A 71,017-nucleotide genomic window follows, 5' to 3' on the forward strand; every position below is an offset into this window, starting at 1 on the left:
TTTTATCAAATCCTTCTTGACTAGTTTTGATATTAAGTCCATACTAGCATGTCCTAGTCTACGATGCCAAAGCCAACTTGTTTCATTTTTCTTTTCTTCATTAGTAATTAAACATAATCCATTTTTCTTGCCTAAATCATGAAGATCTACCATGTAAATATCTCTCTGCCTTTGTTCTATAAGTACAATGTTATTATCTTTAGGATTTGTGATTATGCATACTGAGGCTTCAAATGTGACTTTGAAGCCTTTATCACAAAATTGACTTATGCTAAGTAGGTTATGTTTCAGACCATTAACTAATAAAATATTTTCTATAAAGGTGGATAGAGTAATATAAATTTTATCCTTTCCAATGATAAGTCCTTTTCCATTGTCTCCATAGGTTACCACTCCACCCTTCTTAGATTTCAAGATGATAAATTGTTCTACATCACCTGTCATGTGTCTTGAACAGCCGCTATCTAGATACCATTGTTTATCCACCTTATTAGCTGCAAGACACCTCTGCAATCAAGATCAAGAATATGCTTTAGGTACCCAAACTATGTTGGGTCCTTTAGGGTTAGTACTTGATGTTCCTTTTGAAACCCAAATTTTTTTGGATTTTAGCTTATAATTATTACTCAATTTGTTGTAGCTATACTTTCTATAATTACATTCATATGCTTTATATCCTAATTTATTGCAGCAATGACAAGTTATATTTTTATTTTTGGCTTTCACAAATATGTTCTTTAAGTATTTTTGTTTCCTATTTGTTTTATATCCTAACCTAACTTTATCATATATAGCTTTTTGACTATTAAAAATTATATTTAATTTAGTTGAGCTAAGTGTAAACTTGTCTACTAAGGATTTGTATTTTTCAGCATCTTTTTTTAACTTGACATTTTCAGCAATTTGACTTTTGGTTTCATTGGTGAATCTCCTACTTAATGTTTCATAGTCATTAGATAGTTTTAGCTTTTCTTTGATAAGAGATTAATTTTCATCTTTTAGAACTTTATTTTTATTGATTAATTTCTTGTGTTCTTCCATGAGTTCTAAAAATGCATCATGTAACTCTTCTACTGTAAAATCACATTCTAGTTCAGAATCTACCTTATCGTCATTAGTCATATAGCAGATTTGGGCCGTCTCTTGTTGATCTTCCTCTTCCGAACTTGACTCCTCACTTTCACTCCATTCAGCCATGAATTTTCTCTTCTTAAGTTTTCTTGTCATCCATTTTAATTCCGGGCAATCTATCTTGAAATGCCCGGGCTTGTTACACTCATAGCAAATTGGTGTTTTCTTTTCCTTTTTTTTGTCCTTACCCTTTTCTTTGCTTGAGCTACCTTTGAGGAAGGGCTTCCTTTTATGAAATTTCTTCTTTCCTCTCATGAACTTTCTGAATTTTCTTCCAAGCATAGCCATTCCTTCTTCATCATATTCCTCTTCATCATCAGATTCTTCTGATTCAGTTTTCTATTTTGGAGTAGTAGACTTCAAGGCAATGGTTTTTCTTTTCTTGACCTCATCTTCTGAATTTTGCCTCATGGTCAACTCATGGGTCATGAGTGATCCTAGAAGTTCTTCCAATTGCAGCGTATTGAGGTCCTTTGCTTCTTGAATTACTGTTACCTTGGCCTTCCAAACTCTTGGTAGAGACCTGAGAATTTTTCGCACTAGTTCAGAGTTAGTATAAGACTTTTCTAAACTCTTTAGCCCATTTATGATTTCTGTGAATCGAGTAAATATTTCAGTTATAGACTCAGTGGATTCCATTTTAAAAAACTCATACTTATGTACTAATATATTTATTTTTGACTCCTTGACTTGATTAGTTCCTTCATGTGTGACCTCCAGTTTATCCCAAATTTCTTTCACTTACATCTAGTGAACAATAAAGTACATTAATTGCTTTAGCATTTAGTTGTGCTAGTCTTCTATCACTTTCATTCCAGTCCATTTCTGGTTTGGGAATGATTGTGCCCTCTATACTAATTGTGGGTGTGTGTGGTCCTCTAGATATAATATACCACAATTCATAGTCTAGAGCTTGAATGAATATTCTCATCCTAGCTTTTCAGTATGTGTAATTAGTGCCATTAAACAGAGGAGGTCTATTTGTGGATTGTCCCTCGCTCATAGAACATCCTACTTGGGTTATCATGATCTTTGTCTCTTGATTGTGAGATCAACAAATACTATGTGAGCACCTTGCTCTGATACCACTTGTTGCCCAAGGTGACAAGCCAAAAGGGAGGGTGAATTGGTTTCTCTAAATTTTTACTATCTTAATTGAGTCATTTGATGAGTGAGTGAAATTAAGACAATACACAATGCAAACACACAAGAAGTATAGTAGTTCGGTGCTCTCCTAAGCACCTACGTCTACTTTCCAAGCGACCCCTTGGAAATTCACTATAATTCCGCGGATTACAGTTGGATTGTTTTTCGGGCTCACAATCCAAAAACCTTTACATTTTGGTTTTTCGGGGTCACCAAGAACCTATGTTGGTTTTACGGGCTCACCAACGAACCTTCACAATTGGTTTTACGGGTTCACCAACAAACCTACACCGTTGGTTTTACGGGCTCACCAACAAACCTTTACAAGGTGATTAAAAAGAAGAAGAAAGTTGAAACTCCTAGATGAGCCAATATAACAATTATAAGCTACAAAGAAGAGTTTAGAATATAGTTATCGCTTGATGAGACTTCTCTCTTCTTTGTCAATATTGCTTCACTCTTCAAGGGTTGATGGAGCTCTTAATGTTTCTTAGAATCTGCTCAACCACTTTTTTTTGACTCTTTGAGTGAAGCACTTGGATAAAGAAAATTAGAGCTCTTGTCTTTCTTGTGTAAGCTTTAATATTTTTCAAAAGGATGTTTTCTCTGATGAATAGTGTCACTTTAAATAATTTTCCTTATCCATTGGACTTCCCCCATTGGTTAGATTTCAAAAACTAGCTGTTACTTACTGTTGGAAGGACAAAAAGTACTTCTACAAAACTAGCCGTTATGCTTCTGCCCGTGCTGGGGTCGACCCAAATTTTCCTGGGGTCGACTCAAACCACTATTCATCAGACTTGGGGTCGACTCAACTTTCACTGGGGTCGACCCAACTTTCATTGGGGTCGACTCTTGCTACATTGGGGTCGACCCTCTCAGAAAACACAAAACCTTATATTTCAGTCGTTTTTCACTAGGGTTGACTCAATACTTTTTGGGGTCGACTCAAGGTACAGTGGAGTCGACTCAAGTTCCATTGAGGTCGACCCTCTCAGGGACTCCAGAGACATAGTTTTGAACGACACAGCCTTGGGATCGACTCATGTTCAGTTGGGGTCAACTCCATTGGGGTCGACTCAAGCATTCCTGGGGTCGACTCGAGGAAGGGTGGGGTCGGCCCTCTCAGTAAATTCCAGAGACTTGTTTTCTTGAGGCTTGCAGATGAGGTCGACTCAAGCAAGCTTGGGGTCGACTGAACTACTATTCATTCGTGCCATTTTTGCAGAAGTGTGCCTGATGGTTCCATGATGTGCCGGGGTCGACTCCACCAATCTTAAGGTCGACTAATTCCACACTTTGCTGCAACTTAAGGTTAGATTCATCCATACAATCAATGAAATATACTTCAAGCAATTTTGAATGTATGCAATGGTAGTACTACATACTCTTAACAATGAAAATTACTATTGTCCCCTTAAGAGTACGTTTCACTTGAAACTTTGCCGAATTAGAATTTAGAATTCACTATCCCTTTTCTATCGCAAATTTTATCTCATTATTAATTATTGAAATACATCTTGATCTCATTCTTCTAATGTACCGAGAGTGACGAACTCAGTAATGATGTATCATGTTAACTTGTAGTATTTAATTAGATATTTCCTCAATAATTGTGTTAATCATCAAAATACCACTATCATCCTTACTATCTATCCAAAAGCAGCAACAAAGGCAGGAACATGGATGACTATAGGGATGACTAGTCAGTGATGGTAGTGATGGTAGCAATGGACGGGATGGAGAATTTCACAACAATTAGGAAGGTGATCTTGTTTGCGCTAAACAACATCACGAACTACATAATTGTGATGGTGCAGATAGAAGTGTACAAAGAGAATGTGGAGATCCTAATTTATAAGCCAAACAATGGGTTGATAGGGGAGGGTAGCGATGTGAGAATTATTAGAGGGAATATGAACATTGGGGACAGAATGGCTCGAAGAGGAAGAGAAGAGGATTCAGAGCTCTCGCTTGAAGAGGAAGTAGAGATCAGGCTTGAATGGTCTACTTCCATGGAGAAAAGGTATGCATGCCGAAGCAAACTTTAGACTAAAAGCAAACTTTCTTTGGGTTAAAAAAAATCCTTTCATATACTAAAAATACACATCCAAGTCCTATGAAGCAAATAATGATGACGACTCCAACTACGTGGGAATAACTCAAATGAATAAATCGTGTGGACATAAATCCTAGAAAGGTTTAGGCGGTATTAGCAGGGATCTCAATGCAGTGTCCCTCTTTTTATTGGGTACATTTTATTGGTTCAACTTATCGGAGAGAAAGGTGACTCAATGACTTAAACCGGCCTGCCCTGCTCGATTCTGGTGGATAAGGCCGCATTGTAAAACTCCCCTGCAAGTGCTGGCTGCCTATACAGCTCACCACCTCGGGTATACCTTGCGGTCAAGAGAGGGAGAGAGCTGTCTCGGGTACTCCGTAAGCTTGTGTATTTTGATTTTATTAGGTGTATTCGTACACACTTTGTATGATGAATCTGCCAAAAGAAGAAGAAGAAGAAGAAGAAGAAGATATCAACGACAATACTTTGTTGGAACTAGAGAGAGCCAGTTGTTTCAAGACTGCTTGGGCCTGCTCTACAATGATCTAAAAGCTTAGGGCAGTTAGAAACTTATATAAACCTTGAAAATTTGGCTGGTGTGCAAGCCTTAGTTGATTGATGAATGCTCTATGTCCCTTCTCAATGTGCTTGTATGTATCTTTCTATGCAGCATCTTCACATCAGTATTATACATGTCAAGCAGGGCACTGAACAAGCCTAAGCTGTTCACAGGCGGCTCAATTGATTTGCAGCTGTAATTGAGTTACAGCAACCTTCAGGGAAAAGGCAAGGCAAATTCTGGTTAAAATTTTGATAGTGGGGAACATTTCTGGGTCCATTCTTGTACCGAGTCGGCATGCGAAAAAAAAGAAAAAAAATAGAAGAAATGAAAGGGAGATCCTCTTCTCCTCATGGCATAAATGAATCAAGATTTAATAATGATAAGTCTGGAGGATATCTTTCATTAATATTATACACTGGGGAAAGCAGTTATTTAGTATTACTTTTATTTAACAATTTTACTCCTCCTCATATTGATTGTTAAAAATTGCCATTGAAATTAAGCATCATGCCATCATCCACCAAGTCAGTGGCTTTCTCTTCTTCACCACCTCAGCTTGGGAGGGAAATACTGCAACATGCATCCCAATACCAAGTCAGCAGAGATGGGAGAATGTTAGCTGAGAAAAAACATACTTTTTTAGAGTATTGCCCACCTTCTCAATGAGGGACAGATAGTATGGCTTCACCTTCTCCACATCGACCCTGACTTTGCTCTTGCTGTAGAGGTCATATTTGCTGCGCATTTGGAATAGGAGGAAGAAATTAAAAAAAAAATGAAAAATTCAATTTTTCATTATCATTAGATTCACTGCTTGTTATGAGCTATAAAATATGCATGGGACTTACTTGAAGATCTGTAGCCATTTTAGGTTCTCTTCATCCTCCTTATTCATGAAATATTTATAGGTCCCCGACTGATGCAATGCTGAATCACAACATAATTAATTAGGTTTTGTTGGTTTAATAATCAGATTTAGTAAATATTACAGGCGATGGCTTATGAAAGGAGGTATTAAGCGGTTGGAGCGTACGATAGAATGAATGGTATCGGATGATGAACATTGCAGCTGAAGGTAGAGTGGTCTTGTTCTCCTTAGCCACCTGAATTGAATCCAATAATAGGATAAATATTAGCTTGAGCAAAAATATATGCAAAACAGAACCATTTGTATTAGGTTCATGAAGAAGTGAGAGGTTATAAGTAAATACCATATACATGTAATCGTCATGCCCCCACGACATCATTAAATTATCGAGTCCACATCCTTCAGAATAGACTCCAAACTTCGTGTTGTATTGAGGATTGTTGAAGTCAGGATTGTCTTTGAGGTACTGTGATGATATGAAAACAATTTTAGCAAGGTAATATTTTTTTCATTTAGATGGTAATATCAAACATAGATCTGTGTATGAAATTGACCTTGTAATGAACAATGGATTCATCAAAAGCACAACCTACAGGGAATGTGTCGCCTGCGGACTGGATGTTGTCAGTGGAAGGCATATGGATTGGAGATCGCTGATAACAAAAGAGTAGACATGGCACTCACCTACAACTGCCCACTGGGGAAGCTGCCCAAATTTAGGATGGAGAAGAACCTTTCCTAGATCTTAATTGCAGAAAAAATGGAAGCTGATTAGATGCCATTTGAATAACTATGCTCCACTTAAAAATATCATATGGACTGAAGAAAAACAACTGAAATATCTGTTTTCTCAAACAAAAAATAAGAAGAAGTATTGAGGAATGATTAGGGAAGTTCACTTTAACAAGAGTAGGTAGCCTTACAAAGATGAAAAGCATGAAATATTTGTAAAACTGACGGCAAGTAATTGGAGTGAAGAAGTAACGATATTTGGTTATAGTTAAATGCTATGGATGCATTCCATTTCATCTACCAAATGAAATGAGAGGTGGCTACTGCACCATCTTCTGAAAAATTAGAGGCCATAAAATGTTATATAGTGGCGAAAATGTACCATGTATAAGGGCAGTTAAATGCAACCAATCTTCACCAGGGTAGTCTTTCCTAATAGCTTCAGCACTCTGCAGCAAATGCTGGATCTGGGGCTCATCAAGATCAGGATCACTTTCATCCACGAACTCGTCAAGCAACTCACAGCATTCCCAAATGCTCATGTCTGCCTTGTTCAGCTTGCTATATTCCTCTCTCATCTTCTTCACCTAAATCATTTGTCATTGTTGATGAGCACCAATCCAAAGCCAAAGCTTAAATGCTCATTCAATTCGGGAGCATCACAAAAACAATCAACCACCAACAAATCAGACCATCTCACATACAAATTCGTAAGTCTGATGAATGTGGTTTATCCGATAAAACTCTTCAACGGAGTCTTTCCTCTCTGATTCAGCTTCATAGTTCCTGCCATTATTTTTTTTCCCTTCTCCATTACTTCCTTTATACAGTGATGAGAATATGCAGTCTGCATGTGCACGAAGTTTACAGAAGAAAGATACCTAAAAGTTTGGCCAAAGGCATTAGTTTCAGGAGCTGCGAATCCACCATCTGGCACCAACTCGTTTGACCCGGTGGTGATTTTCTTCTCTTTCCCTTCCTCTACAAGTGAAGGAATCACATTAGAAAACTAGACATGCTATCAAATAACACAAAATATAACCTTTAAATTCTTGCGTGCAATTAATAACCCATTTGAGTAGAAAAAGATAAGAAGCCTTCTGATCTTTAAAGACTAGTAATTTTGAAAGCCGTGAGAAGAGAGATTACCAATCTCAGGATGCTCGATGGCAATAGTCATCTTCTCCAAAATTCAGAAAAACAAAAAAAAAAAGAGAGAGAGGAGGGGAATATTTCTTTTCTGAAAGAAAAGTTAGTATTTGCCAACCAGACTTAGCCTGTCGGCACCTCCCCTCACCCTCCCCAAGAAGAGCTCCCAGATTCAGCTTGGGTTGGTGATAAGAGGAAGAAAGGAGGTATTTATTGGAGTTTGACATAGTTTTAGGATTTGAGAGAGGATAAACTGGCCAAAGGCTGCACGGGAAGTTGGTCGACTGCTTGGGATAGGCATATTGATTACTATATTAAGGAAAGGAGAAAAGTTCAAAAGGAGGAATTTGGTAAAAAGTTTAAGTGTTTAGATAAACCCTACCTTAAAAAAAAAGTCAACTGTTTTTGTTTCAAACAAAGAGTTAATTGAGCCAGCGAATAGCATGGAGATCTCTAAAGCACGGTTGTCTCTTCTGTTTTCATCCAGAAAGTAGATCCACATTCAATGGGGCCAGGTAAGAGGTTGACCAAGTAAAATTACAAGTTGTTTGGATAGAATTAAATAAAAAAAAAGGATGGGAATTCCACTAGATAATCTCATGGTTTAGAATCGGTCATGAAGATATACCCTTGGAACAACCCCCCCCCCCCCCCCCCCCCCCCCCCCAAAAAAAGGGGGCTCGTGGGCCGGCTCGAAGAGGCCAGGCCCAGCCCGACCTGTGCTCGGCCCATGGAGGAAACGGGGAAGAAGACCAGAGCTGGGAGTCTTCTTCCTCCCCGATTCCAGCAGATGCAGGAGCTCCCAAGGGCCGATCCGAGTTCGATTCGAACTCTACGATCGCGCCTATCAATCTCTCTGCCCCCTCCTCCGATTTTCTTCACTCAAACCGCCGAGAATCGCCGCCAACTCCAAGACTTCTCCTCAGGTGTTCTCCTTCGATTTTCGCCGGTGAGGGTCGTCGGAAACGCCCGCCGGCGAATTGCCAAATTTCCGTCTGAACAGGGGTGCCCTGTTTTGGTTTGATCTTCCTGGTTTCGCCGCCGCCGACCGCCTCGCCGTAGGGTGCCGTCGCACCACCCGGGCCACGGTGTTGAGGACCCTCGCAAGCGCCGCCAACCAAGGAGGGCATCGGGCCATGAAGAGGCCGACGGAGGGTTAAGCCAAGGCCAACAACTTTGCTTGGAGAGCCTTGGCCAAAGCCTTCATTCGGCCAAGCACACAAATGGCCGGCCCGTGCCATGCATGCCAAGCCTTGGCCGAGCATCTTATCACTTGGCCGAACCTTGGCCAAGCATCTCCACATTCGGCCCGCCGCGCGCACGACATCGCCCGCACATGCCCGCATGCATCCGCGGCCGACCGCACCCGCCGGGTGCCCGACATCGCCTGCACGCACCAAGCCTTGGCCGAGCATGCCCAACCTTGGCCAAGCCCACTGCACACATACCCAAGGCTGGCCTAGAGAGGGTACATCATCAGCAAGACCGTGGGCCCACATGCTTGACATCCGTGCCGGACACCCGCGGCGACCCCGCACCAAGACAGCACGCGGCCACGGCCACTGCAGGACTTGGCTGGGCCAGACCAATCTCGCAAGCTACAGTGCGCCATGCGAGGTTCGGTCTGGCCAACCTCGCCTGCTACAGTGCCAGGCGCGCCCAGGCCAGCAGACAGGCCTGGCGAGGTTCAGGACAAAGAACCTCGCCAGCTACAGTGCCGCCCGCCCGCCTGCAGCCCGCGCGCGCCCGCCCGCGCGGCCGCCCGACCGCCCAGAGCCCCTGGCGAGGTTCACCAGTGAACCTCGCCGCAGCCCGACCGCGCCCGCCTGTGCGCGCCGCCTGCGCGCGCCCACGCGCGCCCGACAGCGCCCGCGCGCGCCCACGCGCGGCCGACAGCGCCCGCGCGCGCGCCCACGCGCGCCACCTGCGCGCGCCCATGCGCGGCCGACAGCGTGATAGCCACCTCAGCCCGCCGAGCCAAGAGCCAACCAGAATGGCCGAGGCCAACCTCGGCCAAGACTCATCGCCGGGCCACATCCACTGCTTGGAGGTCTGTCCAAGCAGTGGCCAGCAGCCTCAGCCCACGGCGCAGCCCCGTGCAGGCCACGCCCAGCGCCTGCGCGAGGTTCTGCGCCCCCTGCAGCAGCGCACGGCCCACCGCGCGCACGACCAGCCACAGCAGCGCGCGGCCAACCGCGCGCGCCCACTGCAGCCCGCGCGCCCGCCTGCGCGCGCCCTGCCGCCGGCGCGCCCGCCTGCGCGCGCCCGCCAGCCCGCGCGCCCGCCTGCGCGCGCCCGCCAGCCCGCGCCCGCCTGCGCGCGCCCGCCCCTCTGCGCGGCCGCCCGCAAGCGACCGCCCGACTGCGCGCCCGCCTGCGCCCGCCTGCGCCCGTGCGCCCGCCTGCGCGCGCCCGCCAGACCACGCGCCCGCCAGCGCGCGCCCGCCTTCCAGCGCCCGGCGTCTACACCCGGGCCATGCGCCCGGCACTCTGCACCCACGCCCACCTGGCGCGCCCGAACCTCGCCCAGCAGGGAGACGACTAGTGCACAGCAAGGCCGCCTCCCCGCCTCTCGCCAACACTCGGCGCCCGTGCAACAATGGGTTGCACGCACGCCGGACATGGGCATGATGACGGGCGGCAATCAAGGGCACCAGCCCATGCATGCGCACAGGTACGCGCATGCACAGCAAGAACAAGGCTCGGCCAAGACCACATCTGGCCGAGCGCAATCAGGCCGATCAAGTCCAAAGCCAGCGCACGGGTCAAGCGTAGCCAGGAGCACAGCAAGCCAACCGAGCCCGCGCACATTGAGTCTGGATCAGCCCGCGCGCATGCCCACGAGCCGGATAAGGAAAGCCGAGGTCAGCCCAACCATGCGCACGGCCAAGGACAAGTGGCACCCATCCACGCCCCAGGCGCAAGGCCAAACAAGGAAGGACTCGGTCAGCCCAGCCGTGCGCGCGCCCAGCGACAAGTGGCAACCATCCGCGCGCAAGGCCAAGCATGGAAAGTCATCACCGGTCGGCGCCCAACCAAAAGCAACTAACAGGGACACTTGGCAGGCCGCCCAGCATCAGCGCCCAGCCAAACAAGGAAAGCGCATGCGCCAAATCAAAGGAGGAGCCGGTAGGCTCTTCCATAGCAAACCGGCAAGGATGAACATCAGCGGCCGAGATGCAATCGGCCAAAGGAGGGACGCCCAGCAGGAAGCTAGGGCAACAGGCCATGGGAACCAAGGCGCAAGCGGCGCACCCCTGAAAATCAGCAAGCGCCCCTCGGCCGAACAGGAAAGCCAACCAAATCAGGCTGCACACGGACAAATGGCAGCAGCAGCTCGTGACACGCGCACAGGCCAAACCGAGGGCCAATCCCATGCGGCCACCTATTGAGGCACATGGCCGAAGAGGGCCAAAGAAGGACAGCACCCGGCGGCCAAAGAAGGCAGCCATTTGAATTCGAATTAGAGTCCCAATAAGCTAGGGCATTCGGCCTACAAAAGGAGCCATTAGGGCCCTTAGTTCATCATTCATCTTTTATCATATTTTCCAGCAAAGAGTCAAGGGTTGTATCCCTTTTGTGTGTCGGCCGAAAGGCTTGGGCTAAGGAGGAGAACATCAACTCCCCTTAGATTGTTTTAGGCAAAGCAAGGTCCCTTCCGGATCTTGCATTGAGTCCTTGTAATCGTTGTCATTGGAATGAAGTCAATCTTCCTTTCATCATTGAGCCCCAACTATTGATTTCTTCCCAACGCCGGCAGCCAAAAGGCAAAGCACACGGCTTGGATTCCAAGGCAGCAAGAGGGAAGAGAGATACCCACAAGCAAGCCGGTCCCATCACAAGCAAGTCCCTCTACCGTTGGCGCGGGGTATGGGACCGCAAAGCCCCGCGGGTTCCAACACAGCGCCCGCGCGCGCGCCCACGCGCGCCGCCTGTGCGCGCGCCCACGCGCGCCCGACAGCGCCTGCGCGCGCCGCGCCTCGGCGCCCGTGCCGCGCCCTGCCAGCGCGCCTGCCGCGCCCAGGCGCCCCTACAGCGCCCGGGCGCCCTGCCTGCCGCGCCCCAGCGCCCCTGCCGCGCCCCTGCAGCGCCCCTGCCAGCGCCCAGGCGCCCTGCCTGCCGTGCCCAGCACCCCTGCCAGCGCCCAGGCGCCCTGCCAGCAGCGCCCAGTGCCCTGGCCAGGCCCCAGCCGACCAGCCTCTGCGCCCAGCCGCGCCCAGGCCCTGCCAATGGCCTGCCAGCCCCCTGCAAAGGCCCCAGCCGGGCCAGCAGCCTATGCCCAAGGCTTGGCCAAGGCATGGCCAAGCCTTTGGCCCTACATGTGCCATGAAGACCCCTATGCCTTGGCTACTCTTGGGCCACTTGGAGAGCACTATAAATGGGAGGGAATGAGGGTCTTTAGAGGGTCTTACATCTTACATCTTTTATCTTAGCACTTGTTGTATTTCGGCCTTAGTGGCTTGGGAGGGACCTTGTCTCTTTGTATTCGGTCTTGGGGTTTGTCCAAGACTTGGGCTAATGGAAATCCATCATAGTTTCCCTTAGATGTTTTGCTTGTAAGCTTCATTTTGGGAAATAGAATCAATCAAGCGTTCCTCTAAATATCTCCACAAATATCCTTTTGAGTTTGATTGTTTTCTTCTCAAGTCAAGGGTCGGGTCAAGCTGCAACCAGTAGACCCTCCCCTTGCCTTGATTCCCTCAGCTACTTACGAACTTGGCACACCGCGGCGCAAGCTCAAACTACCACGGCGTTACCCGCTCGGCCCTTTACCTACAACTCTAAGTCATCCACAAGGAGCAAACGCGCAAGACTTGGTGTGGTGGCTTGGGGGCCGAAAGCCACCCTCCAACAATGGTGCTTTCATTGAGAGATTTCGTCGGGAGAAGTTCCTAGAGAAGCTCCGTCGAGGATCTCTCTCAAAAGAGGTAACGCCTACAACCCTAACAAAATTTCAAATTCTATAGTGGGTTGGGTTAAGTTGTTTAACATATCATTGCATGCCTAGTAGTGAAGTTTACTTACTACCTTCATATTATTTGTTGCATTTGAGAGGGGGTACATTAGAAGTTTATTATGCATGCATCGGGTACTTAAATTTTAGCAACTTATCATTCTTATTTGCAAAAGAGGAGTGAGCATTTTTCTTGTAAAAGAGAACGGATTGATCTCTATCTTGCTCATCATAGGGATGGTGCCAATGGGGAGGCTAATGGTAGTACCCGGCATTATTTGACCTAACTATTCGGTGTAGGGTACATTAGGGACGGCACAAGAGGGAGGCTAGTGGTCGTACCTCGTGCCCTTTCCCAACTACATCGGGTAGGAAGCAAATAGAGTTTCAAAATATCTCTCTTGGGAGAAAGAGAGAGTTTTAATTGTTGTAAATCTTTGTTGTAATCGAAGGCGATCGAGTGGTGTATCTTTTGAATATATAAGAAGGAGGGACGGTTCATCCCTTGGGTGACGACCAAAGGAGGTTAGGAGTGATGATGAGGGATGAGAATGCACGGCTTGAGGCCTTAGAGGGGAGTTCTCAACACGTAAATCAAACCCTTGAAAGTCGAAACCAAACCTTTGAAAAGATATCAACTACCCTAGCCGGTGTAAATGCCCGCCTAGAAAGATTAGAAAGGCGAGTTAGTGGAAGTGGAAGAGAAAAAGAACTTAGAAGATCCAATGAAGAAGAATATTGGTCGCATGCCTCATGGCGGGGCCAAGTGAGGGAGAATAGAGCAAGCAAAGAAGGAAGCTTGAGATCTAACAAAGAAGTGGAGTTAGACCATCAAGGACCATGGAGAAAAGATGAAAGAATTGGAGCCCGGGATGTGGGGATAGTAGATAGGTGGATGGAGGATGATAGGACTAGCACAAGAGGGAGAAAACATAGTGAGGATGAGAGTGAGGCTAAAGAGGAGCCATTCCATGCTCAAGGGTCTTTTGGCCGGAGAGGTAACATGGAGGAAAGGAGGAGGAGCCGAATGGGAGAAGACTTTGAAGATAAAGTTGGAAGGAGTCCTCGATCATATGGAAGAGGGTTGAGGGTGCCCAAGATTGATTTTCCCTTATTTGGAGGAGGCGAACCCTATGAATGGCTAGACAAAGCCGAACAATACTTTGAAGTTTATGGGGTCCCAAGAGCCGACCGGGTCACCATTGCTAGCTTCCATCTTGAAGGAAGGGCAAATCAGTGGTGGAGATGGATCCGGGCACTCTATGAGAAGGATGGCAAGAGACTAGGTTGGACGGCCTTCGTGAAGGAATTCATGTCACAATGGGGTCCTTCACCCGTTGTGAACTACCATGGGCAACTAGCCAAGTTGAAACAAGAAGGAAAGGTGCAAACATACATTGATGAGTTTCGGCGTCTCCAAACATTGGTGAGGGGATGGTCCGAAGAGGCGCTAATGGGCACTTTCCTAGATGGTTTAAAGCCATGTCTAGCCAAGGAAGTGAAGCTTAAGCAACCAACAAGGTTACAAGATGCAATGAGGATGGCAGAGATCCTAGATCAAAGCTACCCCGCGGAGAAGCACATGTCCAAAGAAAATTTCAGCAACAATGCATCTTCATCCTTGCAACCAAGAGCACCTTGGAAGGTCAATGGAGAGGTTAAAAGTGACGACAAGGATCGACCCAAAGAAATCAAGAAGTTGTCAAGGGAAAAGCTCCAAGAATACATCAAAAAGGAGCTATGCTTCAAGTGTGGGGGCAAGTGGAGACCGGGACATCCTTGCAAGACCGGGCAAGCTTTTCTTCTAGATGTGGGCAGCGGAGATGAGGCCACTAGAGTTGAAAATTCAAAAGAAGAAAACAAAGAGATGGAGCATGGTGAGAAGATCGGACATAGTGATAAAAAGGAGGAGACCGAGTTCACCTTGCATGCTTTATCGGGAGTTCAAGGATCATCCATTCTACAACCCACTTCGAATGAGGTATTTGGGCCTTACTTGAGAGAATTCATTTTAGTTTCCTTTGATGATACTTGGGTCTATTTCGGGTCCATGGAGAAGCACATGAAGCACTTGGAGGTTATGGAGAATCGTCACTTCTACATCAAGCCTCCTAAGTGTGCATTTGAGTATTTGGGCCACATTTTTGGAGGAGTAAAGCTTGGCCCACGAAAGGTTGAGGCCTTTGTGGATATCTCGGCCCTAGGGACGAACATGAGATCAACCGGCTACTATCGGCACTTCTTGAAGGATGATGGGTTGATGGCTAAGAAGAGAGAGCTTGAGGGAACCCCGAAGTCAAGAGAAACATGGGCCGACTTGAAGAGAGCCATGACACAACTATGGCAAGTAATGTTTCAATGGGCAGGAATGCCGAGAGAAGAGGCTACTTGGGAAGACCATGATGAGATGATCCGGCGGCATCCACTTGTTATCCTTGAGGACAAAGATATTTTTCAAGAGAGGGGGAATGTTGAGGACCCCCGCAAGCGCCGCCAACCAAGGAGGGCATCGGGCCATGAAGAGGCCGACGGAGGGTTAAGCCAAGGCCAACAACTTTGCTTGGAGAGCCTTGGCCAAAGCCTTCATTCGGCCAAGCACACCAATGGCCGGCCCGTGCCATGCATGCCAAGCCTTGGCCGAGCATCTTATCACTTGGCCGAACCTTGGCCAAGCACCTCCACATTCGGCCCGCCGCGCGCACGACATCGCCCGCACATGCCCGCATGCATCCGCGGCCGACCGCACCCGCCGGGTGCCCGACATCGCCCGCGCGCACCAAGCCTTGGCCGAGCATGCCCAACCTCGGCCAAGCCCACTACACGCATACCCAAGGCTGGCCTAGAGAGGGTACATCATCAGCAAGACCGTGGGCCCACATGCTTGACATCCGTGCCGGACACCCGCAGCGACCGCGCACCAAGACAGCATGCGGCCACGGCCACTGCAGGATTTGGCTGGGCCAGACCAACCTCGCAAGCTACAGTGCGCCAGGCGAGGTTCGGTCTGGCCAACCTCGCCTGCTACAGTGCCAGGCGCGCCCAGGCCAGCAGACAGGCCTGGCGAGGTTCAGGACAAAGAACCTCGCCAGCTACAGTGCCGCCCGCCCGCCTGCAGCCCGCGCGCGCCCGCCCGCCTGCAGCCCGCGCGCGCCCGCCTGCGCGGCCGCCCGACCGCCCAGAGCCCCTGGCGAGGTTCGGCCCAGCGAACCTCGCCGCAGCCCGACCGCGCCCGCCTGCACGCTCGCCCGTGCGCTCGCCCACGCGCGCCGCCTGCGCGCGCCGCGCCTCGGCGCCCGTGCCACGCCCTGCCAGCGCGCCTGCCGCGCCCAGGCGCCCCTGCCGCGCCCCTGCAGCGCCCCTGCCAGCGCCCAGGCGCCCTGCCTGCCGCGCCCAGCGCCCCTGCAAGCGCCCAGGCGCCCTGCCAGCAGCGCCCTGGCCAGGCCCCAGCCGACCAGCCTCTGCGCCCAGCCGCACCCGGGCCCTGCCAATGGCCTGCCAGCCCCCTGCAAAGGCCCCAACCGGGCCAGCAGCCTATGCCCAAGGCTTGGCCAAGGCATGGCCAAGCCTTTGGCCCTACATGTGCCATGAAGACCCCTATGCCTTGGCCACTCTTGGGCCACTTGGAGAGCACTATAAATGGGAGGGAATGAGGGTCTTTAGAGGGTCTTACATCTTACATCTTTTATCTTAGCACTTGTTGTATTTCGGCCTTAGTGGCTTGGGAGGGACCTTGTCTCTTTGTATTCGTTCTTGGGGTTTGTCCAAGACTTGGGCTAAGGGAAATTCATCATAGTTTCCCTTAGATGTTTTGCTTGTAAGCTTCATTTTGGGAAATAGAATCAATCAAGCGTTCCTCTAAATATCTCCACAAATATCCTTTTGAGTTTGATTGTTTTCTTCTCAAGTCAAGGGTCGGGTCAAGCTGCAACTAGTAGACCCTCCCCTTGCCTTGATTCCCTCGGCTACTTACGAACTTGGCACACCGCGGCGCAAGCTCAAACTACCACGGCGTTACCCGCTCGGCCCTTTACCTACAACTCTAAGTCATCCACAAGGAGCAAACGCGCAAGACTTGGTGTGGTGGCTTGGGGGCCGAAAGCCACCCTCCAACACACGGCCACCAGCAACCTTACCGCCCGGGCCTCTCTCTCTCTCCCTTCCTATCAGAGCTGATCACGGGCCTTCTGGCCCGCCCAACCCGGCCCAGAATTTTTCGGGCTTGGGCATTAAAAAAAGGCCCATGGGTCGGGCCTGAGCAAGAAAAGCGGCCCGACCAAAAAAAAGGGGCCGGGTTTGGTCGGGCCATTCTGGCCCATTTGCAAATTTCAAACAAAGAAAAAATCAGGCCTGTCGGGTCGGGCATATCGGGTCGGGCCGGGCTAAACGGGCCTAGAACCAGATTTATAAAGTCAGGTCGGGCCTGGACAAAAATTTAAGCCTGATAGTCGGGCCGGGCCAGGCCTGGGCATAGCCATCGGGCCTAATTTCTGTTGTAGAGTCCGGCCCGAGCCCGGCCCGGCCTAGGTTTTGATCAGCTGAAGCTCCTCCTTGTGGACGTGCACCATCGAGTCGAGCTCCTATTTTTTCGGCCAATGTTGCAGTGGCCGCCGCCACCGGCGATGACCGTGGCTGAGAGCCATCACTGGGCCGTCAGTCGTCGCCGGGCTCGGGCTGCCTGGTGGCTCTCGTCCCTGTTCTGAGAAGAGAGGCAGAGCGAGCCCTCCCCTGCTTTGAGAAGAAGAGGAGAAGAGGGTTTTCTCTCCCCTCTATGGATTTTCTCTCCCTATGGGTTTTCTCTCCCAGTTTCTCTCTCTAGATTGGGGTTTTTTCTCTCTAGTTTGATATGGAGAGATCAGTGTTTGTATGGACTATTGGATAGTCGATGAACAATAGAGGATTTTGAATTGTCAGATACCCTGGGTAATTTTTAATATTGATTTCGTTTTGTAGGAGGACAATTCATGGGACAAAGAGACGTTGAATAGGATTTTATGCACCCCAGTTAGAGGTGGGCATTGGGTCGGGCCACCCATGGCCCGGCACGGCTCATAAAAGGGGGTCGAGCTGGGTTAAGGATTTCTGGCCCATAGGCCAAGCCCGGCACGGCCCATAAGGGCTTGGGCTGGCACGATTCGTGGACCAAGCACGGCACAGCCCGCGGGCCTGGACTGGCCGATCTCTTGTACGAGCTCCGCTTCCTCAACGCCGCCCAGCGCGCCGCCGCCGCCCGCCGCGTCGTTAAGCAGCGCCTCGACCCCAAGGGCGCCCAGGAGCTGGCTCGGGCCGTCAAGGACTTCCCACGGGGACAGCGACTGGGCCCGCTTCTCCGCTTTCCACCTGGGGGACTGCCTCGCTTACACCCACTTCTGCCTCAGCCGGGAGGCGCTTTCGGCCGGCGACCGGATCGCGGCACTCGAGCGGGCGATGGAGGCGGCGGAGACGGAGGGGGCCAGGAAGAGGATCGAGGAGGAGATGGAGAAGGCGACGAGCGGAGGGAGAGAAGGAATCGAGGAGAGCGAAGGGGCGGGAAGGGTGACGGTGCCGGTGGTGCGGCTGAGGTACGGGGAGGTGGCGGAGGCGACGTCGGTGGCGCTTCTACCGGTGTGCCGGGCGGGGGAGGGAGCGTAAGGGGTTGCGGCGGCGCCGGGGTGGTGCAGGGCGGAGGGGGAGCTGGGGGTGGTGGCGGCGGAGAGGGGGTGGGGGAGGTGGATGGTGCTGCTAGGGTGGGGGCCGGTGGCAGCGGTGGGGGAAGGGGGAGGGGTGGCGGTTGAGTTTAGTGATGGGAGGGTGCTTCCGTGGAAGGCGAGCATTAAGTCGGGGATGGAGGAGGCGGTGCTGGTCGTGGCGGACCGGGGGAGGAAGGAGGTGGCTGAGGAGGACGGCTTCTATCTGGTCAAGGAAGGCGAGAAGGGGGAATTGGGGGTGGAGAGCGGGGATAAGCTACTGGAGAAGGGGGTGGAGGAGGCACTGGGGACGGTGGTTTTGGTGGTGAGGCCCCCCAAGGAGGAGGAGGATGATCAGTTGGCCGACGGGGACGGTGGTTTTGGTGGTGAGGCCCCCCAAGGAGGAGGAGGATGATCAGTTGGCCGACGAGGACGGTGGTTTTGGTGGTGAGGCCCCCCAAGGAGGAGGAGGATGATCAGGTGGTTTTGGTGGTTTTTGGACAGCCCGTCTCGTGCCTGGCACGGCCCGTGCCGGGCCCGGCATGGCCCGCCACCCCACGGGCCTAGGGCCGTGCCGGGCTTAGCCTTTAGGTTAAGCGGGCCGTGCCAGGCACAACCTGTTTAGTAACAGGCCGGGCCAGGCACGGCCCGTTTGGCCTGTGGCCCAGTGGGCCTGGGCCGGGCCGGGCCCGGCACGGCCCGATGCCCATCTCTAACCCCAGTTCATAGATCACGGTGGTTAGTTTGTGTGGTTATTAGTGAAAAGGTAAAAATTCTTATACACTGACCTGCATAATATAAATATTTTTGCATCTATCTATGAATAATGTGCTATGATCCAATTGAGTAAGAAGCGGAAATAGTTTTATAATGGTTTTTGTATTAACTTATATTTTGATCATATTTGCTTGTGGTTGGTATTATGATGGATGCATGTTTGCGCATAACCTACACTTGAATAATTAGACCAAAAGATGTGGTGCTCTAGACTAACCATGTGATATTGGTTGCCCAGTCACGGGCTGAAAACGTGACTGTGGTTAGTCTAAAGCCGGAAATAAATAAAAAGGAATTGATATATAGATGTGAACTGGATTGAATAAATAAGGACTTTGGATTTATCTCGTTGTTATGGCAGGTCCCGTCACAGGCTGGAAATATAGTACTTTCGCAGGCCCCATCATAGGCTATAAATGTGGAACTAAAATTAGCAGGCCCCGCCACAGGCTGAAAATGTGATACTTGGCAGCCCATCACAGGCTGGTAAATGTGGAACTAAAATTAGCAAGCCCCGCCACAGGCTGGAAATGTGATCTTTAGCAACCCCACCACATGCCGGAGAATGTGACTGAGATTTGGCCCAAAGTCGTTAAGATAATTGAACCAGATCAAGTTAACAAAGAATGGAATGAAAAGCATCGAAAATACTAATAAAGATTTATGAGCTATCGTATGATATATTACTCTTGAGTGGCTGGATTTCTATTGATATTTGATGTTTATATTTATATTGATTATTCGAACATTGTTGATAGCCGGTTTGTGATTTTACAATGTGTGCAACGTTTTCTTGTGGTTTTCAAACCTATATTATTATCATGTTGGTGAGGATGTGTGGGGATTCTTATTGGGCTATAAAGCTCACTCCCTCTTCTATCACTTTTTCAGAGCTGCAAGATGCATAGACATGGATAGGATAGACGCAGAGTGCAAGTGTCAAAGTCATCAGTTAGTTAATCAATTTATTTTGATACCAATGAACATTGAAAGCTCTTGTAATTGAACCAATTTGATTATTTGGATACGTTGGATTTATCTATTTGAATTAATTAATTAATTATAAAATTATCGGATTTTTGTTCATCTTAGGCCTTGCATGATCTTTAGGGCACTACTCTAGGGCTCATGCTGCCGGCTACGTATCGGACCTGGGTGCTGGGTTCGGGGCGTGACACACATGCAGCGGACTATGAGAAAAAATTATAGAAAGCACCAACAAATATTATCCCATCCCATAAATTTACTCTGACCTTTACCTTAAGCACTCCTGCTTCCCTCTTGCATCCCTCAAACCATTTTTATGGTCTGGATGAATAGTGATACGTCAGACATGGTGCAAAAACATGAATCTCTCTTTTGGGAGAATAGGAGACTAATGAGCTTCAGCCACATTAGTCACCTGCAATTTTATTAAAAGGAAACAAAAAATTTATGTACATACAGGAAGACTGAAGGCAAGAATTTACATCTGAAACAATGAAGAAAGAAGATTCAAAAAAGGAGCCAACAATAATGCTTCAGTAAAAACCTCAAAGCAGCTAAAAACATGATTTTATTACTCATAAATCAGTTGGCCATTCCATATGACATGTTTAATCAGCCTTGAGTACTGTTTTAAACTTAACTTTAAAATTTGCTTCACGATCTGTGTGTTTATAATTAGTTTTCTAAATTTGGAGTTTTGGACTTAATGCAACGACACTTTTTTGTTAAATCATGAAACACTCTTCCAATATATGTGATGTCAATGGACTATAATGTTAAAAGTAATGCCTTTGGCATTGTTTGACTTGTTGCATTTTAATTTTGTTGGAAATCCATGTGAAAAGATGGTCAGTGGTCAATATACTAGTTGGATCCAAAAATTCAATGGTCTAAACTTTTGGATCAACTTGAGCAAGTCCTTTAGATTTCTTCCCAACAGTGGTATTAAAGCTAATGAGCATGATCCCGTGCACAACTCTCAAAGCAGCAAAGTGTGGCTCGATATTGATGGGGCACAGCTCTCAAGGCAATAAAGTGAAAGAATTATGTGATGTACTCGAATAGAGTCGGCTTGGGAGTGGTGGATCAAAACCTAGGAGTTGAGGAGGATGTAAATAGAGCTCACACAAATGGGCGAGATTGTTGGAAATCCACATGTATCTCAAGATCTTTGGATTGATAGACTAGTTGGGTCCAAAACTTATAAATGCTTTTTAAGTTTTTGGGTCAACTTGAGTTCCAATATGTATACCTAGTCTTCTCGATTCGGACTCTTTGCCTCTTAACAATTTTCCAAGAAATTTGACCCATTAGAATAGCTATTAACATGAAAACAAGTGGTTTAAGAACAAGCGGATTGATTGATGAACAAACGCAAATGTTTGTGAATAATCCCTCTATGATCGAGACAGTTGCGGTTTGTGGAGTATTGTCTACACTTAGATATGCTCATGGTTGCAATTTGGATTAACTAATGATCATAAGCACCATTAGATGTGCTCATGGTTGCAATTTCATTAGATTAGCATAGCCAAGTCCCTGCTATTCGATTATATTTATTTATTGCAAAATATTTAAACCACCTTGTAAATTTTCCACATGTTCTTGTTAGTTTTCAGTTAACTGCATGCCCTTATTGTATGTTGCAATTCTCATTAGAATTTAGCCCTTTTTCTCATGCTATTTATTAGAACATGTAAAATACCTTTAGATTCTTCACTACCCTCTGAAGGAAAAAGGGTCATGTTACATGAAAAATTCCAGGTGGAAAACTTACTAAAATATTTTTTGAAGTTAATCTTAACAATGTCATGTCTGCTCAGCGAGCAAATCAACAACATTGTGTAATCCAGCAATATATTATACATGGGAAAATCTAAGTAAATTTAGGTGTAACATATCACAATAATGGTTTTGTAAATAGTTCTTTTGGTCTTGGACTCTGAGGACCATACACATTATCAGGAAAGCAATCAATATCCTACTACCTTTCGAGGTAAGGAGTTAGAAATATATCTCCATGTTTTTGTTAAACAATTGTCAAGAAATATTCTTGCTTGAACGATTCTTGACACTTCCAAAATTTCGCTAGGGTTGACATGTCGAGGTACGTTTGTTCTAAAGAAAATTAAAAAAAAATTATTTTTAATTTTTTTTTAATGAAAGTTGGTTATCCTAACTCTTCCTCAAAAATAATAAATAATTTTCTTGGAAACTATTTTTTAAAAATCAGATACCAACATTATTTTATTACCTCTCTCCATCTGGATATGGATTTTAGCAATGCATGACATTTAAAAGTTTCCTTTCATAGATTATTGATTCTTAATTATGTTGACAAAATAAATTGATATTTTCTTTTTATTAAGAAAAGTTTTATGTTCGAATATGAATACAATTCTTTCAAAAAAATAGAATTGTGATGTCAGATGCAAAAATGTTGCATATATCCTTTGGTAGCAAGAATTTTGGCCAAGCTACATTGGATGGCTAGAAAGTGAGATTAACTAACATAGCTGTAATTAATAAGTTAAAAAGAAATATGTAGACATCACTTGCTTTAATCACATATAAGTAGCATAATTAATGCTTTTGAGAACATGTGATAAGACTAGATGTAAGTGAAAATCAATCAAGACTTCCCATAGAAGTAAAAGTCCTAATGAATTGCCAATAATACCAAACATTTGTTTAGTTTAAAAAGAACTATAAAGTGAAATAAAGTTGTTTAAGTGGGTATAACATGCTTTTTTCTTAAAAAAATTGTTACTATCTTCCAAATTTCAGTGCTAAGAGTTCAAAGCTGAAAAGTTGAGGGCTGAGCATGCAGGTTACATGCTGTAGTACAATTCTTTTAAGCATTTGACTTAAATCAACTCATTTGTATGCAGAAGAGAGATAACATTAGCTATCATATTTTTATTGGTGCTTCCATGCTTTCGTGTCGTATCCATCACATACTAAATTTTATAAATTACTGTTTAGAGTGTTAGCTATCAGATTTTTAGTAACCTAATTAAACCATGCATTACTTTAGAAACTTTCGATTAATAGTTATTTGAAATTAATTTTTAAAAAACAATGTTTTAATGTCAGAGTACAAGCTATCATGGAAAATTTTTAAGCAGCAGATTACATTTCAAAACTAAAAAGAATTTCAGGCATGGAAAACTGTTTAAAACATAAGAGCATTTTCCCATCAATTACTAAGTGCTAGTTCTGCTAATGGAATCACTTGATACTCTCAGTTACAGCAATATAACTCTAAAAGTTGCCCAATGATCTCAAGAAAACGTCAAGGAGTTCCAAATATTTCGAGATACTTGCTACAACAAGGGTTCTAAAAGTAGCAATCATATTGCAAAGATCAAGTGAGCAAGGTACTGAAAGAATGCAATTGATTAGCAGATTGGATTGGTCAGGATGGAATTTCAGCCACAGAGTCATGGTTGCCTTAGAATGTGTACAAAAACAAAATTATGAGCATTTTTTAATTATGAATATTTTGTGACATCACAAACATGAGCAAAAAAAAGTTATTTTACTAGCCAATGATTGGACTGCGGTGTTTCACTCAAGAATTGAGAATGTAAATCAATTTTATTCAAAATTCATATATAAGAATTACCTTCTAGTTAAAATAACTGATCTTGAATACATATGATATAGCTTCGACATTCTGTTTTGTAAGAGAGATACAAAAATGATCCAAAACACTTCCATAGATATTAAAGGCAGCCTCTGAAGTCACCCTGGATATTAGGATGACTTAGTATCGTGCTGAAGACAAATGTTGTCTCAAATCTTGGTGGGATGCCCCGCAAGATACCAAAATAGAGTACTATCCTGAATGTAAAGGACTGTCCAACTATTATTCTAGCATCCCGATCGGCACATTTTTGGACATTCTCCATCCCAAGTATCCACTCGGGGTGGAACCGTGGCGCATCCCATTCCATGGGCAAACCAAAATAGTGTTGTTCCATAAAATTTAAAACCTCTTGCTTGTTGTGTAACTTAGCATTTAGGCCCAAATAAATCGAATATATATCAAATGTCACTAAGGGGCTTAGTTTTAGAGTGAGCCAAGAATTATAGGTACTTATTTGCACTAGTTGTTTATTTATGAGGCCAAGGTAGTGTTAAGGTTGAGCCAATCTTCTTACATTATTGAAATTTCAAAAAAAATATAAAAAGCATGGATTTACTGCTTATGTCCCATCTCTCTCTCTCTCTCTCTCTCTCTCACACACACACACACACACACACACACACACTAACTATATATATATAGAGAGAGAGTATGCGTGGGCTTCTATATCTTTATTTCTGCACTCAAAAAAGTCTGAACTAATCGTTATTTGAAATTGATTTTAGAAACCTAAGTTACCACATATCAAAGTTAAATGATCTAGTGTACGGAAGTCCCAGGGACCATTAAGTGAAAAATTACTTTTCAAAGCTAATAGGGATTTTGCTACCCATTATTGAAACGTGGCCATCCATTGCTCACTCCGAGTTATGTTACTAGAATTAATTGATATTATTAATTGCAATGATATGCTTATGTGGCTTTATGATTCTAGCAAGTAATTTAGTAATTTTAAAATATTTGTTGTCACGGTGGTCCCATAAATAGTCTATCATATCACAAAGGTTAAAAGAACAATCTGACAAAAGTACAGAGCTAAGCATCAGATTGGTAGCTCCAAATCTTCTGAAATTTCTATATCTTGTCTATAGGATAGATTTTTTAAGCTAGTAAAAATTTGGACAAAATCACATTAGATATCTTGAAAGTGAAAGTAAATAATAGAGTTTTAATTACTTAGTAAAAAGAATGTTCGTGGAAAACAAGTTATAAGAATATATGTAAATGATAATTCAACTGAACTTTTGGCAGAAAATGGAATCCTGGAGCCGTAAAACTAATACATAATTTCTAGAATTTATAAATATCAGCCGACGTGGGACTGAAAACTCACGACGAATAGAAAGCCAACGAACGGTTCTCATCGCTCCACGCCCCCTCTTGTCTTCAGCAAGAAACAAGGTAGGAATAATCAAAGGAGCGAAGGTGAGGAACCGAGGAGGTTCCCCGGCCATGGCTTGCTTTCTACCCATCCCACCAGCGGTTTCCCCGGAAACACCCCTAACCTTCTCTCTAATACCGAGCATGTCCGAGATAATGGAGTCGTCCAGAGCCCAGGGACTCCGCCTCCGGCTCCGTGCCCTGGGGCCCTTCTTCCGGGTCCGGGCGGAGGGCGAGGGTGGGGCGGAGCTCGGGAGGGCAGAGGGAGTTATTAGGCCGTGGCTCAAGGGCAAAGTTCTGCACTTGGACTCCATGAGGATGGCAAGGGAGACGCTCGCCATGGACCGCTCCATCTTCGGCCTGGGCCTCTTCCTCGGGGCCGTCGCAGTCCGGCATGGGTTCGACCGGGGTTGCACCCGGGCCGAGCTCCTCGCCATCAACGACTCCCCTCTCTATCACTCCAAGGTAAAGCAAAAGCTCCACAGTTCTTGATCATATTTTGATTTAAGAATAATGGCCTGCTAATTTTGTATGCAAGCCTGGTATACTATATCATAATATTATACTATATCGTATATTTATGTATTAATATATATTATATTTTATTATGCTCTGTTGTATAATACTAGTAATATTCTTTATGGTCATTTTGTCACATAAAAGTACTTTCTCAGTTTGTTCATCAAACACATGTTAAAGTACCATAGCACTTTGGAAATGTAGTTACCAAACAGCTTTTTATAAAAGCTCTACTTCAGAAAGCTTTACTTTTAACAGCTCTACTTTCAACGGCTCTACTTTTAAAAGCTCCCCCAAATAGGGCCTTACTCGTACCAGCCTCTGAATTAGTTTGAAGCAAGTGTTTCGTGACTCAAAACTGTATATTAAAATGATTATGAAACAATTTGTTTTTGCTTATGAATATTTTGTGACTCACAAACGTAAACGAAAAAGCTTGTTCAACTTGACCAGGACTAGGTTGTGGTGTTGTTCCAAAACTTTAAGAGAATTTCTTGTTGAGGGCCTGTTTGGGAAATCCACCGGGATTAAGCTGGATGTCCTATAGGAATGGGGCTTGTTAGTCTGCCGAGCCTTTTTTTTTCTAAAGACTCGTCCTAGTTTTAGTCTATATTCCTATTTATGGGCTTGTTGGACTGCAGGATGAAAAAAAAAGATCTCCATAGGGTTTTTTTTTTTTTTTTAATCTCGGAGGATTTGGACTAGAGAGGTATTTGGTTGATATGGGCCTTATTTAAATAGGCTGTGTAATCTATGATCCAATGGGAAATCAGTCCAATCCTGCTAGATTTTCCAGACAGGCCTTGAAAGTGGACTAATTCCTTGCTATTGCACAGTAGTTTTCGAAACGAAAGTTGCATTAGATTGACATTAGAAAGGGCTGGTAACTAATGAAGGAAATTCTTTATATGACTAGATGTTATATGACTCGAAATGAAGAACGTGAACAAGCAGATGAGAAGGGTTTGATGCAATAGATAAAAAATAACAATTTTATGTTCCTTCTCGATACTGATACGTGTAGTTAGTTTGGAAATTGATAGAAATTAAAATGTGTTTATTTGTTGTTGAGGTATAAAATGTGTCATGGATATGTAAATGGATTGCCACATATGATTAAGGGTTTTAACTAAAAGATGTTAGAATAATATGCTGAAAGGGAGTTGTTGCTGGTGGTCCAAACCGAGAACGATTGGCACAGCGGTGTGAACGGGGTTTCCTTGGAGTTGGGTTGATTGCGCTCCACCTTCCACCGGAAAACCTGCAGGCAAGCCTCGCACCACCACTGGGGTAGTGGGGGCCCTCCGACGATCAAGTCAGAGGAGATTGAAGGAGAAGGAGAGATAGTAGTAACGGATAAGAGAATACTCTGGAAAACCTTTGCTTACCCTCCCCCTTCCCCCCCCAGCCTCATATATATCAGGCTGGAGGGTTTTTCCGGGGATTCGTCATCGTGTGGCACGATGGGGCTGCCACTGACATGGCCGTTACAGGGCGTCGTGGGGCAGCGCTGGGTACGGCCCTGGCAGGGCATAGTGGAGCTCCGCCTTGTACGGCTGTTACAGGGGATCGTGGGGCAGCGCCGGATACGGCCGTTGCAGGGAGTAGTGGAGCAGGGGGCCGCGGCGTGCCTCAGAGGAACAGTCTGTTGTTGTCGAGAGATTGCCGACTCGGGGTCGGATGACTGGATCAGGGGGCAGCCGACTCGGGGTCGGGCTGCGGAGCCGAATATCCGACTCGGGGTCGGATTGCTGGATCAAGGGGCAGCCGACTCGGGGTCGGGCTGCGGAGCCGAAGATATCCGACTCGGGGTCGGATTGCTGGATCAAGGGACTGCCGTAGTCTTCCTGGGCGCGCGTGCCGGTCACGTGGGGCATGGTGGCTAAATTCCCCCGTAACAGTAGCCCCCCACTTCCGAGCCTGGAACCAGGAGGGGAACGGGTGAAAGGAGTGATGCTTCGAGATTGCCGCCATCCCTCGGAAAGGCGCGCGCGCTTCGAGCTCCCCGCCTCCTTTATGGCGTATAGCGGTTGTCGCTGATCTGGCAGTCTGCGGATTTCGGCGGACATCCTTCCTTAATGGCGTCGATTCGCCTTTGGGGCGCGAGCGACCCTTCGGCAGCCAGGCGTCCTCTGGCGTCACCGAGGCGTCACCCGCCTTTCCGCCTATTTAACCGAGGGCCCTCCCCCGTCCGCTTTTCTCTTCGCAGGCATCTTCGAGTTTCTCCCTTGCGCTGCTGTCGTTGCCGTCGGACTGTTTGCTCGCTCCTCCTTTGACGCTCTCGAAGCCGTTCTTCCTTCCCTTCCGGTGAATTGCCCCATTCTTCAATTTAGGGCTCTCCATACTTTCTCCTTCCGTATTAGTGTACTTCAGTCGTTCCGGTCCTTTCCCCCTTCTTGGCCCCGTCCTGACCGTAGATCCACTGGCCATTAGGTATGGACGAAGTAAGAGCGAACCGCATTCAGTCGGATCTGGTCCCCGAAGACCTAAATAGGTTCGTGGCCCGGTACCACCTTCCCAAAGCCTGCAACGTTACGCTCCCGGGGCCTGAGGAGAGGATGTCCCATCCTCCTCCAGGGAAGGTCGCCATCAACGAGGACATCCTTCGGGCCGGGTTCCGCTTTCCCCCCTCGGACTTAGTTATGCAGGTGCTTCGGGGTTTAAGAGTGGCGCCGACGCAACTGGTGCCGAACTCATGGCGCGCCCTGACGGCCTTCCAGGTTCTCTGCCGCATGCACGAGGTTCCCGCCACCCTGAATGTCTTTTGGGAATGCTACGGCCTGAACGGCCACCCCCAGGACAGAGGGTGGTGGTGCTTTGCGGCGCGGCGAGGGTGCGGCCTCGTCAAGGAGGCTCCTTCCTCCATTCACGGCTGGAAGGAGCGTTTCTTTTTCATTGACGTAGATCCCTCTGTACCTTTCTTTGTCCTTTTCTTTGTATGTTGGCGTTTTGCCAAGTTGTATGGGTCTCGGCCCTGAAACAATGAAAGTTAATGCAAATAGAGTGTTTCTTCATTTCACTTTCGTCCTTCCTCTTTTTAACTCTTGGTAGCGTCTCGCCGACTCCTAACTCTTGAAGTTCTTCCGGCGCTAGGCCAGGCATCCGAGGGTTAGGCCTCAGGAAATTCTTCCGGCGCTAGGCCAGGCATCCGAGGGTTAGGCCTCAGGAAATTCTTCCGGCACCAGGCCAGGCATCCGAGGGTTAGGCCTCAGGAAATTCTTCCGGCACCAGGCCAGGCATCCGAGGGTTAGGCCTCAGGAAATTCTTCCGGCGCTAGGCCAGGCATCCGAGGGTTAGGCCTCAGGAAATTCTGCTCGTTAGTCGGCCAAGGCTGGCGCAAGCCGAGGCGACCGGTCGGGGCTTCAGGCTAGTCTGCTCCCGGAATGATCATCGGGTTAGCCTGGCATCCGAGGGCCGAGCCTCGGGAGATTCCGCTCGTTGGTCGGCCCAGGCTGGTGCAAGCCGAGGCGACCGGTCGGGGCTTCAGGCTAGTCTGCTCCCGGGATGATCATCGGGTTAGCCTGGCATCCGAGGGCCGAGCCTCGGGAAATTCCGCTCGTTGGTCGGCCAAGGCTGGCGCAAGCCGAGGCGACCGGTCGGGGCTTCAGGCTAGTCTGCTCCCGGGATGATCATCGGGTTAGCCTGGCATCCGAGGGCCGAGCCTCGGGAGATTTCGCTCGTTGGTCGGCCAAGGCTGGCGCAAGCCGAGGCGACCAGTCGGGGCTTCAGGCTAGTCTGCTCCCGGGATGATCATCGGGTTAGCCTGGCATCCGAGGGCCGAGCCTCGGGAGATTCCGCTCGTTGGTCGGCCAAGGCTGGCGCAAGCCGAGGCGACCGGTCGGGGCTTCAGGCTAGTCTGCTCCCGGGATGATCATCGGGTTAGCCTGGCATCCGAGGGCCGAGCCTCAGGGAATTCCGCTCGTTGGTCGGCCAAGGCTGGCGCAAGCCGAGGCGACCGGTCGGGGCTTCAGGCTAGTCTGCTCCCGGAATGATCATCGGGTTAGCCTGGCATCCGAGGGCCGAGCCTCGGGAGATTCCGCTCGTTGGTCGGCCAAGGCTGGCGCAAGCCGAGGCGACCGGTCGGGGCTTCAGGCTAGTCTGCTCCCGGGATGATCATCGGGTTAGCCTGGCATCCGAGGGCCGAGCCTCGGGGAATTCCGCTCGTTGGTCGGCCAAGGCTGGCGCAAGCCGAGGCGACCGGTCGGGGCTTCAGGCTAGTCTGCTCCCGGGATGATCATCGGGTTAGCCTGGCATCCGAGGGCCGAGCCTCGGGAGATTCCGCTCGTTGGTCGGCCAAGGCTGGCGCAAGCCGAGGCGACCGGTCGGGGCTTCAGGCTAGTCTGCTCCCGGGATGATCATCGGGTTAGCCTGGCATCCGAGGGCCGAGCCTCGGGAGATTCCGCTCGTTGGTCACGCGCCTGTCGCTTGCCGCTCGACGAGATTTCTCCGTGGCCAGCTACGATCGTGTTTCTCCTCTTCTCCAAGCGTCGCCTGGGGAACACCAGAAGGGTATTAAATGCTAATTGAGGCGTTACCTGGGGAATCGGATCGCCAGTTGCTGCTTGCAAGGAGTGTCAGTTAAGCGGCCGCGATACGCGCGTTCTTCGAGGCGGATGCAGCCTGGGCGCGAGCGGAGATACGTGGGCCGTGGGATACACACCGCCCGGAGTGTTCTGCATGAAGAATGCAATTAAGGAGAACGACGCTTAGGAGATCGTGGGAGGATACGCCTCGAGAGCTGGAATGGCTCCGGATTCGGTGCGCCCGCCTTTATTGGAGCCATCCGCATCGGAACGACCGGGGGGCCACAGTTTGGCTATAAATATAAGTGCAGGCGCGGTGGAGCCTGCCAAGCCGGAGCTATTCAGGTTACCATGGATCGTGGACCTCCTCTCCGGCGTGTGGCTGGGAAACCCCCGCCGGAGGAACGGGAGGCGCGCCCCTCGCGACTTCCGCCAACTAGCCGTTTCATCTGAGATCAACAAGGAGGTTCTCCCCGGCGGAACTCCGCTCTAGGCGTTTCATCCGGGATCACATCCCCCCTCCTTTCAGCCCCGCCTCCCGATTGAGCTCTGCGCCAGACGCTTCATCCGGGATCGCGCCTCCTCGCGCTCTTCTCCCTTGTATTCCTTCCCTCCCCTTCTCCTGGGGAGGACCGGAATATCCCTTGGAGGTGGCGTTTCTCTGGAGGCAGCGGGAACTCCTCCTTCGTCCACTTCTTCTTCGTCCGCGCCGGCTCTTCGTCCTTTGCGTGAGGCGTGGATGGCGCCTCCGGGGAGAAGCACCCACGCCCGGTGGGATTGCAGCTGCTTCGGATGGAGGGTTCGGGGTCCCAGATCTTCAGCTCCACGGAGTCTCCACCTCTTCCTTGTTTTCTTTACTCCCCAATTCCCCTCTGGGAATTCTTTGTAATCACACGAACACACCGTTGTAACCAGGAATTATTGAAATGAAAAGAATTGTACATTTTTCGAACTGTCTTCCTGGCTTTGTCGCTCTACTGGTGATACACCCGCAGGTTAGCGGAATTCCAGCTCCTCGGAATTTCTCGACCATCTAGGGCCTCCAACTGGTAGGAGCCAGGTCGGTTTACCCAGCGAACCCTATACGGGCCTTCCCAATTTGGCGCCAGCTTCCCACCTTCCGCGGGTTGAGATGCTTTGGCTCGCCTTAGCACCAGATCTCCGATTCTGAAAAGTTTCGGTCGGACCTTGGAGTTATAATATCGGGCCACCCTCCGCTGATACATCGCCATCCGCACCTGTGCCATTTCTCTTGCTTCTTCCAAGAGGTCCAGGTTCCCTCGGAGTTGCTCCGAATTGGCCTCGGGTCGGTGCGCGGCGACCCGGGGCGAGGGGAGTCTGAGCTCCACGGGAACAACCGCTTCCGTGCCATAGGTTAGGCTGAAAGGCGTCTCTCCGGTAGGGGTCCGATGCGTGGTCCGATACGCCCAAAGGACATTCTCGAGTTCTTCGACCCAAGCTTGCCCCGTCCGACCGATTCGCGCCTTAATTCCTTGGAGGATTGTCCGATTTGTGACCTCGGCCTCACCGTTGGTTTGGGGATGCGACACAGATGTGAACCGATGCTCGATCCCGAACTCCTCGCAGAAGTCACGGAAATGCTTGTTGTCGAACTGTCGACCATTATCCGAGATGAGGACCCGAGGTACCCCAAATCGGACAATGATGTTCTTCTTCACGAACTTCCGGACTTGCGCCTCCGTGATAGTGGCCAGCGGCTCTGCCTCCACCCACTTGGTGAAGTAGTCGATTGCAACAATCAAAAATTTCCGCTGGGCTGAAGCGACGGGGAATGGTCCGAGGATATCCATTCCCCACTGTGCGAAGGGCCAGGGCGCGGTGATTGGTGCCAAGGGGACAGAAGGGACTCTCTGGACATTGGCGTGGCGCTGGCAGGCGTCGCATTTCCGTACGTGATCCTTCGAGTCCTCCAACAAGGTAGGCCAATAATAGCCTTGCCTCATGATCTTGTGCGCTAAGGACCTAGCCCCCAAGTGCGATCCGCAGACGTCCTCATGGACTTCGCCGAGGACGTAGGCCACCTCCGAGGGGCGGAGGCACCTTAAGAGGGGGGCGGTGAACGAGGTCCGATACAGCCTCCCTTCATAGAGTACGTAGTGGGCGGACTTCTTGACAAGTCGCCGAGCTTGATCTTCGTCTTCAGGGAGGATCCCTTCGGCGAGGTAGGCGACGAGCGGGTCCATCCAAGACGGCTCCGGATCAATCGCCATCACCGCTCCAGCCTCGCCGATGCTCGGGGCATCCAGGGTCTCCAGGTAGATTGCCCTCGACAAGTTGTGCGCCTCTGTGCCCACCAAGCGGGACAACCTGTCGGCCCTGGCATTTTCGCTTCTGGGGACCTGCTGAATGTCGACACTGCCGGGGTCGGGAATGAGTGCTTGCACCTTCCGGACGTAGTTCTGCATGGTCGGGCTCCGGGCCTCGAACTCCCCACGAACCTGCCCGACCACCAACTGGGAGTCGGTGAAGACCTTCAAACGCCGAATGCCGAGCTCTCTGGTGAGTTTGAGTCCCGTGACTAGGGCCTCGTACTCCGCCTCGTTGTTGGTCACTGGAAATCCAAACCTCAAGGCATACTCGGCTATCACTCCATCAGGACTGGTAAGGACCAGCCCGGCCCCTCCACCCTCGGGGTTCGACGACCCATCGATGTGAAGCGTCCAAATCGGGAGGTCGAGGCTGGGCGTTTCCGGCGGTCTAGGTTCCGCCTCCTGCACCGTGCACTCAGCGAGGAAGTCTGCGAGCACCTGGGCCTTGATGGCGGGTCGAGGCTGGTAGCGGATGTCGAACTCACCGAGTTCTACTGCCCACTTCACCAGTCGTCCCGCATTCTCGGGGTTGCTGAGGATCTGCCGTAGTGGTTGATCGGTTAAGAGGGTGACCGAATGAGCCTGAAAATAGGGGCGAAGCCTCCTGGTCGCGGTCAGCAGCGCGAAGGCGATCTTTTCAGCCTTCGTGTACCGCGTCTCGGCATCCCGTAGGACCCGGCTGATGTAGTACACAGGCTTCTGGAGCTTTGCCTCTTCCCGAACCAGCACCGCACTGACCGCGGTTGGGGAGACCGCCAGATAGAGGTAGAGCATCTCCCCTTCTTGCGGCTTGGACAGTAGGGGAGGAGACGCCAGGTATTCCTTGAGCTGGTCGAATGCTGCTTGACATTCGGCCGTCCAGAGGAAGTCTTTCGGGCGTTTTAACACCTTGAAGAATGGTTGGCAGCGTTCGGCCGATTTTGCCACAAATCGTCCAAGCGCGGCGACCCTTCCAGCGAGCTCCTAAACCTCCTTTACTTTGGTCGGAGGGGACATACCTTGGATGGCCTTGATTTTGTCTGGGTTGGCTTCGATACCCCGCTGGTTGACAATGAAACCGAGGAACCTCCCGGCCGAAGCGCCGAAGGCGCACTTCGCTGGGTTCAGCTTCATGCGAAACTTCCGCAAGGTGGTGAAAGTCTCCTCCAAATCCGCGATGTGCTGGTCTGCATGGCGGCTCTTCACCAGCATATCGTCCACGTACACCTCCATGTTCCGGCCGATTTGCTCTTTGAAGATTTTGTTGACGAGGCGCTGGTAAGTGGCGCCAGCATTCTTCAGACCGAAAGGCATTACCTTGTAGCAGTACAGCCCCCGGTCTGTTATAAAGGCAGTTTTCTCCTCGTCCTGTGGGGCCATCATTATCTGGTTGTAACCGGAGAAGGCGTCCATGAAAGACAGCAGCTGATATCCGGAAGTTGCGTCGACCAGTTGGTCTATTCGCGGAAGCGGAAAGCTATCCTTAGGGCACGCCTTGTTCAGGTCGGTATAGTCGATGCACATCCTCCACTTCCCGCTCGCCTTCCGGACAAGTACAACATTTGCCAGCCACTCGGGGTAGCTTACCTCCCTTATGAATCCTGCCTCCAAGAGCTTGTCTACCTCCTGGTCGACCACCCGGATCCGATCCGGGGCACAGTGTCTCTTCTTCTGCTTTATTGGTCGGTGGGTCGGGTCGACGTTGAGGGCGTGAGAAATGACCTCCGGGTCGATCCCAGGTACATCGGCCGCCGACCAGGCAAATACATCGGCATTGGCTCGGAGGAATTCCACCAACCGGGCCCGAGCTCCCGGGTCGAGATTGGCGCCGACCCGGACCGCCCGGTCGGGGCGGCCTTCCTCAAGGGGGACTTCGACCACTCCCTCGGCCGGCTCCCCGTGCCGCAAGGCCACCTCGTCTCTGGCATCAAGGGACTCGACGCTTAGGGCTTCCACGGGCTTCTTCCCTTTGAGGGTTGCTAGAAAACATTGCCGTGCGGTCGGTTGGTCACCTCGGACCTCTCCGATCCCGACCGCCGTGGGGAACCGCATGAGCAAGTGGTACGTGGAGACCACCGCGCGAAGGGCGTTCAGCCCGGGTCGCCCGAGGATAGCGTTGTAGGCCGAGGGGATACGGACGACCAAGAACCCGAGTCGCACCGTGGCTTCTGCGGGTGCGACGCCCGCAGTCACAGGCAGCTCAACGACACCTTCCGCCGGGACAGCGTCACCGGTGAATCCTACGAGGGGGGTGGACATTTTGTGCAACAACTGTCTGGACAAGCTCATCTTTTGGAAGGCCTCGTAAAACAAAATATCAGCTGAGCTTCCACTATCCACAAGAACACGCCTTACATCATAGTTTGCCATAGTGAGGGAGATCACCATGGCGTCATCGTGGGGAGTCTGAACCCCCTTTACATCCTCATCAGAAAAGGTGATTACATTGCCGACCCTCTGCCTCTTTACGACGGCCGTCCCTGACGCTTCCGTCGAGCCCCCTGCGTTCCTCACGGGCCGAGAGCAGCCCCCAGTGATAGTGTGGATCACGCCCGCAACGGGTCGATTCTGCTCCCGAGGCTCCGGAGGAGCCGGGTCGGCCGGACGCGGGTCTGCGGGGGGACGTCGGTCGCTCACATACCGACCGAGACGCCCCCGACGGATAAGAGCCTCGATCTCGTCCCGAAGCTGGAAGCAGTCCTCTGTGTCGTGGCCGTGGTCTCGGTGGTACTCACAGTACGCCCGGGAGGGCCTCTTTCCAGGGATCCTTCGTATCTGACTCGGGGCCGGGAGGTCCTCCCGCCCCTTGATCTCCATAAGGATCTGGGCCCGGGGAGTCAGGAGAGGGGTGTACCGGTTGAAACGTCGGGGCGGAGAACGAGGGCGTGGGGCGCCGTGGTTCTTCGCCGGCGACGGGCTTCTGCGCCGACGCTGGGGCGTCGGGCTCCTCCTCTGGCGTGCCTCTTTCCGCCTTTTCTTCCCAAGCTTTTGTGGGATCTCGGCGGCCTCCTTGCTCCGGTGGGCGGCCGCCTCCTCGGCGTCCGCATACTGGTTCGCCCGGGACAACAGCTCTGGGAAGCTCCGCGGCAAGCGTTTGTCCAGGGAGAAGGTGAGTCTGCCCTTCCGGAAGCCACGCTTCAGGGCTGAAAGAGCTACCTCCTGACTCAGGTTCCGGACCTCCAGCGTAGCCCTGTTGAAGCGGGTAAGATAATCCCGCAGGCTTTCTCCCTCGTTTTGCCGGACATCAAAGAGGGAGTCGGAGACCAGTCGCCGCCGGCTACTGACGGCGAAATGAGTGATGAAGAGGCGAGTGAACTGGTCGAAGGACCGGATTGAGTCAGCCTCCAGCCCGGCGAACCATGCCCTCGCCGGGCCACGGAGGGTTGCCGGGAAAGCCTTGCAGAGAAGGGGATCTGATGCTCCGTGGAGGAGCATAAGGGTCTTGAAACTCTCGACGTGATCCCGCGGGTCCGCCGCCCCGTCATAGGGCTCGATCGCCGGCATTTTGAACCCCGGCGGATTCGGGGTCCGCAGGATCCTCGAGGCGAGCGCCGGCTGGGAGGAGATCTCTAAGTCGGCGAAGGGATCTTTGGAATGGCCCTTCAGGACCTGGAGTTGTCGGTGGAGATCGTCCACCCGCCGGTCCAGGGAACGCGACCGGTGGGTGGGAGACAAGGAGCGGCGAGAGGGGGATCGACTGGAGCGCGGGTTCCTCGAGGACTGGGGGGTCTGGGAACGCGCCCGGGCCCGCCTCTCGTACCCCGCGCAGCTCCGGTGGGAAGGTCCCGGCAGAATGGAGCGTGCTCGAGAATCCTCCTCGCGTCGGCGCTCCTCCCCATGGGAGAGGAAGGAACGCGGGTTGGGAAGGACAGGCGAACGCTCAGGCAGCGGCGGCTCCTGAGCCTGCTGCGGCGCCCGGGACATCGCACCCTGCAGATTCTGCACTGCCTCCGCGAGGGTGCGAACCTGCTGGGTTAGCTGGTCGAACTGGGCGGCTTCGACCATCTGAATGGGCGGTGGGGCGGTGGAGTGTTGCTGAGAGCGTGTTGGGGATGCAGCGGCCTCCCGGCCAGTGGCGCGAGAGGCCCCGCGACCGGAAGCATTGGAAGCTCCACGAGCACCTCGCCGTGCCATTACGATCGCTCTGAGATCCGGGGCCCTTCCTCTAGCGCCAACTGTTGCTGGTGGTCCAAACCGAGAACGATTGGCACAGCGGTGTGAACGGGGTTCCCTTGGAGTTGGGTTGATTGCGCTCCACCTTCCACCGGGAAACCTGCAGGCAAGCCTCGCACCACCACTGAGGTAGTGGGGGCCCTCCGACGATCAAGTCAGAGGAGATTGAAGGAGAAGGAGAGATAGTAGTAACGGATAAGAGAATACTCTGGAAAACCTTTGCTTACCCTCCCCCTTCCCCCCCAGCCTCATATATATCAGGCTGGGGGGTTTTTCCGGGGATTCGTCATCGTATGGCACGATGGGGCTGCCACTGATATGGCCGTTACAGGGCGTCGTGGGGCAGCGCTGGGTACGGCCCTGGCAGGGCATAGTGGAGCTCCGCTTTGTACGGCTGTTACAGGGGATCGTGGGGCAGCGCCGGATACGGCCGTTGCAGGGAGTAGTGGAGCAGGGGGCCGCGGCGTGCCTCAGAGGAACAGTCTGTTGTTGTCGAGAGATTGCCGACTCGGGGTCGGATGACTGGATCAGGGGGCAGCCGACTCGGGGTCGGGCTGCGGAGCCGAAGATATCCGACTCGGGGTCGGATTGCTGGATCAAGGGGCAGCCGACTCGGGGTCGGGCTGCGGAGCCGAAGATATCCGACTCGGGGTCGGATTGCTGGATCAAGGGGCAGCCGACTCGGGGTCGGGCTGCGGAGCCGAAGATATCCGACTCGGGGTCGGATTGCTGGATCAAGGGACTGCCGTAGTCTTTCTGGGCGCGCGTGCCGGTCACGTGGGGCATGGTGGCTAAATTCCCCCGTAACAGGAGTAATTAGGAAGAAAAACTCGATGGGATAGTGTAAAATGTATAAATAAGAAAGCAAGGAGACTAGACTTGCCCCATCGAAAAGGTGTTAGTGAGAAACAAAATTATTTACAAAAACTCATGATCAGCAAAACCCAACTAGGCCTTAGATAACTCAAATTGAAGAACTTGAACAAGAAATAAGATAAGTAGTTTATGCAATGCATTAACAATTTTTGTCAAAATGTTGATATTGATATGCATAATTGTATGTTTTGCTTGTTATTGTATTATAAAATATGTTAGTACATTTAGGTTAATAACGTATCATTAGTTCGAGGAATTTTATTATTAACGGGTTACAATTATGCATCAAGGGGAAAAAGATAACTTATTGGTACAATGGAAACATATAGATAAGAAAGTTAGGAAATGTGTCATTGTCACCAGGTCAAGAATGATGTATGGAAGAATTGAGCACCTTGTACAATGGCCTGATGGGCTAATATCAAACCTTGAAGAATTGTTGACAAAACCGTGGTGAAGGCAAATTTTGGGCAGGTGACAAGCGTGCAAAGAAACATTCAAGGCCAGTTAGGAAGTGTTTTAAAGCCAATATATTAAAGAGAATGCTATACGGAGTCCTATATATTAGAATGAAAAAAGTGAAATTTTACCTTTTCCCTGCTGATGTTTCTCATGCAAATAAATTTCTTGCCAGGATATTTTGGCACCTGGCTTTATATGTGTGTGTGCAGCATTATAGGACTACTATTGCTTGTCTATTTTGAAATTATTTCATTAGTGATTTTGAATGTCAGCTTGTTCGGTTCTACACAAGGATGGGTTTCAAGGCAGTACATGAAGTGGATGGCTCTTCAATGGGAGACCTAGCTCACATGTTGGTGTGGGGAGGTAGAGGGACTAGAATGGATGCTAACATCAAGGAGCTTCTTATGAAATGGGGCAAAAGGTTTAAACCTCAAAGTCAAGATGGTTGCTTGTAATCACGTTTACACTGTACATCCAAATGCACGTTGGTGGTCTTGAGGTATTATTCTTCCTTGTTGTCTATTTCATTTGGAGCTTGTGTCTAAGCTGTATAAATATTAAGGATGTCATTCTTATGTTTGAGTCCTTTAAACAAAGCTTGGTTACATTGGATCATGGTATATTATCGAAAGTGGAAGATTAGATGACTTTATGGATATGATACAATACCAACTATACAGTGTCATACTAGTAAGGTACAAGTACTAATATACCCTTGGTATTGTACCGAACCGACACATGGTACTATATCTTACTTTTGCTATGCTGGCATCAATAGGTGTACCATGTATCAACATGGTGCCATATCAAACCAATCCACACCACACAAATAAGTTACTGATATGGGTACATATCGTAAACTTTTTACTTTCAATGACCATGTGGTTAAGGTTGCTTTTGGAGCTGGAATTTCTCACCCCCTAGAGAAATACCAGCCAGACATGTTGACCTCTCTGTTGTGTGTGTGCACTAAAGATGTGAAATTCCCAGCCGAGTTCATTGAGATAGTGAGAGATAGCAATGGTTAAATTTTAAACTTTGGAGGACATTGTTGTTAAAGTTGCTTTTTTTGGAGATGGTATTTCTTACGCCCATAGAATACCAACTAGGAGCGCTGACTTGTGTGTGTGTTAAGGATGTGAAATTCCCAGCCCAGTTCATTGAGACAGTAAGAGATAGCAAAAGTTCAACTTGAGATTGTGAGAGATAGCAGAGGTTATACTTTGAACTTTGGATGATGTTGTGGTTAAAGTTTCTTTTGGAGCTGGAATTTCTCACCCCCTAGAGAAATACTAGCCAGAAGTATTGACTTGTGTGTGCATGTGTTTGGCACATGTACATGTGTGTGCATGTGCATTAAGGATGTGAAATTCCTTGCTTTGTTGATTGCAAGTGCCTTGATTAATATTCTTCCAGAGATGACATTACCAGCTGGATTATCTCTTCCACAGATTTTAACTTCTTGGTGAAGATCCTACTATTTTTCTCTCTCTCCACGCTCCCCGGCAAACAACACCTTTCTGAACTTGGCATAATTTATTTATTTATCCGTTCAGACACTAGGATCTTAGACTGCTTGTCCTTCCTTTGATGTGCAGAATTTGCTTAGAGTGAGGCCAAATAAGTCTGCTCAAAGCAGTTAAGAAGAAGGTGAAGAGCTGTGTTTTGCGTTGCCAACTACAAAACAAACATCCACCAGTGCATGGCCAATTGACCTCTGTCTGTTTATCCATTGAAAAAGAGGTGGACTACTGACCATTGGTTTAAAAAACTTAAAAGAAGCACCTAAGTCCTCTTAACATAGCCAAGGAAAAAAGAAAATATGAAAAAAAATCATAGGTGTATTTTATGGTTGACATAAATGTTGCATGTTCTGCATTATATTTAATAGTTTATATTTTGTATCTTCTTGATATTTGTCTTAATTATATTGTTGACATAATGGTATTACATAGTAATTGTCAGATTTTGTGCGATGTTAAACTTTGTTAACAATATTTAAGACAGGCATAGCATTAAGTGAAACTAAGTTAGATTGGCGAAGGCTTGTTGGTCATGGTTATGGCCATACTATATGAGAAACTTTAGTCTTGCTCTTCGGGAAACCACAACTCATTTAACTTACCTTTGACAGTTTGGTACCTAGGCTCTACGATCACAACTAGATGATCCATACCATGAAAATGCCAATATGTTAATTTGAAAGTACATATAATATCAAAGCTTTGACGTGATAGTACTTGTAGATGCTTATACTTTTCAAATGACCTTATGCATTACTGTAGGTGGTCATCCAAAATAGTTACAGAGCAAATATTCTAGCTCATATAAGATGGAGAATAAAACTCTACATTATAGGTTGATGGCATGAATAGAGAGTAAAAGTTTAAGAGACAGAAAACTGTACTTAAGAATAAGTTTCCATATTATGTGCAAGTGTGAATTGGTTGTTAGGAGTAGAAACATGCTGATTATAGCCTAAAAAAAACAGGAAAACTAGATTGCAGGCTCGGGGCCAAGGAATATATGTGTGCCACAAGAGACCTTTTCACCAGGCTCCTAGATGAGAAACTTCATAACCATCATGATGTCTGCTGCTCATCATGTCTATTGCTTTAGTTGGATATTGAAATTTCCTTCTAGCTGGAAAACAAAACCTACATGTGTCAACAAAAATAGGAGCCAGTTTAATGCACGCTTAATGGCCAACGTCCGTGGTATTTATGTGATGTGGGAGTTCAAATGATTCCTGCAGTCCATGTTTTATTGAAGGGCTTTAGCCATGTTTAAAGAGCTTTTAATGTCAAGTTGCTCTAGTGATACTGTAGCTTGTACTATACATGGTACTGTTCATGTACTTTATCAGTAACTTATTTGAAGCTTCTGAGTCCTTTAAATTTTCTCTTCTTATGTTCTAACCGATGGCTAGGATTTGCCTTTAATTGAAAAGTTAAGATTTAGTGGTATTAGGGTTTTGAGTCTCTATAAAGATTGTAATCCTCTCTTTTAAGAGATTGTACCTAAGATTATTTGATTAAAAGGAAGAAATGAAACCAAGGTTCAGTTATCTTCTCTCCTTTTCCCTTATTCTGACTCTTTATTTCTTCCTCGTTTTCTTTCCTCTGATTCTTCTCTCTTTAGTCTATTGCTCTTCCCTTTATACATATACATACATATATATGTATATATATAGAGAGAGAGAGAGAGAGATGGATAGATGGATAGATGGATAGATATACATACATACATATATGTATACATATATACATGCAGTTTATTTTCTCTAGTTAATAACTACACTTGGATCTGAATGTAATTGGTTTTATTATCGATCTGCTTCCACTGCTTTGATCTGTTGACTCACTCAGAATCTTGCCATCCACTATTAATCCTAGAAATACGCTTTACCATTATCTGCACTCTTTGTTTTAACCATAATTGTTGTTTATCTGTGTATGATTGCAGAAACCTGTGAGCATAACACAGATTTCGGCTTGCAAATCCCTTTGACACCCTAAAATATATTCACTATTCATAAATTCTAGTTCTTAAGGGTCCATTCTTGCGCATTTGCAGTCCTAAGCCCAATGTGCCCTGCATCATTCTGGTTTGCACAGAGAGTCGCACTAGATGATTGCTGAACTAGAAGGTAGCATATTTTCAGTAACTCCTTACTTCGTCTTAGAAATATGTCAATGGGAACCACGATTAGGAGGGTGATTGATCCAGTTAACTATATGAGCCGACAGATCTTAATCATATGACAGTTAGCATTAAGTAAATAAGAGTGGGATACATGGACTCATAGTCTCACACTAAACAGTTTAGGATCGGATCTTATCAAATTAAAATTGTGTTTAGATTTCAATCAGATGATAGGATATTAAAATGGCTTGGCAAATAGCAACTAATAATCCTACTATCAATAAGAAAAATCCTAGGCATGTGTATTTTACTTCGTTATTGAGAATTTTGTTTCAAAAATTTGCAAGGAAAGGTTTTTTGTTTGTCTATGGGGGAGTTTAAATTTTGTGGTCTGAGCAACTACCTAATTGAATCTTTTTTATTTCCTTCTTGATCAAATTCCAAATAAATTTGAGTAGGGTCAAAATTGAGGAGAAAAAATATGACGGCTTGGAACCTCACCTAGGAAGGGGTAGGTAGGAGTTATTAATTAGAATCCGTAACCTGGCTTAGATATCCAGGACCTCCCCAACTTAAACCTAATGTGGGACTAAGCACATGCCCACACAAATACAGAAAGGATCTTTACAGTTTCTAAGTCAAGATGAGTTATAATTCTTAATGTGGTCGTATCCATTAAAGATATGCATATACTAGGTACTATGGCTAATCAAATATAAGCTGTTGCCTATCACTCAAAATGGAATAATAAAAAGAAAACCATCGTTGCTCCCCCGAATAATCCATAAAAAGGAGGAGCTTTCTTAATACAAGTGATGATACGTTTTGATCAATCTCCTAGAAGCAAAAAGGAAAAGGCTCGATCAGGCCATTCAATCATCCTTCTATTTCCTTACTGACATAAAGAGCTTTACCATGACCATCAAACCTTGTCCCACTGTTTGGATTGGTTTTATGGATCTTCATTCATCTGTGATATTGTTTCAAGCTCTTCCATATCATTTCTCGCAACTTCTATCAATGTTACCTTAGATCCTCCCCTCCATTTCCAACTTCCTTGACTCAGAATTAAAGTACCCCTTCTTTGGAGCCTCCGCAAATCATCATTGTTAATCAATATAGAGAATCTTAGTTATGATTTGAATCAACTATATCAAACACCACTATCTAGTAATTGTATTATTGGTCAAAATTTTCCCTTCCCATTTGTAGCTATTTTAATAAGTTCATGTTCCTATTTATATTATAGGTCAATCCCTTGTCGGACAAACACAACCGGCTGGACATGAAATCCCTGCTGCTCAAAGTGAAGCCATGCCATTTCTGAAGTATAGAAGCATATCAAACTTTAAGACTATGATCCTGAGCCTGTGAAGAGACAAGGACTTGGACCTACATTTCAGCCTACAAGATGAGGAGCAATATGACAAAGAGGGAGCTATTATCGATAAAAATATAGTTGCAAACAGTTGCTCCGCTGCTGTTCTATTTGAGTTACATCAGCCCTTAGGTCAAAAACTTTGTTGTACTGTAGTCCCCAGCATGTTTATGACATTATAGCAGCTGTTCTAATGATTAGACAAAGCTCCCAACAAAGAGGCATCTGCTTAACAGCTTTCTTTGGCCATTATGCAGTTTCATCTGTGAAGCGTTCAACATCCACCAAGATAGCCTTGTTCGTTCAATTTCTTTTTCACCTCGAGCCATGGACTCTCCAGAAGAATATACTTCTGTAACACTGCCCAACAGGGAAGGCATCGTTCATACTTCATAGTTGAATGATACAGTCTTCACAGAGTACATAAAAATCTCACGTGGACTTGGGGCCAATAGGGTAGGATGATAAAACTCTAGCAAAGCAAAGCTACACTTCATGAATGTTGTTTGGAGATATAACTATCCATTCTTTACAAAGAACATATTTCTACAACCTAAAGAACTCATTTGCCACATTACAGTGCTCTCACAATGCTTAAAGTTTGTAAAACAAAGGTCTGCAGAACAAAACTTCACACACAAACCCAGCAAAGTACAGCTTTCTTCGATTTATGAGAGCAACTTTTAGTTCACCCCAGGTCCCCAAGGGATAAACACAGTATTGTTGGCACTAAATCATGGCCCAGATCCAGAAATGCCTCCTTGTGCCAGACACGAGAAGACACAAGGGTTGAAGAAAACAAATCTCCATCATACTTTCCCTGCCGGTCTATTCAGAGAAAATCCCATGGTACTGTCAATAGAATTATGCGAGATGCTCCCATGGTTCAAAGCAAAGAGAAGCAAAGTTAAAACCATCATTGTCAAGTGCAAATTCGGCAAGACAGGAACTCCTGTGATAATTTCTCAGAGTCTAGTGAGGGCAGCGCCTCAACAGGAAGTAACATTACAACTCTACCACAGGTCGAGTTACATCCAAGAATAAAAGGGAAATAGTAAATAAGGGCATCAACCAAATCATCCACAGTGAGCCAAAATTTCAACAAAAGAATCTGTGATGTAATTTTATTGGCGGTAACTTCTGGACCCAACCAAAAAATATCAAGTTACACCCTCTACCCACGGACAAGTCATGGCTTGAGAGCAAGTGCCAGACCAAACTTGGGAGTTCTATCCAAGGACTTGGTGTCAAACTCACCAGAGATGGTCAGAATCGACTTGGGCTTCAGCTCATGCTGGAGAAGTGCTGCAAGCTTCCCAGAGTTGTTCAGCCTCGACTTCACAGTAGTTTGGGGATCAAGAGCATATTGCCCTCCAACAGTGAATGTGTTTTCATTGGTAGAGAACCTTCTGGTAATTTCTCCAACCACAGCGCTTTTCTGCATCTCATCCAAATGGAACACGTATGAACCACGGAGTGTGTCTCCCTTGTCCGCCCTAGTAAAAAAAAAAAGTCAGGAATTTATCAAAAAAAAAAAGAGATCAGCTTCTATATACCCTTGTATGGTATGTTCATGCTAGAGAATGTGATAGTAGATTAAAAACTTACAGAATTATGGAAGCATTATAATCAGGCTTTCCCAAGCTTATTCCAGCACTGTACTTGGTAAAACTTCCTGAAGCTGTGTCAAAACCAGCCTCTGCACCAAAAGCAATGCCATGGGCACCTACCGTCCCAGAAAGGTCAACAACAGGTGATTGCTTCAAGGCCACAGCCGTGGTAAAACTTGCATGGTGATGGAAATATTGAATCTCCAGCTGAAAAAAAAGGAACATGTCTTTTAGTAACCAACTATTAGCTTTGTGACAATCCTTCTAAGCTTGGAACAGTCATTACCTTCCCAGAATTGTAATCTGGCAGCTTAAAAGAAGCAATAGTTTTCGTAGATGGCAAGATCTCTAACATGGTGAGAGTTGTTGAGACCTAGTACACATTGAAAAAAGTACTTGCTTAGATTGTTGAACAATTTATAGTTCAGATAGCCATAAGAAGGACAAGTAGCAGCAACAAACATTTGAATCTGTGTCGACTTTAACATTGATAAGGGTGTTCTTGTACTTGTATTGTGTACCAATGTCAAAAGAATAAAGGCCCCCTTTCTTCACTGCAGCAGAAGTAAGGCCCTGAAAATAAACCAGAAAAATTAGGTATCACTTTTCTATTAGATATATTTATAGGGAGAAAGTACATGGGCAACACAAACCAGATGATAACAAAACCACCAAATAAATGACAAAATTGTGAGGTTATGATGTCAATCTGCCAATTATAAACAACTACCAACAAATGAATAACTAGTTATTATCAACAAGGACACAAGAAATCAGATGACAGCAACAAAAGCCAAAGGAAAATTACATTGTTATCATCGGGAAAACATAACAAATGCAAAATTCTGTTAAAGAGATGTGGTAGGTCGCACACACGCATGCATGCACACAGACGTCACAGCATTTTCATTCTGTCAACCGTCAGCAATTTGAAACAATGTAACGATATTAGTTAATGCAAAAATAAATCAAATGTAAAACTGTAGACTATTTTGAAAGTAACATAACCTGCACAATGATAAGTCTGAATTTTGTATCAAAAAAAAAATCCGATAAGGAGACTAATGTCAAAACTAATTAAGATCGTGACCACAACTGGAATAGAGAAGATAAACAGAAAGATCAATAATGGTGAACATGGTAAAGAAGCTGCACAAAATGAAGAATTCAGTGAGCAAATAAATGAGAACAAGAGCACTTGACTAAACCAGACAAGCTGCAATAGAAAGTACCATACACCAACAACATGCACAGAACTCATGGGAAAAATACACAAATCCTAGAGTCTTCAGACCATTTCTCAGTATGTCAAATGATACAATCAAACATGCAAAACTAAATTTAATTTAACAAATGTCACGTTCAAATAAATGAAACTGCCATACTACTCCACTAATTCAAGCAAACTTTAAACCTCATTCCAGTTGTAAGTTTCATAGTGATGATAATCTGCTTCAATTGTGTCATCATCCTGATTTTTCTTTGTCTACTTTTCTGAGGAATTATTGTCCTGAACTTTAGATTTTGTATAACTTTCAATCTAGCCTGTCATTCTGAAAGATAGAATAGAAAAACCTATCAACAAATTATAGAAATTCATCACTAAGATTCTGTCAGATCACAAATCTAAAATATCTTCCAGAAGCTGAAGACTTAGGTATTTGAAAAGGAATTTCAAAAGGCCATCTGAAAGACCACCTGACGTCCACAGGGATCAAGATCACAATTGCAAGGGAAAAGGGTGAAAGGGGCTATAGAAAATTCAGAAGAATAAAAGATGAATGTGACATCAGCACCTCCTGTCGAAGCAATACAGTTTTGAAGGGACAGCACAGCAGAGGTCCAAATGTAAATACAAGATAATGAACATTTTTTGAAAAGGATGTAAAGCCCAGGGTATCAAGAAAGACTATATGGGCATAACTCCAAAAGTATTGTGAATACTCATCCTGTATTCCAATTAATACACTTCCATTGCGCTACACAAGACGCTTTGCCCTTCAGCTAACAGAAAACTGGGCAGGTTTGTCAAATCTATAATAGTAGCAGAATATATTACTAATTGCAGATGTCTGATGTTGAACATTATGCAACAGAACCATGGCTGTGTCCTATGTCAATCTTCAAGGATCCAATATATGTCTTGATGAAGAAGAGGCATGTCCAAAGTGATCTCTTTCAACGCTGGAAGTAGACACAAGGCAAGACAGAGCCTGAAGACCAGATATGGGTTGTGCCCACAAACTTAATGATTAAAAAAGATGAGTAATCAAGAGGTCAAATGACAAAAAGTGAGCCTTTTCAGGAAAGTAGCTTTGGAGATTGAGCAGAGTGGAGGTTAAATAATATGGAGCAGTACATTTTCATCATTTCAATCCAAAATAAGACACAGGTGGGTCATGGAATGGGCTGAAGGGGTATGCGACCTTTCTAAGAGAGATGGAAAGAAAATTGGATATGCTTTTCTCCTCTCATTTTGGGCTTGAGCTTAATAATGAAAAGGATGCATGCACTTGGAGGTACATAACCAAAAGAAATTATGCATGCCACTATTCCATACAAATTATTTGCATGTTGTAGAACTCAACGGTGCATAGAAATGAAGGTATAGAGTCCACTAAGACTATTTAACATTCAAGCTTTCATACGGACAAGCAAGCTCAAATCTTGGCAAGTACATAAATTAATAGGACACAGATAATGTACAGAAAAGGAGGTGGTGTCCCATCAAATTCATTGTGAATTTACTTAGTTTCAAGGCATTGTATCTGGAAAAGTAAGAAGTCCTTGCAAACTCAATAAGAATTTTCAAGTCTTGAAAAAAGCATCTAAATGGAGATTTGCAGAATGCTTAAAACATTATCCAAATAAAATAATATTCACAGGTCAGGAACTCAGGATAGATAAACAGATACCGGCTAAGTATTTTGTAACACCACTCATGCTGCTATACAATGTTAAGCTTCGATGGGATCACAAAATTCCATCATCCTACAAGATTCATAGCTCACATTTTTCTGCTCACCACCACTGCCAAGTTGTCTTCTCTGTTCCCTTCTTCTATTTCAGATTGACATCACCTAATCACCTTCGTATGGGAACTCATACCTTTCTTCTTCTATTATACTTTTTGATCATAATAACTTAATTTTAGCATAGGCTCAAGAAAGGCATGATGAATTCCTGAGTTCCATTAACAAATTGATTATGCAAAAGAGTTCTCCAAATATAACTAGGTTCAAGGATTTAAGTGCCACTAGCAGGGGGCATGCCAGCAATTAGCCAGCATTGCAAGTGTCGGTGTTTTAAAAAGGCAGCTGCCATCTGCCGGCAATCAGGGGACTGGAAAGTGCATATTCGATATGCAGGCCACATAAACAGGTGCTTTTTATGTGTAAACAAAATAAAATACATTATAAATAATAATGATGATAACAATATATATAATTTGGATAAAATAATCATGTTAATAATAACAACTAATTAGTGTTTTGTACTTGATAGCTAATACCTACAGTTATAACATAACCAATATATTAACATTATTAACAATACCCATATCTAGTCTGTTTGAAGAACGCATCCAGCTTAACTATCAGCTTGAGCTAACTCCATCCGCATGTGCCCACATAAGAATGGGCTGCATATATAGTTGCATAAAGCACAATGGACTATCTTTTCGGTCCAAATGTAATCTGACTGCATGTAGTAACCACGTACAGGCAAAATATTGCAGTCATGGGACAGCATACACATGCTGCTGCATATGCGACTGCATACACCGCATTTCAAAACACTGGAAGTGTTATGACATGCTGACCATGTCATCCTTAAACAAAGCAAACAAAAAAAAGAAAAAACTTGAAAGCCCTTTCTAATTTAAAAAAATATAAAAAGGACTTATAAGTTTATGCCAACCCAACCAGAAGTGCTTGTAGAAGGCCAGCACTTAAAGCACAACTAGGTTGCAACTGACAAAAACTGTCACTAAAGTTACTATAATACAAGACAATGTCACTACATTTTAACATCCTACATGTTGACACAATGTAGACCATTAAATGATTGGAAGCAGAATTATGTTTAAGAATGGGGAACCACAGGGCTAAAATGCACCTTGAAGGTGCGCTCAGGAGCATGACTCCAGAGAAATTCTAAAAGTATTAAAGTACCCGAGGTGAAACAGCTAGCTACTTTCTATACTAGCAAGGATACATCAAGACTTTCTTCCTGAAGAAAAAAGAAGAGAGCCAGATACTTAAGATTTCCTAAAAAATACCAAAATATGCATCTCCATAGAAAAGTTATCAAGACCAATTCAAAACACAATCCTAATGACTCAATCTTTCCTAACCTAATATGGACTAAAATATAACTTTATGACAATAATCCCACTCAATTTAGGATCTACACAAAAAGTAACTTAAAATTAATAGCCAAAAATTACAAGAAAATATAAAATATTTAACCTTCTCCTAAGATACCAAAACAAGACCCCTAAGACTCAATAGATTGTAAATTAACTGAAAATGAAAGCCATTATTAGAAAAATAAATAAATATAAAAATAATAAAAACATAAACCAAATCACCTACCCTTGAAATTCCATTGTTAGCTTTTACCAAATTTTTGAAGACAAATGGAGAAAAGTTCAAAATATTTTTTTCAATTAAGTAGAAAGTGTAGTTATCCTAGCAGGTACAATTAATATGTAAAGCACTCCGAACACAAAAAGGCCAAGTATTTACAAATTGCATCTCAAACATTTGCTTTTGGATGGTTCATATAGTTAGATTAATATGGTCAAGCACCTGCCCTGCAAGTGGTTAAAAAAGCCCATGAGATTTAAGGAGAAAATCATAAAATAGAAACAATGGCAACATTATTACCACTCCACAGTACACTAGAATGCATGCAAATTGAAAATTAAGAAATATATATTGACATGTTTGCAAAGAAATATGGTGCTTCACAAAGAAAAAGGTCAAAACAAGAGAAAAGGACAATTTCCATATGCAGTGATGCTTTTATATGTTGGCATCATAAAGAATTGATAGTGAAGCATGCCCAGGTATCTAAAACAACTCTTCCAATCTTAAATGCACTTAACGCACTGACCTTGACAATAGCAAAGGTCCATTATTTAGCAAAATACCAAGAATTTGAAAAAACTGGTGATTAAAACGCTTATGCAATAGATATGTAAAACATTATAAGTTAGATGAATAGGCAAAGGGAAATTAGAAAAGATTTGTAATGGATTCACAAAAACTGAGTTTTTTTTTATGAGATCATCATAAATTCAAAAAGTATGGTAAGTCCTAAGTGATTGAGGAAAAGCATTTCTGAAGAAAGTGAAAAGAATCTGGAGACCGTGAAAAGATATCATCAATAGTTCCAAGCAAACAACTATGATAGAATAGTGTACTCTTGGCAAACAAATAAATTGGGAACTTGCAAATGAAAGAGCTAAAAGCAGCTAGCCAAATAGTGGCTCAAATCTGACAAAAAACAGGAGCTGCACCAAGAGAATTGACTTTGATATACTTCAGGTGATAGAAATATTTATTGCATGCAACAATGGTCAAATTCCATTACCCTAGAGATTCACCAAAGCTAATACTGTATCATAATAAGTTCATGTTCACAAAATCTCTCTTCAAGCATCAAACTATAACTTGCTTAATAACATAATGTACAATCTACTATAATAAAAAACATTGAATGCAGAAGCTAAAAAAATCAAGATATTTAAAGGAACTTAATTATAGATAAGTTATCTAAAACCCAAAATCTCCTTATGACGATTCAATGACAATTTTTATGTCATCTAATCTCCTTTCCAACCGATAAAAAATTTATGCATCATGCTAACTTTTTAAATTTTATTTCACTGAAAAAATTAGTCAATTTAAAAACACCGATGTTAATAAATAAAAATATGCATTATTCATCTACTGAAGATGAGTATTTTTAAAATAAAACAAGAAAAAAGTAGTGATAAAAAAAACTGAGGCAATTTTCAGGTCCAATCCATAAACTTAAGCAAAGCTTGTCTTTAGATCTCATCTCCCAAAAACTTGACTTTTCAAGTAGATTTTTGATAGTTATACATGAATATTGCAAATCTGTAACCCATGGCTATGGTTAAAATCCATCTTTATAACACCAAAAATAAACAAACAGGAAATAAGATATGTAAAATCAATGAATCCACAAAAAAAGATGGTCATGATATGAAAACTTAAAAAGAAAAAAGAAAATACCAACAAGTAGTCAATTTTTGCACACTCAGTTGTGAAAGAAATGAAGAATATATTTCAAATGACAGAATATAGTAGTAGATATCATGCATTATTTCCACTGACTATGGCCCCAAAATACATTTGTTAACCATAGGATTTATGCAGTAAGCATTTAGCCCTTGTTTCATATGAAGGCACCTTTCTAATGGTTCATCGAATACAAGAAGAAATTCACCCTCATAATCCCCAGGTCACCATCCTAAGCAATGTCTCAAAAAGGGAACTCTACAAAAGCAACAAAACATGACCTATGTTGAATTCATTTGAATTGGATTATCTACCATCTATATTGATCTACATAATAAATGGCAAAAATATATCCAAGTTGAATTGACAACCTTAACCTGACAACCTAACACTATCTTGAATAAGTCTTTGGCAAAGAGCCACTAGATTGTATTGGTTGATGATGTATAATCTCATTTCTACCAACTTAACTATGAAGAAACCATCAATCAGATGCATTAATTGCAATGCATCACCTTCCCTGCAGATTATATCTACCAAATACTTCAATGTTGTCTAAGCCAAATGTAATCCCGTGTAAATCCAAAAGTTCAATTTTCCAGCAAACTTAGAACTCTCCCCCCAAACAAATCAAATCAAGTGATGCAAAACTTTGGTTATCTTTTTTCTTCAAGTAACCAACAAAAAATCCTGGTGGACTAGCATCACATAGTCATACGATTACTTCGCATGCCAATACCATCCACAAGTTCATAAAACAATAATATGCACCTACCATCCAACCTGATATACTACTCTTAATTTTTTTTTACAACCAGCTAAGAAGCTAAGCTTTTCACTTTCCAACCTTTTCATAATTAGCCCTTGAACAACAAACTATCATAGCATTTTGCTACAGTACAACTTTATTTTATTTTATTAGATTGGAAAAATCAATCTCAACCATCGGCTAATGGAGGGCATTATAGGAGAGTGGTAGGAAAGCAGTTGACAACAGGTTTCTTTTCTTACCTCTCTTCTGGGAAAAAGCTCAAAGGAATGAACCATCCAAGCTAACTAGATCAGCATCCCAATTCAACAAAGAAACAGTCTAATGGATCTTCCTCCATCTCCGTCCACTTTTATCTGCCATATCAACCTTCCTCCTCCAGCATCTTATTCACTGACGGCCGCCAAACAACAAAAACATACAGGTTTCCCCCCCACCATGCCCCTATGCACCATTGGCACCACCTTGTTCTGGCCCCCATCACCAACGGCACCCTCGCCCATTGCAGTGAGACCAACGTCCTTATTGGGATCTATCTACCTTGTTGCGCTGCCCAATGTGGATGTGGTGAAAGAGAGGAGCAGCTATCATTGCTTTGCCATTGTGCAAAGAGACCGAATGACATGATAATACCCTTCCACTTCCATCTTTTTACCATACTTGCCCTTGTACATATGGGTGAAAGTGGCTATCTCCAGTAGGATCCTAACCGCTTAATTCATAATAAATGGTGAATCACCACAAAAATTAAAAAATATATAGTATGGATCATGAATAGCATTGTTGGCAAACCCACTATTGTAACTTCCAAACATTTCTTCTTTGCCCACCTTCTAACTCCATCCTTCAAAGATATGAATTAAAAAATCAGTTCCAACTTTGCACTGTCAATATACCTATACCTCTCAGACAGCTCATCCCTCTTAGAGACTAGAAACTTGTTCCCATGCCTCTGAATTTAAATAGAGATAATCTGAATGGTCCACGGAAATAGTTTCCCTTGGCCTCATTATTCAAATGAAAAAAACCTAATTTTTGTCCAAACACATTCATCGAAATTGACTTAGATGGAAACCTTGGTCCCTCTAAACAACACATATTTGAACTCAAGTTTTTATCCTTCCTTTGCAATCCTCCAATAACATCCAAGGAAGGCACTCACCTTCTGCATCAGCTTTCAAACTTAGTCACGTGACTCCTCCTACTCAACTAGGTTGACCTAAAGATGGTCCCATAACTTAGAAATTCTCATACCTCCCAACTTCGCCCTTCTTTTTTTTTTCACATAGTAGACATATTGCCTCAGCTCCTCTAGGCCTCCTATTTGGCTTCAAGCCCTTACACGACAAGGTGTTGATACTCAAACAGCTAGATTTGACAACCTAACAATAACATTAAGCTAAGCCCATGCAACAAAAATGGGATACTATGATCTTCAGCATAGATTAAAAGATGTGATATTGCTAAAAAGGCCATACCAACCACAGATTGGATTTGGTGATGCCCTGTGATATTTTACCAGAACTAGTCAAGACATTTAGGACAAATGACAGGCTATCACATAGCTATCAATCATTTTTTGCTCTTTGTAGGAAAAGAGTAGCAAATTGGATGGCCAAGTTCCCAGTCAAAGTTGAATTCTTTCACACAAATGCATGCACATAAAAAAATGAAAGAGAAAATGAAGAATTAAACAGGTCTGTTTAGAAAACATATAAAGGCTGAAAGAATGAACCAGAATACTGCAGAATGGAAATTTTAAACAAAACAAAGACCCGACTGCTCCCAATCACTCTTTCTGATGAAGAAATAGAAAAAGTATGGGAATCCTCGTACATCTAATAGGGGAAAAGAGAGGAAAGGATTTATGGGATATGTACAGAACCAACTAACAGAATGGCTGAGCAGCAGCAGCAGCAACAAAATTCATTAGCACTTTCTAGTAGAATTGGACACACGTAAATCTCCATCAAATGAAACAATAATTACAACAGTGAAACAAAACAACTACGGTTCCATTAAAACAACTAAGAATATATATTTCACAAAGTGAGCAATTCAATATTAGCAAAATAGAACATTTGTGCAATCTGACCATAAACGAATGCAACATTAGTTCTACCTTCTTTTCAACTTCACAAGCAAAAGAAAACAAAAACAAATATTGACAATAAAGAAAGGGGGAAAAAAATTTACTCAGCAGACTTCTAAAATTGACCAACTTCGCTTTAAGAGTTATTAACAAGAGAAATCCTAACTCAAAGATCAGATCAACACTAAAACCTTCCACAAAATAAACAGTAAATCGCATCACACGATCTGATCTATCAGTAACCCTAAGATTTCACAACATAAAAGACCCGAAACCTAGAAACAGCTGAAATATCCCTAGAGATCAATCGATCTATAGAATTGAGAACAGAAAACAAAAATAGAAATCGGAGATTCAATTTCTTTAAAAAACAAGAAGAAGTAGCATCGGGGATGTTACCACTCCAGAGGCGCTGTGGGTCGAGATGGTTAACTTCTGGTCACAGCTGTAGTCCTTTGTCAGCACATCTAAATACCACGAAAACAGGATCAAAAAAAAAACCCAGAAAAGACCAAAAAATCCAGAAATAAAAGACATTTATTTGGCGATGGATTTGGGGGAAGAGAGATTGAGACCTTTGGCCTTCTTCCCAATGTCGGAGAAGAGCCCCGGTCCCGTCATGGTGGCGGCAGCGGCGGCGGCGGACAGAGAGAGATAGAGAGAGAGATGGAAGAGAAGAGAGGAGTTTGACCGGAAATAAGAAGAGAAGGGTGGGGAGGAGTGGACGAGTGGGAGCGGCGGCGGGCTGGGGGCTTGAAAAAGGGGTCCGGCCGCCACGAAGTTGGAGGAAAGGAGAATTCTCGCACTCCGTTTTTTATATTTTCTTTTTTATTATGATGATGAATAAATTATTGCGTATTTGATGGATGGAAGGGGAATAGATAATGAACGGCTGGATGGAAGCAGGAGATGGACCTTTGGAATGGAACACTGATCGGACGATTAGCATGTAAATTGAGACGTGCACGAGGCCAGCTTGGGATTATGAGTGTTTTGCCCTTTGACTTGTGAGAGGAGTAAATTGGAATCCAAACATTTGTGATTATTGCAGGAGGCCAGCTTGGAACGAATAAAATTACGATTTGGGTTGGATAGGAGCTGATGCAAAATTTGTTGGGTTGCCAACTTCAAATGTGATGGTTTAGAACTTGGATGACTCGATCGAATCCGAACCCAATCAAAAGGTTGATGATAGGGCATCTAATTTAACTTAACCCAAATCAAGTCCAATGCTGTTCTTTATAGGGTTCCAAATATCAACAAAACTAAACTCAGCTCATATGTATTTAGCTAAGCTTCCAACATGATTTACTTTAATTCTGATTGTACTGACCTAATTTAATATGATCCACTCCAAATGATGACCAGGTTGAAAATTTAGAGTTGACCTAGATTTGGATTTTAGTATCATTCTTTGGATTCATTTACAGGTTTTCAAATGGAATATTTAAGTTTCTGTCAATAAGTTGGATTGGATCAGTTTTGGAAGGGGAGTTGGGCTCATCGGCCTTCAAACCAAACAAAATCCACCCAAGTTACGGTTTATTCTCGAGTTTACGGTTTTATTCTCGAGCGAGGAGGCATCTTACTGATGAAACTTTTAATAGCTCTTGAGCCGTGGGCACCAATCTAGTGAATGTTTATAACCATGCTATAGCTTCTTTACTTCTTTTTCTTATGATAAGAGTTTGTATATTGGAGTTTAGCAAACTAATATATTTTTATTTAGCCCCTACAGCATTAAAATCTTACATGAGGAGCTTGGTACTTCGCAAAATCTATTCTAATATTAAGCCATGTAGACTGTTCTCGATGAAGCTCCATGTTGGCCGTTACACAATACAAAAACATCTTTCATCTAATCATGAAACAAAAAAATCTTGATCCTTAAATTATCTATAAATATTTTTGCTTATTTTGATCGAAAGAAACAAGAGAAAATTACCTATTGAGGTTGGATGCATATTAATAAAATTATATATAATTACAAAATAATCCAATTCAGAGGAAAAAAGAATTTCTTCAACTTGTTTAATTCAAATATCCGATAATAAAATAATAGAGAATAGCAAGAATTTGTCATGCAGGACAACTGCAAGGAGAAAGGGGAGAAGAAAGAAGAGAGGAAGAGGAGGGGAAGAAGGAAAACCAAGCTGGCTCTGACCATGGCTTCATGCCAAAGTTTTAGAGAGAAAAGGAGTCTAATTCATTCAATCAACCATTCATCAAAATCTAAACATGAGCATGGACCCATATATATAGCATCACAAAAAAACAAAAAGATCCCTACAAAATAAATAATTACATAAAAATCCTAAAATGATAATATGCAAATAAGCCTATAACATAAAATCAATCCAAAATAAAACAACCGTAGACTAGACTGAACTGACGAAACTGGCTAGACCCGCTGAACTGGCTAGACCCTGTAGCAACCGTAGACTCGAATGATGGCTGACCTAGCACTAGTGTCCGCACCAACTCTTCCCAGATGGGAAGAAATCGACCTTGACGAAAGCGGCTCGGTGTAGCCCCAGTAGTACTCCAACAAGTTCAGGTCAATCGACTATAGCTCCTCGTGCGGGATCTAAGTGTAGCTCTGATACCAAAGTTGATGCAAGACAACTGCAAGGAGAAGAGGGGAAAAAAAGAAGAAGAGAAGAGGAAGAAAAGAAGGGGAACTAAGCTTCTCACCTGACTCTGGCCATGGCTATGGCTTCACGCCAGAGTTTCAGAGAGAAAATAAGGCTAATTCATTCAATCAATCATTCATTAAATCCTAAACACGAACATGGACCTATATATATAGAGTCACAAAATAACAAAAAGACTCGTATAAAGAAAACAATCCCATAAAAGTCTTAAAATGACAATATGCAAACAAGCCCATAATATAAAATCAATCCAAAATAAAATCAAGCTGACTGAACTGATGAAACTGGCTGGACCTACTGAACTAGATGGACTCTGTAGCGAGCATAAACTTGAATGATGGCTGACTTAGCACTAGTGTCAGCACCAATTTGTGCTAAACCATTTGCTTTCATTAAAGATGATAAAATTAATGCACAAAATCACTATTTATACTAATTATGTTGAAGTTGCTAACTCTAAATCAAATTTTTGTTCTATATAAAAGAGGAATTAGGTGAAAAGCAGGGTAAAATACTCTTTTTAATTTCTTTCAATCAATATATACAAAACTATGGCACATGACCTCTATCTATACTAGTAAAATTTGTCCTTTCAGAATCTAGGTCAAATTTCTCTTCTAGGTAACAAAGATAAAAAATTCTAAATATTATAATTATTGTATAACTATAAAATTATTTAATACTGTAATAGATTAGATTTTATTATTATATAACTTAATATATATTTATAATAATTATATATATTATACACTTTATATCTTATAACATATATTATCAAAATAATTGTAATGAGAATCATTATGACATAGTACTAAAGTGCATTATAATCATAACAATAGTTACATTATTAAATAGTTATTATAATAGTTTAATAATATAATAGTATATATTTAACATTGTTGGATATTAAAATAAATATAATATATCATTTATACTTTATAATATATACTATAAAATAATTAACTAATATTGAATTATTAATATATAGTATTAAGGAAATTTAAGTTAAGAAAGTGACTGGGTGAGAGGATGCAAAATGGGGGAGTTAGGACTTGCAACTTATGTTGCAATTGGTATTAAGTCATTTTCAAATTTTGACTTTTCTACAGTTGGAATTTCTAATTATAATTAAATTGTAGGCAGTCAAACGGTTGTATTAGTTATTTGCAAGGGAAGGGCAGGGGGGAGGTGGGACTAAGGGCGGCCGGACTGGTGGGGTGGAGGAGGAGGAGGGAAGGGGAGGTGCGGAGGAGGAGTAGGAGGAGGGAAGGGGGAGGTGGAACAAGAGGCGGGGTCGGATTGGTGGGGAGGAGAAAGAGGAGGAGGCGGAGGGAAGGGTGAAGTAGGGCGAGGGAAAGCAAGGGCAATGGGAGGAGGAGGAGCCGGGGAGGTGGGAGTCGTGCGACAAGGGGTGGCCGGCGCGTTGGGGGGAGGAGGAGGAGGAGGAGGGGAGGGGAAGGTTGGGGCAAAGAGAGAGAGATGGGAAGGATGAGATGGGGAAGAAGATATATATATATATATATATATATATATATATATATATATATATATATATATATATATATATATATATATATATATATATATATATATATATATATATATATATTATTTTATGTTATATTATATTATATATATTATATAAATATTGGGTTGAGGCTGGGATGGTTGGTGTGTGGAGCCTAAATTTTAGGCACGGTTCGGTTTTTTTTATCATTATTATTTTGGTATACCGGCTTCTCACACCAAATATATTTGAGTACAGTCAAAACAATTAGAAGACAGAAGCAGACTAAACGAAAAGAGAACATTTGCCTAGCCACCAAGGTAGTAGTCTAGTGGTAAGGGGGCGATAATTCCGCCCAAGTTGCCCGGGTTCGAAACGTGCGGGCGTCGATTAAATTAGGGGACCGGATGCCCCATGCCCGGCTGGCTTGTTGGCGGTTATGCTTTCCTTCCACTTGTACCAAGGTGGCGCTGGGGTGACGTACCCACATGTGAGGCGGTGAACCCAGTGGGGTGAGCCCACGGGTCGGGGAATGCACGCGAAACCTGCGACCTGTATCGAACATTCCCTAGTGGAAGGGGGGCCCAGTAATGGGGCTGCTACGCGGGTGGGCTGGTCCCTCCCCCTCCCCTCCTATTTTTAACCAAAAAAAAAAAAAAAAAAAAACATTTGCCTAGTTTACCTAAAGAAATTTTCTCGAATGATGTGTCGCGGAGCTGCAATTCTCTGCAGGCCTTCGGGATTAAAAATTAGGTCCAAACTCGTCTGAAACAATCCAGGCTTAGGCAAGCCAAGTGGGCTATCTGGTTTTTCAGCGGAGCTACTTATTCGGATGTCTGCAACTCAAATTGTTACTTATTAGATTGTAACTTAGGACTATCTTGAAATAAATCGTCTCACAATTAAAATAGCTATAGGGCAAGTTGTATATACCACCAAATATTGAACCGTACCTAGCACAAAGCAAACAACTACTCCATTTCCTTTGAATAGAAAAGTGTATGAAACATAGAACAAGGCCAATTGGATCACATCATTGAGCAAAGGTAGACGGCTTGTGTTGCCAGCTTCACCCATCTTAACCAATTGACAACTATCTGCAAAAACATTAACTCAACAAGCTAAGCCATCTCCGGCTGCAATTATCCAAAAGAATTGACAGCCTACTTTATCTAAGAGGGTTATTAGACACGATATGAATCACTTAGTTTACTATAGACTACCCAGGATCCAGAAGCATGATGCACCATATTGAAAAGCTGAATCATATGCCAAACTTTCAAAGGCTATAACTTAATCGTATGATACTTAATTAAGATAATCTTATTTTTTTGGTAAATCGGATAACTTTTTGAATTCTACAACATGGTGCCTCCCTTTAAAAATGTGGCACATCAAGTGATTTGACTAAATTTCATCATTTGGGTCTTGAAAGGGCTCGTTAAACTCCTTTTAGGGAAAGATGTTGACCATGCATACCTCTCAATTTAGAAAGAATTAGGTAGAGCATCTTTAAGCAAAGTCAATGAAGAAGCTGAGATATATTTTTGTATGATTTTAGCTTTTTCGTGTTTATTTCCATTAGTTATGTTTATTTTTTGGAAGCCGAGTTTTATTCAAACTAGAAGGGAAATCAAATCTGAATTGTGCAACAATAGACTTTACAATGTATCTCAATTTAGAAATTATCTATAAATGGAAAGAAAGCCTCGACCCTATTTTCATCCATTTTTCTACTTTTGAAGATTTTTTTTGAAAAGTTTGAGTTAAATGAGTTAAGAAAATTCTTCATTTTCTCCAATTGGATAACTACTCTAGTAATTTAGCATGATTAACTCATCTAAATTAATCTTCACTATATCTGGGATGGGAGTTATAAATTAACAAGTAAACTGAGGAAGAGAAAGATGAGGTGGCATGAGAGACGCAATGAGGAAAGACAATTTTGAAGTTTGAAGACATGAGCATAACCAGATGCCCTAACATCAAAACTCCATTGTAGTAATTTCTTGCATCCTAAATCTCCCAGCCTCTATAGAATACATGAATGAAACGATAAAACATTGGCTCCAAAAGCTTAGCAAGAACTTGGTTTGCACGGACCAGTTATAGTCGACAATTGGTTAACCAAAAGAGCATTGGATGAGGACATGCTCTACCTCTGTCGCCATTTCATGATAGCAATCAGAGGGATTCGAGTAAAATATATCACAACACCACTCAAGGGTGGTAGCAGACTAAACCCAAAAATTCTTCACATCCACCCAAATAAATAAGTAAATAAATAACTTCCCAAAATTTTATTTATATTTCTCAATAAATACGCCACCGTTTTTTTTTCAACGGCGGCTCACACAACGCTAGTATGAGCACATCCAACAGAGTCGAGAGAAAAAAAATGGTGTAGCGGTGGAGGGACAGCTACATGACATATCCAGAGGACCTTTTTGGAGTGTTGAGTAGCAAAGAAGACGACCTAGTCGGCGGCCCCTCTCGATACACATGAACGGCTAAAAGGCGCCACAATCTTTCGCCAGCACGAATGCCACAAAGCAGCGGGTGTCCATCCCTCCACTGTCTCTTATTTTATATCCACTCGTGAATCCCAATATATCACTGTTCTGGGCTAACAATGCCGACCAGTTCTACCAACCGCAAGCATCTTCTTTTCTATAATTTCTCCGCCTTATACTCTCCCAGCCGTTGGATGAAAATCCAACGGTAGTCATATCTCCAAGAAGAACATTCATAAACACTCAGATAAAAAAAAGGAAAAAATAAAACGCAGTAATTGCATTTATCGATTTATAAAACTAAATCGTTATATCCATCCATGACACTTCCAATTGAAACAAAAAAATAACATATTTTTACATTTTGATATTAATTAATCGAAAGCAGATGAAACAAAGAGGAATTCGGTCGACGAACGAAACGGAGATTGCGATCATTTTCTGAGGGCGTCTTCTCTCAGGCTTCGAGAGGGGGCGAACTGCGGATCCGAGGAGAAGTATTCGGATCCGATAGAGGGCGGGAGGAAGTCGGATCGGGTGCGGCGGTGGTGGGATGAGTTCTCCTGCGGCCAGTCGGCGACGAGCGGCTTCCTGCTGCCGCCGCGGCCGGTGGAGCCCTCGGAGAGGCAGCGGTAGCGGCTCCGTTCCCGTCTCTTCTTGATCGCGTGGATCACGAACGGTATCAGACCTTCCATTCCGTGCACCCGCTTTCTCTCTCTAGAGCTCTCTCTTAAAGAGACAATTGAGCAGCCTTTTGATGGGAGAGAAAGAGGGGTTTCAAGGTATATTTATAGAGAGAGAAAGAAAATAATTTGTAATAAGCAAATAGATTCACGGATACGAGATGACTAATGACGCTGTGAAGATAAGGACAAACACGGGTGCAAAGGATGACAACGAGGACCGGAATGGCGAGGGTCCCACTAATGAGTGTGGAGATGGGTTTATTTCGAGGGTGATTTTTGTCCGCATCGTTACCTACCACCATCACCGTCATCGAAAGCGGCTGGGTCATTTGCGAAGGCGTGAAAAGCTGGGGGAGGTTGCAACGAGCATGGTTTAGGACCTCATAGATGCAAGTATCTTTTAAATAAGGGAAGGGAGACCAATGAGCTCATCAATTTTGACTTTGAAACGCAAGTGGGTTCGCCTGACTTGGACCCAATTGGTGTTGGATTAGTTCGGAGTTAAGACCCATGGATGCATAGATTGCAAATTAAAACCCAACCTCCAAATTAAATGGACCTCATAGATGGAGTCCGACTCCCTCAGGCTAAATCAAGACCGTAAGATGATGGGGCTTATCTAGATATAAATCGTAGACCCAAAGCTACTTCACATCGTATTTGGGTCCAGTTAGATTGTGACCTAACTCAACCCGTTTGTAAGCCTAAATTTGATTATATAGGTGGAGCGGAACCTAGAAACCGTGCATAAAATTCGTTCTTCATTTGTTCCAAAATCAGATGAAGAACTATATTCAATCACGGGAGTGCAACTCTTTCATGCATGGCACCATGACGTGCTCAATTTGATTACGTATGGGCATGCGCCCACTGCTTACGTGCCAACCATATCTCGGTCAGCTTTCAACTCAAGCAGGAAACTTTCTACTTACAAATAACCCCTTCGTTAGTTTAGGACTTAGGATCCTCTTGTTGTTATCTCTTTAATGACTTCCAATGTAAAGCTAATGCTATTATATATGTAAGGATCCATGATCAGTTTGTTGTTGCCTTGCCTTGACTTTTCATTGTCTTTGCTGTTTCCACTGTCCAAGCCATGAAGAATGGAGACAAAGCTGGGAATGAAAAAATGATCATTTGGCAAAGTTTAATATTGGTTTGCTATTTATGCTTAGTAGACACTTCAAAATTTGCCTCTTGAACGCTGACTTGTTTTGTTTGATATTTATTTTGACTTTATAGAGGATGAGACATGTTGGACCAATCAAAGGAAGCTTGGGAATCACATAAGCCTCACAATGGCCTCTCTCTCTCTCTCTCTCTCTCCCTTCCTCCATCCATTTGAGCTGGAGAGCATGGAAAGATCGCGTTGTTAGTGGTTAGAACACGGAAGCTAATCTAGAGAGCACACGTGCTCTAATGTTCCAACAGTCAAATTGACCAGGGCTAGGGAGAAGGTTCCCGAGCTGGTTTCCAGGCCTGTTCTGGGCCTACATCTAAAGGTTAACGCTCAGCCAAAATTTCTCGGCTTCTCAGTCAAACACGGATGGTATGGTGTACCAGCTCCGGAAGAGGGTTGTATCTTTTGCACGAAAGAAAGATTCACTTTTTTTCAAGCAGATCCACCATTGGATTGCATAATGATTGCTTTGAGATCTATGCATATGGATGAATGAAGGAGTTCAAAATACTTTGGTATCTATGCTGGGAGTGATCTAATGGTCGACATTGCAAAAGAGGATCAATCCTTCTTTCGCATCAAAGATACACACTGGATCTACATTTTGGGATTCTTCAATAAATATTCCTATTTAATTGTTAAATATTTTATCTTCTGATTTCTATAAATGGTTTAGTTCATCCGTTGATACATCCATTATAGCATCAGAAGAGTTTTTTTTTTTTTTTTTTTTTTTTTTTTTTTTTTTTTTTGCTAATGCGGGTGGATCAGACCTGACGAGACCGGATACACCCAATAAAGTCAGAAAATAAAATACCTCGGAGTGCCAAAGGCAACTCCCCATCGCCACTCCATAAGGTGCCTCCGGAGTGAGAAGCTACATACGCAGCTACCCAATCCGCAGCACCATTACCTTCACGGTAAATATGCTTGGCCCGAAAGGCCCATCCATCCCTCGCCATAACCCAAATGTCACGGAGCAAGGGATGGTCACACCCGCCACGCCTTGGACCCCCCTGGATCCAACTGACAATGGTGGCTGAGTCACCCTCCAGGATAATGGACCTAGCCCGTAAGACACACCGGGCATGGCAAAGGCCTGCCCAGGCTGCTGTCAGCTCCGCGCTGGGAACTGAAGTGTCAAATAACTGACTGCCACCGGCAGCCACAACCCTGGCACACGGGTCCCGGATAACAAAACCCGCGCCTCCCCGCGTGCCACCATCCAAAACAGACCCATTAAAGTTGACCTTGAGGAAACTCGGGGGTGGGGGCTCCCAGGTGAAAAACACCGTACGAGAGGCTGCCGAAGCAGAGTGGGAACCCCAGGTGTCCCGAGCTATCAAGGTCCCTCCAACAGGGATAGTGTAACACAGCTCCGCCGCCTGAGCGCGGGCACTCTCGACAACAAATCGCGGCGACATACGTCGTTCGCTGAAGGTACGAGCATTCCTGGCCAACCAGATCTGGTAGGCAATACAGGTAGCTCGGACAGCCTCCTGACGCAGCACCAAGGACTCCGATCCCTGACGCATGGCCTGTAAGAACAGGTCCCTACATCGCCATACCACCGGTGGAACCCCTGCCAACCGCCAAGTGCCCCTAGCCCATGTGCACCGAAACAGGGCATGGTCCACCGTCTCGGCCACACCACAAGCCCCACACACCAATGGGATCCTCACTCCTCGGCCTGCGAGTACAGCACTCGTAGGAAGACGGTCCCAGGCCACCTTCCAGAGGAACAACGCGACCCTCGGGTGGAGCCCCAATCGCCAGATCCAGGCAAAATCCGGGCCAGGCTCATAATCCTGCCGCAGGATATGGGAGAGATCGCCCATCCTGACCCTGGATCTGGTTGAGGAACCCCACACACGTACATCTGGTCCACCACTCTGTGGTAACGGTAGTGAGCGAACCCGCTCCGCCAAAGATTGCCCGAACAAACGGGCCAACTGAGTCTCATCCCAACCAGCCACCCCGGGGGTCATGAGATCACAAACCTGTAGACCCTCCCCAGCCTCGACACTAACCATAGTCGGCCAAAGCCGCAGCGGGAGGCCGTCGACCCATGGGTCACCAGCTACATCGATGCTACGTCCGTCGCCTATCAGCCATCGGGTGTGACTCGACACCAATGGCAAGTACGTCGCTATCTCACGCCATAGAAAGGAGCATCTCCGCCCTCCTCGGGCCCAGCCCTCCGGGCTTGCCCCCCCATAGCGGATAGTCATAATCCGGCTCCAGAGCCCCTGCGGCTCCAGTATGAGACGGGAAGCATGCTGGGCAAGAAGTAGCTCTCGTCTCTCCAGGAGAGACACCACCCCTAGACCACCTTCCCTGAGGGGAAGGCAGATGCGCTCCCATGCCACCATGTGCACGCCACGACCCCCTCCATGTGAGCCCCATAAGAAGCCCCGAAGAAGTCGCTCAATCTTAAATAAAACAGACCTTGGCACCACCGTATTTGCCATAAGATAGATGGGCATGGAGCCCAGTACAGCTCGAATCAGCATGACTCTGCCCATCATAGACAGGGACGCTGCCCTCCAGCCCTCTAGTCTGCTCTGAACCCGCTGCACCATCCCGGTGCACTCAGAAACTCGCAGTCTCCTGCCCGAGATCGGAACACCCAGATAGGTCCAGGTCCCATCTTGCTCAGGCATCTCCAGAATCCTCCGAATCCCCCGTCGAACCTTGAGTGATGTGCTAGGGCTAAAGGAGATGGAGGATTTCTGGCCATTCACTCTCTGACCGGATACCGTGCAATAGGCACCCAAAACCCTCCTGATAGCCCGAGCATCAGCTACGCGAGCCCGGGTCAGGAGGAGACAGTCATCGGCAAATAGTAAGTGTGATATCGGCTGGGCCCCCGGAGCTGGGTCATAGGCCCCCAACTCACCGGCAGCACACGCAGCCCGCAATGCCCGAGACAAGACATCAGAGCAAATAATAAATAGATACGGAGATAACGGGCATCCCTGCCGAAGCCCCATAGTAGAACTGAAGAAAGGAGATAGGGAGCCATTGACCAAGATAGAGAACCTCGATCCCCGGACACACCCTAGAACCCACCCAATCCAAGTCTCATGGAACCCCAGGCTCTCCAAAGCTAGCCTAAGAAAACTCCACCTGATTCTATCATAAGCTCGTTCCATATCTAGCTTGACGGCCATCAAACTCCGCCGCTGCGAGGCCCGTCGAAGATCCCACATCATCTCCTGGGCCACCATAACGTTGTCGGAGATACTCCGACCCCTCACAAAAGCACCCTGCTCCTGACAGATAATGCCGGAGAGGAGGGGCTTCATACGATCCATCAGTATTCTTGCCACAACTTTGTATAAAGTATTACACAAGCTGATCGGCCTAAAATGACTCGGCTCGGCCGCGTCCTGACGCTTTGGTATAAGCGTGACAAATGTGGCTTTCCAATCGTCGGGCATACCTGCCTGATTGAAAAAACACAAGACCGCTTCCACCACTACAGTCCGAACGATACCCCAGTATCTCCGGAAAAAGAAAGGTGGGAAACCATCTGGACCAGGGGCCCTATCCGCACCCAGTGCCCAGATAGCCTCACGCACCTCCCCCTCCGTCACTGGACGAACCAACATAGCATTCTCAGTCGTATTGATTTGGGAAGCAGCCCTCGGGAGCTGACCGGCAGGATCGGACTCACAATCCTCCGTCCAACGAGAGCGAAAGAAATCAAGCAGGATATGGGTGATGGCCGAATCGCCTTCAACCCGGTGACCCTGCTCATCCCGCAAGGATCGAATCATGTTCCTCTGCCTCCTGATAATCGTAGAGCGGTGAAAGAAACTAGTGTTTCGATCACCCTCTCTGACCCATTGAATTCTGGATTTTTGCCTCCAGAAGATCTCATGTTGCCGCAAGATCGAGTGGTGAGTGGCGAGGAGACCCCGAAGGCTGACCATATCGGCCTCGGGGAGCGCACCCATCTGGTCTTCTCTACTTTGGTGGTCGGCAATCGCAGCCTCCACCTCCTCCAATCTCCTGAAGATATCCCCCACTACCTCACGGTTCCAACGCCGTAACCGACGCTTAGTCAATTCCAATTTACGTGAAACCCTCTGCATGGGGTCACCACGAACCGGCAGACTCCAAGCTCCTCGGACAATGTCCCAGGATTGAGGGAGAGACAACCAAACCTTCTCAAAGCGGAAGGGGCACTGGTGAGAAGAACCAGATACAGTCGAAATCAACAAAGGACAGTGGTCCGAAGCAATCCGGGGTAGATGACTAACCCTGTAGGACGGAAATCTGGTAAGCCAGTCAGAGGAAGCAATAGCCCTATCGAGCCGCTCCCACACCCTGGCTTGGCCAGACTGGTTATTACACCAAGTAAATTGCGGGCCAGAGAATCCTAGATCCACTAGGCCGTTTCGCGAAAGAAAGTCTCGAAACTCCCTCCTATCCACAGTGTCAGAAAAAGCCCTACCTCCACGTTTCTCACTCCCCTCCAAGATACAATTAAAATCACCCACTATCGCCGTTGGAAGACCCTGAGCGATTAAGTGGGTGAGCTCATCCCACAGGACCCTCCTGGTCCGATGGTCAGTGCTAGCATACACACCACTCAGGACCCATGGTGCGGCGTTAGGTGCCGAAATAATCATCAGGACCTGTTGGGAGCAGTTATGGAACACATCGACTGTAGCCCCACCCCGCTTCCACAGAGCCACAATACCCCCGGACAACCCCTGGGACTCAACTACATATGACTCCCAGTCGACCTCAAACCGGCGTACTACACGATCCAGTCCACTACCGGATAGTCGTGTTTCATAGAGAAGGCAGATCTCTGGACTGTGGATCTGAACCAACCGCCTAAATGAAGACATGAAGGCCGGCTTAGCCGCCCCTCTACAATTCCACGCAAGAATCCTCATGGGGAAAAATCCGAGAGGTCGGCCACAGGTGCATCCACCCTCTGGGCCGCAGGGTCCATCATCAACTCATGATCAGGGTCGTCTCGCAGACCCTCATCGACGCTAGCCCCGGACACGACTCGTAAGACTGCCGCCTTCACCCGTTGAACAACCGTCGAATGATCAGCGGACCTACTAACCGCCCCCTCAAGGCTACTCGAGTCCCCTACCCCTGGCTCCACGAATGCAGGCGCGTCCCGCCCTGCCAGAGGGTCCCTCGCAGGGCAGTCTCCGCAAACGGGGAGTGCACTAGCCATAGTCGCATCGCCCAAATTGGGCCCACTCGCGACCACAACCCCCTATCCCACCTCCACCTCTAGAGGGCCCAAAGTAATAGGAACCTCAGACGGCGGAACCACCCCCAGGGCCTGGGCCCTAAACTGGAACCCAGACTCACTGGGCCCCGCCAGCAAAGCCAGCGACTCAGGCCCAACAGCAGGCCCCAAGTGGGCCATGAACAGTGGAAGGCCCTCGTCCACAGGGGCCTTCCCTGAGTCCTCTACGCGTGGCCCAGCCAAACTGGGCCACGCTCTCTCCACCGCGCGACGGGCCTGGGAGCCCGTCGCGCGATTCACCGTGTGAACCACACGGTTCACGCGATCTCGATCTCCCGTGGGTCCCGCGCGCCCCTTACCGGGTTGACGGGCCACATCCAGTAGCGGCCCAGCATTTCTGGGCCGCTTCTTGGACAGGTCCATGTGCGGGCCCACCCAACCAGCAGCCGGCCCGGCCTGAACCAACTGGCCGGCCCGGACCTCACACGGCCCACTCGAGCTCGAGCTCGAACTCGCCCCTGTAGCCGAGTCAACACGTCCCATGACCGTGTCAACACGGGAGCCCCCTCTCTGCCCACCGGAAGCCGGGGCCTCTACCACCACCGGCGGGGAGTGGCGACGGGCCACTTTGGTCGGCTTTTGCCAACCTTCTAGGTCCGGTGGTGACACCGGAGGCCTAGGCGAGGCGGCCGGCGAGGAGGGCCGAGAAGGGGGAAGCCCACCGGAGGGCTCCGACACCTTCCCCGCTTGCGTCGGCGGCCCACGCGAGGGCTCCGTCGCCTTCCCCGACCGTGGCACTTGCTCCCGTGGCTGCCGGGCGCGGGAAGTCACCAACCACGGGCCATAGATCGGCCCGGGAGCCACCTCCCCCGGTAGGCTCACTCCCGTCGTCGCCGGAACCCCAAATGGGCATCCTAGCTCGAGGTGGCCGATCCTACCACACTGCTCGCAGAAATCCGGGATATTCTCGAAGACGAACGGCTGCCAGAGAGCCTTCGTCCTTCCGAGTATCCGGATTCCGGGGAGGAGGGGGGCGGAGGCGTCAATCGCCACCTTGACACGCGCAAACCCCATGGCACGGCGTCCCTCCGTGACACCATCCACTGCCAAAGGCCGCCCTGCCTTGGCAGCTATATCCATGATGGTCGAAGTCGACCAGTATTCTGGAGGAAGCCCGGGCAGCCGGAGCCAGACCACCGCCGTGTTCACCGGATTTTCCCTAGGTAAGAAATCCGGCGACCACGGCTCCAGGGCAAGAAGTTGCCCCGCCACCACCCAGGGCCCCTCCACCAGGGCACGGTCCCGGCCCTCCGGCGACCTAAACCGCAGTGCGAAGTGGTCCTCAGCGAGGGAGACCGCCACCACTTCGCCTGCATTCTTGAGCCGGGCGGCCACGTCCTTGGCCACCCACTCGACCGGCACCCGCCGACCAAGGCTCCGGCCAACCACGGCGAGGCCATCCCACTCCCGGCGTGCCGCCTCGATGGGCTCCCCCGGGAGCTCAAAGACTGACGAGAAGTGGTGGCTCAAGCGAGCCACCTCCGACTCCGTCAGCCGGTGAGTAACCCATGGTCCAGGCCGAGCCCGGCCAACGGGCCGCTCCCCTTTCCCCCCCAATAGCGTACCTTTCTCTTGAGCAGCGACCTGCGCCCACGTCCTCTTCATCGGCTCCGCGGGCAGCTCCGTCGGACCATTTCCATCCACCGTCGGCGCCCCCGACGCCTGCTCCCCTACCGAGCCCGTCGCTCCCACCAACGGCTGCTTCCCCTTCTTCCGGCCCATTCGCACCTGAAAAGAAAAGAACCCTCGAACCAGGGCAGGCAATAGCTAGCCCGCCTCGTTCTCCGCCACCGAACACCGGCCAGCAGCAGAGCACTCCGACCACCGGTGAAGATAGCCGTTACTGAATTTTCTCTCTCCTCAGAGTTTCTCACTCTAAAGAGTCGTTTCTTCCCTATTTTGACTATCTTTTTGCATCAGAAGAGTTTACCTAAAATGACATAAAATAGTTTCAAGATACGATAGAAGAAAGATTATGAGTTGAAGACTATAACCCACAATTTATCAAAGAAAATATGCTATCTTTTATATATTTATTTCTTGCAATAGTGTAATTTCTCCGAGAGAAACTATTTTCAGGTATCCTTGTTTGCATGATGCCACTTGTTGCACTCTAGAAAAAAAGACATTTCTCGCATTCAAGCCATCAAGAAAATTAATTAGAACATAGGTTAAAAATCTATCAGAAAGAATAACTGCTTAACTTTAACTGGTTAATTAATTAATATATAAGTTTTAGAATAATTGGTTTGCTCTAACTATTTAGTTGATAGAATTTCTGCATAAATATATTGTCAATGTATACCTCCTGCAGTATAATGAAAACATGAACTTTTATTGAGCCATTAATGAAATTATAATAGGTAGACCAAGATATGAACACGTTATAATCTATATCTTATATTTTTAAAACAGCCATAATCATAATTTGTAACCTCCGATGAAGCAATCATAACCATAAATATTTTACTATAATCATAAATTGATCAAGCCATTCTCTTGTTCCACTACTTATGACTTCAATAAATCAAATTTTTATTAATTAAATAAACAGTCAAAGAAAAGATAACCATTGGATTTAATTGCTTATCATCATATTTTTGATCAATCAACTATGATTTTGATCCATAATTTCAGTTGCTTAATTAATCATAACCTTGAACAATCTGTCATAAATAGCATAAAATCATTTAATCATCGCTCTTGGTATATCGGCTGCGACTTCAGTGATTTGAGTTTCAATTTTTTTAATCATTTCTCATGGTAATCCTTTTTTTCATTGATTTGCAAAACTATATCGAAGGTCCCCGATGGATCACCTTGCAAGCATTATGATATAGATAAAAAGTAGGTCATCATGTTAAACAAAGTTTAAATGATGAAAAATAGAAGTCATAGCTAGGTTTATGACACAAAAGCACTCTACAGGCAAAAGGACTACAAGACCAAGGTTACTTGTATGGATGAATCTAAAGCTATTATTTGGTAAGTGGTGGATCAAAGACTCCACAAGTTATTTCTCTTCCCAGTAACATAGAAGTGATTTCATGAACACCTCAGGGTTCAGAAAGGCCCTTAGCTGACGCTTATGCCCCTTCAAAACTGCATTCAGAATGGTTCTCCCCAGGTGGCATTGGACTATAGAGCATAGGCTGATACTGGCTGCCATGAGAATGCCGACTTCGTGTAATGATAGTTCTTCTTGTAGCTCTTTAGCGAGCCTTCCGACCCTAAAACCGGCAGAAAGCAACTGGAGAAATTAGAACATGTTTTAACCATCCTCTCTCTGTGATTTGGGTAGAGCCAAATCCAGCTTACTTTATTCACTCTGATTTTATAATCTCCAATTGATTTAATTATAGATGGACGACAGAGAGTGGGATCTCTCCCGGCCCACTGATTAAGGTAAAATCTAGTCTGTTAATTTTTTAAATTAATTATTTATTATTTTGATAGGCTAGATTTGATAAATTAGATCTCAGAAAATCTAAAAAATT

The 71,017-nt window shown here is 45.8% G+C and overlaps 4 protein-coding genes across 5 annotated transcripts; 1 reads left to right on the forward strand and 3 right to left on the reverse strand.

Annotated features, from left to right (window-relative positions):
* Positions 1–5,089: 5,089 nt before the first annotated feature.
* On the reverse strand, positions 5,090–8,248 carry LOC103718566 (putative inositol oxygenase). Its single transcript, XM_008807453.5, has 11 exons — positions 7,651–8,248; positions 7,383–7,482; positions 7,206–7,287; positions 6,884–7,088; positions 6,454–6,513; positions 6,324–6,376; positions 6,113–6,235; positions 5,935–6,004; positions 5,750–5,828; positions 5,557–5,638; positions 5,090–5,471 (listed from the first exon to the last, which is right to left on the reverse strand). The coding sequence occupies exons 1-11, from the start codon at positions 7,679–7,681 to the stop codon at positions 5,445–5,447; spliced, it is 912 nt and encodes a 303-aa protein (XP_008805675.4). The 5' UTR covers positions 7,682–8,248; the 3' UTR covers positions 5,090–5,444.
* Positions 8,249–25,012: 16,764 nt separating this feature from the next.
* Positions 25,013–43,197, forward strand: LOC120107550 (uncharacterized). 2 transcript variants are annotated; one of them, XM_088711323.2, is made up of 3 exons: positions 25,013–25,527; positions 38,197–38,426; positions 39,526–42,792. In XM_088711323.2, exons 1-2 carry the CDS (start codon positions 25,135–25,137, stop codon positions 38,380–38,382), a joined length of 579 nt encoding a protein of 192 aa, XP_088567449.2. In that variant the 5' UTR covers positions 25,013–25,134; the 3' UTR covers positions 38,383–38,426; positions 39,526–42,792. The 2 variants fall into 2 exon arrangements, with proteins under 2 accessions (XP_088567449.2, XP_038976796.3); XM_039120868.3 differs by lacking the exon at positions 39,526–42,792 and adding an exon at positions 42,822–43,197 and having other exon boundaries at positions 25,015–25,527.
* Positions 32,153–36,521, reverse strand: LOC149751238 (uncharacterized). The gene is made up of 2 exons (XM_089927384.1): positions 33,433–36,521; positions 32,153–32,974 (listed from the first exon to the last, which is right to left on the reverse strand). The coding sequence occupies exons 1-2, from the start codon at positions 36,416–36,418 to the stop codon at positions 32,916–32,918; spliced, it is 3,045 nt and encodes a 1,014-aa protein (XP_089783510.1). The 5' UTR covers positions 36,419–36,521; the 3' UTR covers positions 32,153–32,915.
* Positions 43,198–43,883: 686 nt separating the features above from the next.
* Positions 43,884–54,506, reverse strand: LOC103718568 (mitochondrial outer membrane protein porin 5-like). The gene is made up of 6 exons (XM_008807455.6): positions 54,269–54,506; positions 54,093–54,160; positions 45,023–45,133; positions 44,847–44,933; positions 44,559–44,767; positions 43,884–44,446 (listed from the first exon to the last, which is right to left on the reverse strand). Exons 1-6 carry the CDS (start codon positions 54,312–54,314, stop codon positions 44,140–44,142), a joined length of 828 nt encoding a protein of 275 aa, XP_008805677.1. The 5' UTR covers positions 54,315–54,506; the 3' UTR covers positions 43,884–44,139.
* Positions 54,507–71,017: the final 16,511 nt, after the last annotated feature.

Source organism: Phoenix dactylifera, chromosome 15 (assembly GCF_051530095.1).
Source record: "Phoenix dactylifera cultivar Ajwa chromosome 15, Ajwa_hap1_PhDact_Kaust_v1.1, whole genome shotgun sequence".
In the NCBI taxonomy this organism is placed as follows: domain Eukaryota; kingdom Viridiplantae; phylum Streptophyta; class Magnoliopsida; order Arecales; family Arecaceae; genus Phoenix; species Phoenix dactylifera.

Bases quoted from the DNA above. Each gene is read 5' to 3' on its own strand.
- LOC149751238 (XM_089927384.1), bottom strand. From the start codon at position 36,418: ATGGTCGAAGCCGCCCAGTTCGACCAGCTAACCCAGCAGGTTCGCACC. The intron at 32,975-33,432 runs GTATGTCCCCTC...CCACTACGGCAG, and splicing joins CAAAATCAAGGCCATCCAAG to ATCCTCAGCAACCCCGAGAA.
- LOC120107550 (XM_088711323.2), top strand. From the start codon at position 25,135: ATGGCTTGCTTTCTACCCATCCCACCAGCGGTTTCCCCGGAAACACCC. The intron at 25,528-38,196 runs GTAAAGCAAAAG...TTTGAATGTCAG, and splicing joins CCCCTCTCTATCACTCCAAG to CTTGTTCGGTTCTACACAAG.
- LOC103718566 (XM_008807453.5), bottom strand. From the start codon at position 7,681: ATGACTATTGCCATCGAGCATCCTGAGATTG. The intron at 6,236-6,323 runs GTCAATTTCATA...ATATCATCACAG, and splicing joins AATCCATTGTTCATTACAAG to TACCTCAAAGACAATCCTGA. The intron at 5,472-5,556 runs GTGGGCAATACT...TGCATGTTGCAG, and splicing joins ATCTGTCCCTCATTGAGAAG to TATTTCCCTCCCAAGCTGAG.
- LOC103718568 (XM_008807455.6), bottom strand. From the start codon at position 54,314: ATGACGGGACCGGGGCTCTTCTCCGACATTGGGAAGAAGGCCAAAG. The intron at 54,161-54,268 runs GTCTCAATCTCT...CGTGGTATTTAG, and splicing joins CATTGGGAAGAAGGCCAAAG to ATGTGCTGACAAAGGACTAC. The intron at 44,447-44,558 runs GTAAGTTTTTAA...TTTTTTTACTAG, and splicing joins TATAATGCTTCCATAATTCT to GGCGGACAAGGGAGACACAC.